The sequence below is a fragment of the Solanum lycopersicum genome, chromosome 4, assembly GCF_036512215.1.
Source record: "Solanum lycopersicum chromosome 4, SLM_r2.1".
Lineage (NCBI taxonomy): Eukaryota > Viridiplantae > Streptophyta > Magnoliopsida > Solanales > Solanaceae > Solanum > Solanum lycopersicum.
Genome location: NC_090803.1, coordinates 2,383,837 through 2,439,818, shown reverse-complemented (window position 1 = coordinate 2,439,818; position 55,982 = coordinate 2,383,837). Strand labels below are relative to the sequence as shown.

Genomic DNA, 55,982 nt, shown 5'->3' with positions numbered 1-55,982 from the left:
CCATCTATGATAGACACAAAAGACATGAAAAAATAGAATACATGAGGTGGGGAGAAGAACTCGACTTCTTTTTAGACATGCCTAAGTCCTCATATCTCTTTCAATATATATTCTCCATCACGAAGATTATTGTTGTTTCTAATTTCTTTTGCGTTTCTAATAAACTCATTGTGGTGTTGTAATCTTTTAGCTATTATTATGAGCTTTTGAAATAGATGTATGTATGAAGTTCAGTGTTTAAATTATATATTTGTTAGTTTTATATTTTAAATGTAATTGTTTTTAATTTTGATAGTACTAAATTTTAGAACCTTAAATAATATAAATATTTCACTCTTTCGTTTTTCATTAAAATAATATAGGCAATCTTATCAATAATTGTGTATGTATTTTTAATATCCATTTATGGCTATAAAAGGTTAACAGTGATATTTAGATCATAAAAAAGACTTATACAAAGTTAAAGGGGACTATATTATATTAATTAATTTCACATACTTTTTGCTTGATGTCAAATGCGCAATCCCTTAATATTTTATTTTTGTTGATACATAAAATATAATTGATAAAATTAGCGTGCAACGCACGTTGTCAGAAACTAGTATGGTAATAAAAGTGACTTTTTTATATTCAGGGACATCCTGTAATTAAACTAATACATTGTAGACAAAAAAAAAAAAACAAATGAGAAAGAAGAGTGCTCTATCATGCCAAAAGATTTAATTGATTGCAAAAAACGTAATTTTATTTCTTAACTAACTCCACCAAGCAAGGGCCGCTGCAGCCTCTCGTGGCCTTGCCATAAGCAGGATGATGACATTATCCAATAATCTCTAAACCAAGTTCAAATCACCTCGCCTTGTGTACCGCCTTCCTGTCCTACAAGCCATCTGCAATGCCTAAATTTCCAGGCTTCACTGCAAATAAAACAATTACTAATGAGGCGAAGCAATACACAGTTAACACGAAAGAAAACACTCAAAACATTAATTTAAAACATCTCCAGAATTACAGAGGAAAAAAAACTAGTTAGTGTAGGATGCAAAATTCCACAAATGATGCCAGGTATAAAGCGTGTTCAACTGAGGCCTTTCTTGTAACGTTTTTCTATTTCAGTATTTCAGCCTTTTATTGCTATCCAACAGAAAGTGCTTATACTAATTAATTAGTAAAAACTGAACTAGGTATGGGTGACGATGTAAGAAATTGATTACCTCTTCTTCGTCATCTGAGGGAAGATACATAGATGATATATGGACATGAAGTCTGTCCTCTCCTGTGAAATCTACTATCTGTATCTTAATCTCATCGGCTGAATCTGCAAGCTGACGCTTAATATAAGTTAAATGAATGGACTTTAAAGTGTCTAAATCCCCAAATGCACAAGGGATCTCCGTAAGCTTGTAACAATATTTTAGTATTAATTCCTCAAGCTTGGGAAAAGTTTCCCTATCAACTTCCCATTCTGATAATTTGGTAAATGACAAACTCAAAGTCTTGAGACTTTGATACATGTCCTCACTTGCATCCCACTTATCCTCCATGAAATCAGCGTAAATAATCGCCAGAATTTCAAGCTGAGGCAATGCCGTGATTGCTGACAACAAAGTAGGTGTGATGGTAAAAGAATGCAACCGCAACTCTTTCAAGCTGGTAGGGAAGTGATATTCAATAATGGGATAACCATAATAATTCCATTGGTTGTTGTATACTGCAATGAGCGATTGAAGTTTATTAAGGACATCTAACTTGGGAAACCAATCGCCGTGTGTAGGAGGACACTCGGGTACCATGATGGTGCAATCAAGGTGCTCAAGATTTGGGAACTTCTCTAGAGCATCATTAGTTCCTTGGGAATATGAGATATCAACATGGGATAAAGTTGTAAGCTTTGAATTCTCACCTTCCAATAGTCTACTTTGGATATTGTCTATGTCCTCTTCCTCTTCGTCTTCGTCTTCGTCTTCCTCTTCCTCTTCATCAAAGAAAGAACTCTGGTCAATGCTCACATGTTTCAGCTTTGACAGTTTGAATAATATTGGCAGTAAAACAATGGTGGAAAATTCCTCACTGATCAGCAAAGTTTCCAGATTCTGGAGGTTCAACCACGACAATGGGATAGCTTTTACATCACGAGTCCAAATTTTTAAGAACCTCAAATGAAATAGGGATCCTATTTGTTCCACTAAATGATGTTGCAGAAGAGTGTCATCCAGTTGCAACACTCTAATAAGTCTCATGTGTCTTGTGTGACAGATATACCTGGAGTCATCAACATAACCACTCACTTTCAAAGATATGAGATGCTTACTACCAGCTGAAGATTTATCAGAATTGAGCAAAAGACATTTTTTGTCGTCAGTATGAATGGTTAGTCGACGGTGTAAGAAATCAGAAGCATGAACTGGATCACCTGACTTGATTAACTTGAAAAACTTTTCCTTTCCCGCTTTTACTGAACAAAAATCGTGCACAACATCATGGACATAGCAAGCTCTGATCATTACAGACGTCCAAACACTCTCAGAGGGGATATGATCCACCATTATCAGGCTACTGGAAATTAAAGCATCCAAGTAACTATGAGTTACTTCCTCTAAACTACACTTGGATGGAATATCATGATCCACCAATCCTTCAGCCATCCACAACTGCATCAACGTAGAGACTGGAGTTCGTTCGCTCTTTTGCAATGTTGCAAAGTAAAGCAACAACGGCTTCAGCTGGTATGGTAAATGGTCATAACTTGATTGCATAACATTCATAATCTGCGAATTGATGTTGGAAGAAGTAAAGGAATCCAAATTATTTTGAATCTTAACCCAAAAATCTTTTTCCTTTTCCTTTTCCTTTCCTTCCCTTCCTCTAACAATCACTCCAGCAATCAAAACAAGAGCCAAAGGAAGCCCTTTACATTTCTCAACTATTTGGTGTCCAATATCCAACAGTTCAGCAGGGCAGCTTCCTTCATCTCCAAATACCCTTTTTTCGAATAACTCCCAACTTTTTTCATCTGTTAAAACTTGGAGGTCCACAGGATCACTACGGCATTTAACTTTCAAACCTACCTCACCACTTCGGCTAGTTAAGATAACTCTATTTCCTCTCTCAACCTTTGGAAAACATGCTATTAACATCTCCCCTGTTGCAATATCCCACACATCGTCCAAGACGATGAGGTACCTTTTATCGAGTAGTGCTACTCGTAGCTTTTCAGCAAGGTCATCCTCACTTCCGTTTGTCTCCGAGGCAGTAACTTGCTGAAGAATCTCCCGCAACACCTTTGACTTGTTAAAGTTTTGGGAAACAGTGCACTTAGCACGAACATGGAAATGACTTGCAACTAATGTATTGTTATACACTTTATTGGCAAGAGTAGTTTTACCGACTCCTGGCATTCCAACAATGGAAATGACATCAAGCTTGGATTCATGTTCATCAAGGAGCTGGCCTATGATCCAGGCTTCGTCTTCCTCATGACCTACTACAACCTCTACAAAAGATGATGAGGCTTGCTTAATTGGCTCGTTGGAAGATTTTGCATCAAGGGTTTCATCCCCATTCTTATCCTCCAGCTGTAAACCGGTGACTTGTGCCACAATAAGCTTGATCTTATCAGTGACATTCGGAAGTGAGAAGATTAAATGCGAGAGAGCTTTATCTCTGACAAGAATGGAATTAATGACATGCTCTGCCTCATATGCCACACCTAAAGCGTGCAACCAACAATCTTTAACTACTCCACTAGTACTCTCATCCAATGTTTGCCTGAAAGATGATGTTAGGAATTCGAGGCTTTGTTTCACCATCCCAATTTCTCTCTTTATGAGAGAAACTGAATAAGCATTGGAAATGAGCAAATCCTTTAAATGTCTGAGTAGAAGATTCATGAAGAGGAAACCATCATCCATAGGAAAACGAAGTTGAGATGACTCGGGAGCTTTTAAAAAAATCTGTCTGATATCTCCCTTCATTTGTTCAATTTCTTGAAAAAAGTCTGGAGCTGAAAAGTCCGCTTCATTGATATTATTCTCAGAGATCTCCTCCAACAGCTTGCTCACCAGAACAGATATTTTTCTTGTGAGCACTCCAGCATGTGCCAACATATCGTTCAATTTTTTACGATGGATAAACCGTTTTGGTATATCAGTGAGAAAGATCAATAGGAACTCCATCATAACATTAATGCTTTGAGTTGGAGCGTAATTTACAGCTACTGCAACTTCCATTCGTCGTTGGAGATGAATGAGATAATTATGAAGAATCCTTGGAGATGCTTTTAGGATTTGCTTAACAAACCGTTTTAGTTGAGTTGATGTTGATTCTTTGATGAGCTTAGAAGTAGAAATGTATAGAACCTCCAGCTCGAGAGGGATTATGTCGATGAGTAGAGAAGTGATCTTGGAAGAGCATTCAGAGAAGTCATACTCATTGTCAAAGTCTTTATACTTTTCTGTCCAAAGATCAAAACAGAATTGTGATACTCTATCAACTGTCACTTGATACCGAGTATAGAGAAATTCTGTTTTTGTTGTTTTGTTGCATTCCAACTGATAGAAATCTCTGAGATGTGTGCATACTTGCCGAAGAATGTTGTATTCACTCATGAGGGGTTGAAGCAAATCAGAACAATACTTTGGTAGATCATGAAGGTGCTTGAGGATGCTCTTTCTATATTCAAACATATTCTCCTCAGTCATGATGATGGCTACATTCTTCAATCTCAAAACAATACTTGCTGTTTCTTTGATCAGGTAAGGCGCAAGTCTATCCATGTTGTATTTCGCTAGGATTAATTTATCTTCTTCTTCATAGAAAAGTGACCAAATAAGTGTATCCAATTTGCTTATATTCAGTGACATCCTCCTATAAAAGTCATCCAAATTCGTCGAATTCCCAAACAGGACAAATGTTCTTAGGAATCTCAGTTCCAATCTTAGCTTTTCAATCAAATCCAATTTTGAAGCGATGAATTTTTGTTCTTCATTCTGTATTTTCTTCAACCCATTCAAGAAATCATCAATTAGATCACTAATTCTTCTTCTTTCTTCCTCTAATGGTAGACATACCTTTCCTTTTTCCATTTATGCCAGAACAGGATTGATGTTTCAACTAATCACATGCACATTAAATGAGAACAAAAATTAGAAATAAATACAATCTTTGTTTCTCAAATAGCACAAAAGTGTAAGAAGCCCATTGACAAGCAACTACCTCTTCCAGTCCTTGACAAGCATCGAGATCAAAGGAGGAGAAAGAGATCACACGGACCGGGGCTCGAAACCTACACACATGTAGAAGCAAGGGGTGATTACCAACAACATCGTACCCAACAAACAACATACTAAACAAAGCAACTAGCTAGAAAACGAACACCCCCAACTCTCCAACCGAACCTCCTCAAACGACAACCTGCGCAGAAATCAGTCCAACCTAGTAATTCTACAATATATGGCTCGCAAAGCCCAATATTCACAATCCAACAGTCAACAAATCACACAAGTCAATCCCAAAGTCAATAAGTTCATTCACACACAACAAGCATATCAAGACCAAGTATCAAGTAAGTCGCGCATAAGCAAAAAAGTCATCAAGTCACAAAGTCAATTTCACACTGAAACCATTTCCCATCGGTCCCATCGGCTTTATATCAAATCACTAGCCGGAACCATTTCCCATCGGCTTCATATTACATGGCATAAAAAAAATTATTATTTTGTCATGATAATTTTTTATTGATAAATTTAATAGGATGATTTTATTGATATAAAGGGAGTGATTTTATTGATACAAAATAAAGTTCAATGACTTTGTTAGATAAATTGTGAAAGTTGAGTAACCTTTGAGATATTAACTCAAAATGAAGGTTCAGGATCAAGAAAACTTACCCAAATGATTTAACAAGCAAAATCCTTTATAAATTTGCCACCAAAGGTTCCCCAAGTTTAAAAATGGTTAAATGGGACTTAAACCCCAAAATCTACAGCAAAAACCCTCTTTGATGTTGCAAAGCAACTAGGGAATCGCTTAAGCGAGCCCCGCTAACAGGTCCTTCGTGATCGTGAAGATCAAGGGAACTTGACCCCTTCGCGAAGCGAACATTACCTCGCAACAATGAGCCTCGAGATCGCGAGACACACTAGATTCAGGCACCAGAAAAATCAGCCAACTTCCAAAACATCAAGAGGACCCTCAGGATTCGTTCGGAATCCGGTACACACAAACCGCATAAGCAAATCAATATACTCGATGCTTTAGACTCGATGAAACTGTCAAAACACAAATCTAAGGTCTCCTTGACCCGGCATTCATGAAAACCACAAAAAACTAACTCACACCAAAAAAGGCTAACTCAAGCTCGGGACCAAAATCTTCCCCTGATATAACGGAACTCTCGAAATCCCGATTCAAGTATCCAAACCCCGAAAGACCCCAAAAGCCACTTTCTTAACAAATTACCCCTTAAGATACTCAAACTTACGAAATTCTCAACTTTTAACTCAAAGTTCAAAACCAACTTTTCAAAACTCAAACATAGAAGACACAGGGTAATCATGGGAGGGAAAAATGTTAAATTCTATGGAAAAATAAAAAATGACCAACCAAATCATTACACTTAATTTTAGGAAATTTTAGATAATATTCTCTAATACTTTTGACCAACCAAATACGAAAAACTTGAAAAATAGTTCATAGTACGAAGAGAAGAGGGTCTGAGGCCAATTTTAGTGCCATGAAATAAATTCTTTCAACTATTATGTATTAGTTCCTCATATTGTATACATTCTTACCTTCAATCCTCAAGTTATGAGAATAATTAGTGAAAGCTTCTATAGATGGATAAACAAAAAGAGCTTAATTATCAAATGATTCTCTCTCTATATATAAACCATTTTCTAGTTTTCATTATGTATAGATAATCCACAAATAATCAAAATAAAAACAAAAAGGGGATAATATTTATTACCTTGTTGCAGATTTACAAAACTTTCATTGACAAAATTGAGTGAGCAAAAGCAAGAAGCAATGAAAGACTAGATGTGAAATAGATTAGTTTAAGCAAAGTTTACTATGATTTTGAATTATTAAAGCAAAGTCTTTCTATATAATTTCCTACTGTCCATATAAATATTTGCTAGTGGATCAATAATAGTCAGGAAAAAACATTATTCAATCATGTAATTAGGTGACAAGAATAAAAAATGGCAAGTTTGATGTTACTTTATTAGTTTATTATATAACAATAATAATAGTTTAGGACCTAATGCAAGGATTTAAGATAGTTTCAATAATTATATTTTATATTGGATACATATTTAATATTGAAAAATTATATATAATAGTAAATTATTAATTTAAATTAAATGCTATAAATATACTTTGATTTGATTGTACCCTATAGCAAACTATAACTATTTCCGCCACTCTCCTTGGTAAAAACTCGTTCGCCACTCTTGTTTGGTGGCAGTCTCGCGCGCCTCTCTAGCTTTTTATACAAACACAAATGTATAAAATGCGTTTGTGTTTGTATAAAGCGAGAAGAAATTGTATAAATATATATATTTTCGTTCCCTCTCTTCCAGATCTCGCTCGCCACTCTCCCTAATCTCGCTCGCCACTCTCGTCTCTCTCGCTTATACAAACAGAAACGAAGTGTATAAATGTTGTTTCTGTTTGTATAAAACGAGTGAAAATTGTATATACACATGCAAATATATATATTTTCTCCTATACACTTATAATTATACAACAAAAATACTCTCCTGCCCATTTTGTTTTGCCTTTCTCTTTTTCTCGTTTAAAACTACAAAATTCTAAAATCTTTTTCCAAGTCAAAATCACACAAACAAATTGATTCAGAAAAAGGAATATTACTCTATTTGACCTTTGAGTCCAAATATTTCTTTCAAATCACTAAAGTACATATCAAATGAAAAAGAAAGATAAAAGTTAAAAAAATATATTTTACCTTTTTCTTTACTTCCAATCTCATAATCTCAAAGCTGTTAGAACCATGAAAATTATGTGATATATTTTGGTCAAATATTTCTCACAATGAAACTTAAAAACCTAATGAAGGCTAGCTTGAATATATGGCCATACAACAAAACAAAATGACAAAATTGATCCCTTATCTTTGCTAGTAGGTTCAATATAGTCCTTTTAAGTATCAATCAAATACATTTAATCCTTTTAAGTAAGATAAATTTTGTAGGTAAATAACAAATTCGTTGCTAATTCTGTTTAGTGACGAGTTATCAAAGATATTTTTTAATCACAAGCAATTTAACGATGAAATTCGTACCTCATTCTATTTTATTTTTATATCTAATATTGTCCAAATTTTAATGTTTTAAATTCAATTTAAACTGTGAAATATTTTTTAAAAATCTATTTTTTTTTTTTTTGATATCCCAGGTATCGGGTGTCCCACCTTTATAGCCCCCTCTGCTCCCGCGCTGGAGAGTTGGATGTAATTCACACTTCACAATTGTATTATATAATTTTCTTATATCCTTAATCTTTCTTGCATTGTTTTGGGAAAAAACACAATATTATAATAATCATCATCATCATAATAATAATAAATAATCAAGTAAATGATAAAAATAATTCTTATATAAAAATAATTCCTATTAAAAATTATTTTAATCAAATTGTCCACCTTCCTTAAAAATCTCATCATTTCAAGTAAACATGAATCTGCCAATAAGATAAAGGACCTAGGAAGTGATAATAAAAAATATTTATTTCAAATTGGGAAGATTTCAATAAACGAATAAAATTCTTGTAACCTGGGAATTAATTTTTTAATCTTTTTTTATAACAACTCTATTATAAGACTGAATAAAATAATGACTACATCACCCCCCCCACTATATTAATTAATTCTATTTAATATAAACTTTACAGAAAAACCTCTATATTAATTAATTCTATTTAATTCTATTCTCTGCCCCTTGTTTCCCGTGCTCACCAACCACAATAATTGTGCGGTTATTCAATTTTTGAAAAAAATTATTTAGTAAAATCATTAAATTTTTATTTTGTATCGTTAAAATTATTCAATTTTAATATATTTAAATCAGTGAAATTATTAAACTAAATTTATCATTAAGATAATAAAATAACTTTTTAAATACATAATTACAATTAAAATAATAAATAAATACTTAAAATTACTACTTTATTATATATTATAAGTTAAAATAATAAAAGATTAATTTTATCAATGTCATTTGGTACACTGCTTCATTATTGCAATGACGACTGTCGATTTTGCTCCGGTAGTTTAATCAATTTTTTGTGTTGTGCGAATCCCTTTTTTAATTTTTTTTTTTAAAAATAAATAAAGTGAGGTTTCATGTATCAACGGTAGTTTGGACAATTATAAAGTTCAAAGTTTGATAAATTTATTTTTTGTTTTGAATTTTTATTATTTTATAATAAAATAGTAATTTTGAGTCATGTATTTAGTAGTTTAATCATGAATATAGACTGAGTGATTTTTATGATATAAAAACATAAGTTGAATGATTTTATTGATACAAAATAAAATTTAGTGACTTTGCTAGATATATTTCAAAAGTTAAATAACCTTTTGAGAAATTAACTCCTCTATCAGATCTCCTAATTTGATAAATCTTCAAAACTTCATAATATAACATTTTCCTTTTTTATAATTATTACAAACTGTATCAAACGACGAGTTCCCCCTATCACTTATACTTTTAATTCACAAATTCCTCTTATCAGTGTGACCACATCCCTATAACCATACTTGTTACGATCTAAAAATGAGCGTGATGACACTCGTCTTATTCACATATAGTAGTCAGCCTAAAACTCATCTATCACGAAAAAGTGCAGAAATAAAGTATAAAGTGGAATCAGATTCATGAGTTGTTTTTGAGTCTGAATTATTGAATATTGAAGTTTGATCAATTAATGTCTAGCGTAATTAGTCTTTATAATTTGTTCTATGTTTATTACTGAATTGTAATAACCAAAAACGGGTTTGATTTTTTGAAGAGAGTTTGAGAGAATTGTAACAACAAATGTGTTTGACTAATCGCAGAGTAGAGTTAAGAGAGAGTTAGAGAGAATTGTAACAAGAAATGAGTTTGACTTCTTGGTGAGTAGAGAGTTTGAGAGAATTATAACAAGAAGTTTGACTTCTTGGAGAATAGAGTTTTCGATTATAGTTAATCGTTGAAGAGTAAAGATACTAGACTTAGTCCCTTTGATGATTGAATTGTTATTGAAGTTAATAAAATTGTGGTGTGATTTTTTCCTTCCTTGAGGGAGGAAGGCTTCCACGGTAAATTAAGTGTTGTTTAAATTCTGTTCTAAACGACTATAGGAATCAGGTTCCTAGAAATGACTGTTGGCGCATAGTTTCTTTCAAGGAAAAATGCAGAGTGCCACGTAAGTCCGAAAAGGATAGAAAATTATCTATAAAATAAGTTCGGATGAGGGGATAATAGGACATGTATAAATATGTCTCTGAAATTCTGGACATAAATTAAGAGGTACTTATGTATTTTCCATTCTTCCAGTTATTTGTTTCACCTCTTCCATAATATCAAATCCTTAATTATATATGTCTACCTCTGTACGTCATATTATAGATAGAGAAAAAATTTAAATATGCGTCTTTATAATCAATATCACTGAAAGCTCTAGCGACGTTAAATACAACAATATTATTTTTTATTTTGCTACCTTGAATAATAATTCTCAATTGTTTACAAGCTTTCCAACAACACCCATTTATTTTCAAAAGTTCTTCAACCAATGTGAACCTCTTTCCAACAACAGTTAATTTTTCAATCAATAGGAACTTAATTATTCAAATGTTAGCTGTCATTGGATTATTAAATTGTTAATGTTGTAAGGTGATGGTGTATTATATTAAGAATTAACAAATAATACTTAAAGACTTGATTTATTTATTTCAGAGTCAACTTGAAGTTAATTCATTCCACATCTTTATATACACACAACTATGGCAATAACAACACAGCAATTGTCATCTCTAAATTACTCCTACTATTCTTCTTCTTCATCAATTTAATCCTCAGAAATGGATCCGTTTACGGCCGCTGCATTAACCACTGCGGTGACAGCCACGGTGAGCCTTCTGGTGGAGAACTTGTCGCATCTTATAAGTTATAATTGGAAGTTGTATACAGGATTGAAGAAATCATGCGAAGATTTGTATGATGAAGTGAAGCGATTAAATGCATTTTTAGTCGATAACGCGAATCAGAGAAGTAATAGTACGCAATGGGATGTACTAGTCGATAAAATTCGACGTACAGTATATAAAGCAGAGGATGTTGTTGATAAATTATTGATTCAGGGCAAGTTAGACCAAGAGAGTAATATAGCTAAAAAGATGTTTCACAAAACTTACAAAAACAGGAATTTTACTGAGGAAATCAATGAGATACTTGTAGAGGTGAGGAAAATCCTTGAGGAAAATCAACATCTGTTTGAGGCAAACCCGACGATTGATCATCATCAGCCTGAAAAAGTTGTCCAGGAGGAACAGGTACGTTTACACGAAATCTCGATTTTAATGTGATTTATTGAAATATGAAATGAACTATGATTTGCTCGTTTAGTAAAACTGTATAAGAGTTGGAGAAATAGTACTTCCTCTGTTTTAATATGCATTATTTGTTTGAACTTAGTTAAAGTTTAATCTAAATTATTCAGATCTAGGACAAGGCATAAGTAAGGCAAAGGGAAGAAGTACCTTTCTAGATTATGACTCAAATTCCGTAGAATTTTACTTTAGTTAAGGTGTGTCTCTGAAATTCAGACAATTAAAGGTCACCACCAACCATTATTACATGCACAAATCACTGTCGATAATTGCCACCATTGGTCAACATTATATATCGCTTACCTCTATCTATCATTAACTGTCGGTATCATTCCACTATTAATTATCAAATGGTCACCAACAACAACCACAATTAATCACTAAGCCCGTCCACAACCACTATCATCTGTCAACACTATCTAAAATCGATACACACAATCACTATCATTAGTCATTACCACCACCGATTTTTCTTGTAGTGAATGATGGGGATTGAAAATATGAAGAATAAAATAGACATGCATAGGATAAGGGGACATATTTTCCATAGTTGAATGGGACATTGAAAATTAATAACTTTCACATGATCATAACTCATTTGGTACCTGATGGAATAATTTCTTGTTATGATGATACAATCAAGACAAGTAGCCTTAATAACTTGTTTAATTTGTCCATCTTACAGGGTTCGTCATTGGAAAATCACGAAGTGGTTGGATTTGATGAAGAAGCAACGAAAGTGATCAATCGTCTGGTTGAAGGAGCAGAGTGTCTAGATGTTATCCCGGTTGTAGGAATGCCGGGACTTGGTAAAACCACACTGGCAAGAAAAATCTTTAATGATCCTAAGATTTCGCGAGAATTTTTCAGCTACATTTGGGTTTTCATCGGACAATCAACGTGTGTAAAAAGGGATATCCTTTTTAATATTCTGAAAGGGTTCACAAATTCATTTGATGAATTCAAAAACAGAAATGAGGCAAGCATAACTGATGAAATACGTAAGCGTGTGGCTAATGGAGGTAAATGTCTCATTGTCTTGGATGATGTGTGGGATCCAAATGTTGTAGATATTGTCAAGACAGTTTTCCCTGATAACAAAAAAGCCCACAGGATCATGATGACCACTCGACACGAAGACATTGCTAGATCTGTCAATAAATATCCCCACAATCTGAAATTTCTGGATGGAGATGAAAGTTTCCAGCTGCTAGAAAAGAGAGCTTTTGGCGTTAGCCGTTGTCCTGTTGAGTTAGTAGAACATGGAGAAGCCATTGTAGCAAAATGTAGTGGAGTACCACTTACAATTGTGGTAATTGCAGGAGCTTTAAGAGGTCGTACGAGTGAAATTGATTGGAAAGTAGTTAGGGAAAATGTGGGGAAGCATCTTATACAAGAAGACAAACTTCAGAGATGTGTGAATGTTGTGAGATTGAGTTACAATCATTTGCCTCAAGAAAAAAAATCTTGCTTCTTGTATTTTGGTGCCTTTCCTCAAGGATTTGATATCCCCGCTTGGAAATTGATTCGACTCTGGATTGCTGAGGGACTCATAATGTCCAAGTTGTCAGGCAACGAAATTGAAGAGATAGCAGAGTATTATCTTAATGACTTTGCCAACAGGAACTTAGTGATGGTGATGAAAAAGAAATCTAATGATCGAATAAAAACATGTCGTGTTCACGACATGTTACATGAGTTTTGCGTTGAAGAGGCTACTAGATTGACTCTTTTCAAACAAGTATGTCTCACATCTGATCAAGACATACAGAACTCAATTACTTGTCGTCGTGTCTCTATTCAATCATCTGTTCCTCAAAACTTCATCTCAAAAAAGACAGTTGAAGAACATGTTAGGTCATTGTTATGTTTTTCCTCAAAACAAAAACAAGTTGACTTTTCTAATATCGACGTCAAGCTCATCCCTACCGCATTTCCACTTATGAGAGTCTTAGACATTGAATCCGTCAAGTTTAGTATTACCAGGGAATTTTACCAGCTATTGCACTTGAGGTATATCGCTATCTCAGGTGATTTCGAGCAACTTCCTAAACTCTTTACTTCTTTCTGTAATGCACAAACTCTCATTCTAAATACTTCCAAGCCCACCCTTGATATAAAAGCTGACATATGGAACATGCCACGTTTGCGTCATCTGCGCACCAACAAACCTGCAATCTTACCACCCCCTACAAGTAGTAGTAGTAGTAGTAGTACAAATTCTTGTTTTTTGCAAACTCTATCTCTGGTTACACCAGAAAGCTGCAAGGGAAATGTTCTTTCAAAAGCTCGTAATGTCAAAAAAATGAGTGTTAAAGGTAATTTGACGCCTTTTCTTGAAACTAGCAAGGGTGAATTTTTCAGCAATTTTCAAGTGCTAAAGCTCCTGGAAAGTTTAACACTGCTAAATGATGATAAGAGTAACAAATCTCTTCACCTTCCGTCAGCATTCTCCGAATGTTTACCAAATTTGAAGAAGTTAACTCTATCAAAAACAAGGTTTGACTGGAATCAGGCATATAGATTGGGGCAGGTGAAAAATCTCCAGGTCCTAAAAATGAAAGAAAATGCATTCATGGGGCCGTCCTGGAGGATGGAGCCAGGAGGTTTCAAGAAACTTCAGGTCTTGTGGATTGAAATGGCAGATTTCGTGTCGTGGGAGGCATCAAACTGTCCTTTCCCAAGACTTAGGAGCCTTTTCCTGATCTCCTGTCTTAATCTTGAGGCTGTGCCACTCGATCTTGCCCATTTGGATAACCTTCAAGAGATGACGTTGGAAAACACAAGCAAAGCAAGCAAATCTGCAAGAGAAATAGAATGCGAGAAAAAGAAGAAGCAAGCTGATCATCCAGAAAGTGGCAAATTCAAGCTCACTATTCCCTACTGAAGCTGATTTCAATGCCACAAAGTGAAGTTGTTATAAGGTTAGTCCAATTCTCTCCCTCTCGTATTCATTAAATATCGAATAAGATATTTTTCAATAAGATTGCATCTATCCCTATAGTCTCTCCACGCAGAATTAGTAGGTAGCAGTGTGTTGTCTTGCTGTCTCGTTCATATCAATAGTCATAGTATTGCTCCTATAGTTTCTTATCCTTCGATTTTTCGTTACTATACGTTGTCCCTTATACCTCGATATTAGTAATGCTTGTTGTAGTTTCTCTTATGTTACTATCTGCTGTTTTTGTTATTACCTGTTGTTTCTTGTACTTCCGTCATTTCTTTTTGGGACTCCTTTGAACTTTCTCCTTGAGACAAAGGTCAATCGGAAACAACCTACCTCTCTTTCTTTGAGATAAGGTTCCTCCCCAGACTCTATTTTGTGGGACTACACTGAGTATATTGTTTTATCGTGGGTTTCGCACTTCACTGAAACATTAAATTGGGCAACATTACTCTGTTATACTAATAATACAGATTTTAGGTGCCTTGATATCAAACATAGAGTAAATTCAATTATTTTCGTGTTCATCACATTCCTCATCTATTTTTCTCTTACTTATTTTCCTCCTTTTTAGCAGGAGAGTATCGAGGCATGATGATGCATTTGCAGTCTCAGTTCTGATTACCTGTTCCAATAAAGAAACTTGTTACAAGTATGTTTTGTTGATTCAAACATGTCGAGTTTGAAAACGAAGTTTTATATTAATTAATGTTTTTGCGTTTTCTTTTGTCTAATCTGTAGTTGATGTTTGGATATCTATGTATTGTTCGATTGACATGAGTTGTTTACACTATCATTTGTTGTTTATGAATATGTAAAACATATTTGATTTATGTTTGCAGCGTCAACGTGAACATTCAATTAGTCTAATCAAAGTAATTCATTTAAGTTTATAATTTATTTTGAATTATTATCTAAAACCGAAGACTTTCTACTCGAAAATCGAAATGATAGCTGACAGTCTGCATAAACATATTTGCAATTGAATTACAGAATAAGCATTTATCAGTTAATTTTAAGGAACTTACGTGACATTCAAACATCTCCCACACATATTAACTATGTGAAGTAATGAAGTGTGTAATATAAGTCAAAAGGTGCATAAAATTAACAAAATAAAGAGCTCAAGGGTAATAAGACTTTAGTTTAACTTAAGTGTGTCTCTGAAATTTTGAGTATAATCTAGTTGTCTTGTCTCAATATTTAAATAAAATAAACAAATAATTTTAATTACCAAATGGATCCTTTATTTTATTGGCAGATCCATAGTCTGTTTAGTTGACTAATGGAGAGTTTTTTAGGAAGGTGAGAGGTCTCGGTTTGAGTTTTGTGTATACGGAAAAAATTATGTTGAAAGTGTCACTTTCGAATGGGCCCTATAATGTATGATTCAAATTTAGTCTGAGCTCTAATATGAATTTTGAACACAATGAGAAATCATATCCTTGTTAATTTTCATGGTTTTAACAGCTTAAAAGTAAAGAAAAAGGTAAAATATTTTTCTTTCTTTTTCATTTTTTTACATGTAATATTTGAATTCAAATGCAGAGAGAGTAATACCCCCTTTTTATTTTTATTTGTGGATAACATACATACATAAGAACTAGAAAAATGTTTATATTTTCGACTTGACAATGATAGAATGTAAATGTTGGATATATAGAATAATTTGTTGGAGCTTCTACCATTTTTTCTTACCATCTTAAGGTTGAAGGCGTGGATGTTTATTATCCGAGTAATTCCTTTTTGTCGATAATCAAGCATCAACATAAGATGGGATAATGCACAAGTATCCCTCAATTTATGCCCGAAATCCCAGAGACACACTTATACTATACTAAGGTCATATTACCCCTGAACTTATTTTATAAGTAATTTTCTACCCCATTTTAGCCTACGTGGCACTAGTTTGAAAAAAAAATCAACAAATCGTTGGGCCCACAAGATAGTGCCACGTAAATCGAAAAGGGGTAAAAAATTATTAATAAAATAAGTTCAGGGAGATAATAGGACCTTAGTATAGTATAAGTGTGTGTCTCTGAGATTTGAGCATAGGTTGAGAGGGTACTTAGACATTATCCCATATAAGATTAGTAGCCAACCCTCTTCTCTTTCCTCTCTAAACTATTTTTCAATTTTCTCATTTTGATTGGTCAAAAAATATTAGAGAACATTTTCTCTATAGAAATATCATGTGTTTATTTAGAATTGTTATTTCCTACATATATTTTTAATAATTCAAAACCTATAAATTTAATAGTTTACATTCACAACTATTGCTTGTTGCTGTTCTTTTACCTTGTGTTTCTAATTTTTACCCTTATTAAATGTGCATGTGATTAGTTGAAATATCAAATCTCTAGAAATTGAAGGCTGGCTCGAGGTTAGAGATTAAATGGAAAAATGAAAGTCAACGGTAATGTCTATTACTCCATCTATTTCATATTTATTGAAGTTTTAAAATATTTTTTATTTTTTTTAAATCAATTAAATTGTTTAATTTTTAAAACTGTTTTTAGATTGATCTTTCAATTATACCCTTCATTAGGTAGTGTCGAAATTAGTTACTAATTAATGTTTAGTTATTTTAATCATGAATATGATAATAATTAATAAGGGTAAAAATAAAAAGTTATGCCTAATTTATGTCTACGTCTTCTTTGTTTTAAAGGATGTGAAACACCTCAACGATTCAATTAATATGAAATGGAGGGAGTAAAATTTTTACATGTTGCAAAAGTACAAATAATACTCATTGTCCAACATTAGTTGTCCATTATTAATTTGGCACATTTCTTAAGAAACAATAAATAATAAGAATGATGTTATAATTTTATCCTTTGACTTAATTAAGTTTAATATTTTGTAAAATGTATTAGATGATAAATAATACTCCCTCTGTCCCTGTTTTAGTTGTCCACTTTAGAAAAGACACACATATTAAGATAACAATAATTAACATAGTGAAGTTATAATCTTACCCTCATTAAATATGGTTTCAAAAAGGATGAATTAAAACTTTAGAAATTTTCAAGAAGTTCAAGTGAGGGTATAATAGGGGAAATTTTTTTTTCCTTTTTTGATTTATCAAAATGAACAAGTAAATAGGGACATCTACAAAAGGAAATATGGACAAGTAAATAGAAAGAGAGAGAGTATTTAATAGAATGAGTAAAATAGACACTGGAGGTGAATTATCTTTTGGATTTTTAAATTGGACTATTATTATTGAACAACTATTTTTAATATAATAGACAACAATTGTTGGACATATGGAGTATTTCCTCCGTTCCTTTTTACTCCCTCCGTCCACTATTAATTCCATGTAAATTTTTCCATATAATAACATTGGTACCTGTATAAATAGTTAAAATTCATAAAACTATTAAGATGATCATTACATCCCTTGTATCATATCAAAAAAAACTACTACAATTGTGTTACTAAATAACAAAATCTAGGACTACACTATTTCTGTAACTAAATAACAAAATATGTCACTAACATATCCTGACTAATGATTTGGTTTTTAATTTAGCAGCTTCCATTTGAGGAAGAAAGAATAAGAATTAGTGATCTTATTGATGATTTCTTGAATGGTTTGAAGAAAATAAAGAATGAATTCATTGCTTCAAAATGGGATGACATTGAAATGCTAAGAATAGAACTGAGATTCCAAAGAACATTTGTCCTGTTTCGGAAATTCGAATTTTGATGACTTTTATGAAAAGATGTCACTGAATATAGATGAACTTACTTCCTCACCTCTTCAAACACTGTCACGATCCAATTTCTCGAGCCATGAAGGCACCTACTATAACCCATCAGTAGGTAAGCCAAACCACAACCCAGAACCACACATACTGGGTGTGAGGGTAGAAACTAAACAAGACTAAGAAAAATTACTATAACAACATAAGCAAACCAAAACATAAATACAATAAAGGATCCCTCCCAGAACCTGGAAGTCACTAATACAGAGCTACCAACAAAACGAGTACAAGTCCCAACAGTGGACCACCGAAACTAGACTGTCTCGAAAAGTAAAAGACAAATCTTTATATAAACAGATGGAGACTGAAATAGTACAAAAAGCTGTGTGCTCACCCCTGTCTCCAGACCAGAAATTCTCCAAACTCGATCAACGCTGACTACCGGTGCTCGGACCTGCATCACGAAAATAGATGCAGAGCGTAGCATGAGTACCAAAAAAAAACAGGTACCCAGTAGGCATCATAGGCCGACTGAACTAGAAAAGTAAAGCACTATGAAAAGACGGAATCACAAAACTAGAGGTCAAGAACAGAAGGCTAAGTAACACAATAATGCACACAAGTGTATAAAAATCTAACTAAATTAATATAAATAAGCTAACTACACCTAACTGGACCCACCATAAGCCCAGAAGGTACACTCGTGCACAAGTTTAAATAAAAACCCGAACGGACCCCCATAAGCCCGACGAGTACACAAAATAACTATAACTTAAGGAGAATAAAACTCGAGGCCGAAGAACACCGAACCAAAAAGTAAAATCTGACGGTACGGAGGTCGGGCCTTGAACCGGACACTCACCAGAATTACACAAGTAGCCAATTGCAAAATATAAGTAACTGAGGCCGGACCTCTAACCGGATGCTCTACATACTTGAGGCCGGACCTCTAACCGGATGCTCTACATAAGTATGTGGATGTTCGAGGCCGGACCTTAAATCCGGATACCCGACAAAGATGTCGATATAGCTGCTGAAAGAGTCTTTATCTATCCGTAATCATATAAACCCATGGAACACCATCCAGACTTAGCTAATCAATGTAAGACCTTAAAGTCGAATAGAAACTCAACTTTGAATCACGGAGCGGAAATCATTGTCACTGACGTAACTCGAGAAGCCGTAACATCGAAGAAATAAGAGTAACAATCGCTAGAGCAAGCTCATCGTCTTTCTAAATACCCAACTATCAGACTCAAGTCTGCTACATCAGTCTACAAGGATTTAAGCCGGCCGAGCGACGTCGAGGCTAAACTAAGTCCTACCGACTTTGAATCATGCATTTCTAAGGAAAACCCTAGTCAAACCTAAACTAAGGCCCAACATACTTCTGACAACCAGTATTAAAACATACAAGTAATTCATATAGCAAAGAAGGTCAATTAATAACAATAAACATGCTCACAGTTACCCGATAATTCTCAGAAAAAAAGGCGAAAATATGATTTGTAACACCTATGCATGATCCAATAACTACCCAACCCAAATCCCAACTAATCAACATGCATTCACATGTTCGAGTTCAATCTAAGAAGAGAAACCATAGCCTACCTGAACGCAAATCACGCGCACTCCAAAATTCACTCCTCGGATCTTTTACTTTCTAAAAGGCCTCGAAACGTTGATACACTAAAATCGCAAGAAACGGAGACGGGTCAATTTCATGGTCAAAATGGAAAAAGTGGGATCCGCGTTGAGAAATCCCGAATTAACCCCAAATAAAAGTCCTAAATAACTTTCGAAACTTGTATACCATAATGGAGCATAATTCAGGACTCAAAACAGTCCCAACATGAACATGCAACAAAAGAACCCAAATTCTAAGCTAAAAATCAGCAACTATGGCAGCAGCTACTTACAAGATTTTACCAAAAATGAAGCTCCAACAGCCAAAACCAACCACACTACGACGATCCTCACGAAAACCACACAATATAGGCTCTTGAATCACTTGATTCGGACCTAAAATGGCCAAGAAATCACCTTCTAAAATTTCCCAAAACTTGTGCTCGAAAATGAGCTAGACAACAGTTAAAACCCAAAATTTACCTCAAATCGGGTCCCCAAATCAGATTCCAATCTCACCAATGCGTTGCCCTCGAAAAATCTCACAACTTAGCCTTTTGAATCGCCCAATTTGGAGTTGTATAGCTCAAGATATCAAGATTCTAAAGTAAGATACAAAGCTGAAAGTTGGGTTTTTATAAGGGCTGCACCAGATTCAGCTTTGCCTACTTTCTTTAAAGTCTCCGACGGGTGCTCGGAATTCGTTCGGAACCTGATAAAAATAAAATAGATATGCTACCCTACCAAAGTCGACATTCCGGACTAAACGGAGCAGTCGAAATTTTCATCAGAGGTCATCTCGATAAAATGTGGGTCCCACTTCCATTGGCCATTTTAAGTCAAAAACCACAAAAGGGCTCGAAAAAATATCAAAAACCCGAAAGAAGGGTCAAACTAGACCAAACTCGACATTCCGGAGCTAACCGCGCTGACGGAATTCTCATCCGAGCGCGTTTACTCAGAATGTTGACTAAAGTCAAACTTAGCCTTTAAACTTAAAGTTAAAACGCCTAATCCCACCAACTCACACTGAAAACTTTGGGAGTCATGTCGACAATGCTACTAGACTAAAATGACCCTTCCGGAACTGATGGAATCGTCAGAATTGGATTCTGATGTCATCTTATTGAACTTTTGATCGAGAATGATCGTTCAAGGTTCATAAGCTCCAAAAATACTAAAACTCACACAATAACCAAACGAATGACCAGGTGACCGATCTGTCAGTCCCAGCAAGTCATAAATGACTTGGAATCGCTATAGGAATGCTCTAAACGATGTACAGAAGATAAAACACTAAAAATGACAATAAGGGTCATTACAAACACCTCCATGATTTACCAATGTATCGTGCTAATTTGCTTCTCCCGCTGATGAGTGACTACCACATTCTTCGGCAAGTATTCAGAGATTTCTATATCCCATCCTCGCGGATAACAAAACAAGTACTACATATCTCTATCCTTGGTACCAAATGATAGTTGATAGAGTAACACATTATTAATGTTGGCACATGTCAGAATACTTAAAATATCGAATTAATATAATCGAATTTAACTTTGAAAATTAATCAAATTAACTTTCGAAAAGCGCAACCTGACAATTAAAAATAGAAGGAGTGAGTAGTAAACTTAAACTAATCTATTTCAGATCTCTAGACTTTGATAAACTAATTGACAGTTCAACATTTGCAGATCTAACTTCAACATTTGCTTCTTATAAATCTGCAACAAGGCAAACTACCATTTGAGAGTAAAGAAAAAGGTATAATATAATGTTTTTCTAGTTTTCATTTTACATGTATTTTTGTGATTCACTTGATCTGAAAGAAACATACATTACAAGAACTAGAAAACTAATTTGTATTTTTGACTTAGATAATTATAAAATGTTAGATGATTGTCATAATTATGCATCTTTTTTCACCCCTACCAACTAGGAGCTCCCATCATTTTTAGCTTATAAATATTATTCTGTTATTAAAAAGAAAAAAAAAACATTTTGGGAAACAAGTGTATTTACTCTTGTTTTTAGTAAATATACTCTTTCTTAAATGTGATTGATTTACAGATTATATAGTTTAAAATTTTTGCTTATTAAAAGAAAAATTAATTAGTGGTGGAAATTTGACGTGAATTCGTGAAGAATGGAAGAAGTTGGAAATTTGAGAGTTTGTTGATGTTTTACATGTGTTTTTTAAGGTAGAAAAAACAAAAAGAATCATCTCATTGGGGTAAAAAATAATGGCATGAATGTGTTTTTTCTCAAATGATAATGACATAGATGAACCAAAGTTTTAACTGATGACATAAATGAATCTTTTCTTTTTCTACAAAGTTCGATAACATATTTGAGCCAAATTTAGAATTTATAACAGCTGACATTCTTTGAACTCTTTCTTCTTGCTATTACTTTTACTTGTGTTTCTAATTCTTTTATCCTTATTAAATGTGCATGTGATTAGTTTGAAAAATCAAATTTTGTAGATATTGAAGGCTGGTTGGATGGAAAAAGGAGAAAAATCATTGGTATGTCTATTGTCTACCAATACAGTAGTTTCAAGTGTTAAGAGCCAAAATTTTCAACTGAATTTTGCTGATGAATATGTTTTTGATTTAGCAGCTACTATTTGAGGAACAAAAAACAAGAATCACGAATCTTATTGATGATTTCTTGAATGGCTTGAAGCAAATAATGAACAAAGAAGAAGAATTCATTGCTTCAAGATTGGATGGTATTGAAAAGCTAAGAATGGATCTAAGATTCCTTAGAACATTTGTCTTGTTTGGGAATTCGACGAATTTGAATGGCTTTTATTTCAGGATGTATATTCATATAAACAAATTCGAAAGACTTACTCAGATCTTTATCTGTAAAGATGATTTAATCCTAGAGAAATACCACATGGAATGTCTTGCCCCTCTGCTGCTGAAAGAGATAAGAAATTATTTGAGTTTGAACAATAATTATGTAGCCACGACGACAGAGATAAAATTGTATGAATACCTCATCAGACACCTCCATGATCTACCAAAGTACCATTCTAATTTGCTTCTCCCCCAGACGACTGAATACAAGATTCTTCAGCAAGTATGCAGACATCTGATAGATTTCTATCCTATCCTCGCGGCCAACAAAACAAGTACTGAATATCTATATCCTCGCTTTCAATTTACTACTCATAGAGTAACACAATTCTGTTTTGATCTTTGGACTGGACAGCATGATGTCTATGAATGCTCTTCCAAGATCACTTCTCTACTCATCAACCTAATCCCTCTTGAGTTGGAGGTTCTATACATTTCTACTTCTAAGCTCATCAAAGAATCAAGGTCAAAAGAACTAGAAGGATTTGTTAAGCAAATCCTAAAAACATCTCCAAGGATTCTTCAAAATTATCTCATTCATCTCCAAGGACGCATGGCCGGTGTAGTAGCAGTCAATTATGCTCCAACTCGAAGCATTAGTGTCATGATGGAGTTCCTATTGATCTTTCTCACTGATATGCCAAAGCGGTTTATCCATCGTGAAAAATTGAACAATATGTTGGCACATGCTGGAATGCTTACCAGAAAAATATTTTTTCTGGTGCGCAAGCTGTTGAAGGAGATCTCTGAGGATAATATCAATGAACCGGACTTTTCAGCTCTGGACTTTTTGCAAGAAATTGAACAAATGAAGGGAGATATCAGACACATTTTTTTAAAAGCTCCTGAGTCATCTCAACTTCGGTTTCCTATGGATGATGGTTTCCTCTTCATGAATCTTCTACTCAGACATTTAAATGATTTACTCACTTCCAATGCTTATTCAGTTGCTCTGATAAAAAAAGAAATTGGGATGGTGAAAGAAAGCCTTGAATTCCTAAAATCATCTTTTTGGAATGTCAGGCAAACATTGAATGGCACTAGTGGAGTAGTTAAAGATTGTTGGGTGCGTGCTTTGGATGTGGCATGAGGCAGAACATGTCATTAATTCCATTCTTGTCAGAGATAAAGCTCTCTCGCATCTCCTCTTCTCACTTCCGAGTGTCACTGATAAGATCAAACTTATCGTGGAACAGGTCACCAGGTTACAGCTGGAGGATAAGAATGGGGATGGCCCCCTTGATGCAAAGTCTTCCTCCCAGCCAACTCAGTCAACTTCATCACCTTTTGTTGAGGTAACAGTAGGTCATGAGAAAGAAGAAGCCTGGATCATTGACCAGCTCCTTGATGAACATGAATCTGAGCTTGATGTCATTTCCATTGTCGGAATGCCAGGACTCGGTAAAACTACTCTGGCCAACAAAGTGTATAAAAATACATTAGTTGCTAGTCATTTCCATGTCCGTGCTTGGTGCACTGTTTCCCAATAGTATAACAAGTCAAAGGTGTTGCGGGAGATTCTTAAGCAAGTTACTGGCTCGGGAGGAAAAGAAAGTGAAGATGACCTGGCTGAAAAGCTACGAAGGGCACTACTCGATAAAAGGTACCTCATCGTCTTGGATGATGTGTGGGATATTGAAACAGGGGAGATGTTAATAGCATGTTTTCCAAAGGTTAAGAGAGGAAATAGAATTATCTTAACCAGCCGAAGTAGTAAGGTAGGTTTGCAAGTCAAATGCCATAGTGATCCTCTCCGCCTTCAACTCTTAACACCTGAAAAAAGTTGGGATTTATTCGTAAAAAAGGTATTTGGAGATAAAGGAAGCTGCCCTGCTGAACTGTCAAAAGTTGGACACCAAATAGTTGAGAAATGTAAGGGTCTTCCCTTGGCTATTGTTTTAATTGCTGGAGTAATTGTTAGAGGGAAGAAAAAGGAAAAGGATTTTTGGCTTAAGATACTGCATAATCTGGATTCCTTTATTTCTACAAACATCAATTTGGTTATGCAATTAAGTTATGACCATTTACCATGCCACCTGAAGCCGTTGCTGCTTTACTTTGCGACAACTCAAAAGAGCCAACGAACTCCAGTCTCTACATTGATGCAGTTGTGGATGGCCGAAGGGTTTGTGGATCATGATAGTTTAGAGGAAGTAACTCAAAGTTACTTGGATGCTCTAATTTCCAGTAGCCTGATAATGGTGGATCATATCCCCTCCGAGAGCATTTGGTGGACGCCTTTAATGATCAAGGTTTGCTATGTGCATGATGTTGTGCACGATTTTTGTTCTGAAAAAGCCAAAAAGGAGAAGCTTCTCAAGTTAATCAATTCAGGTGATACATTTCATGCTTCAGATTTCCTACACCATCGTCTAACCATTCATACTGACAACTACCAACTCCACAAAAAATGTGTTTTATTCAATTCTAATAAGTGCTTAGCTGTTAGTAAGCATCTCATATCTTTAAAAGTGAGTGGTCCACTTGATGACTTCAGATATATCTGTCACACAAGACCCTTTGGACTTGTTAGAGTGTTGCAACTGGATTTCATTGTTCTGAAAGGTTCTTTAATTGAAGAAATAGGGTCCTTATTTCATTTGAGGTTCTTAAGCATTCATGCTTTGGGAAAAGCTATTCCAGTGTCGTGGTTGAACCTCCAGAATCTGGAAACGCTGTTGATCGATACACATTATTCCACCATGGTATTACTGCCTAGAATATTGCAACTGTCAAAGCTGAAACATGTGAAAATTGACATGAGTTCTTTCTTTGAAAAGAAAGAGGATGTCCAAAGTAGAATATTGGAAGCTGGGAATTCTTCAAACTTGACAACTCTATCGGGAGTTGTTATCTCATATTCTGAAGGCATGAGTGATGATGCTCTGGAGAAGTTCCCAATTCTTCAGCACCTTGATTGCATCATCATGGAATCGCAGTATCCTCCTACACACGACTATTGGTTTCCCAAGCTTGATGTACTTAATAAACTCGAATCACTCAAAGCAAGATACGAGTGCAATGGATATCCCTCGTTAATCCGACAACCCAATGGATATCACTTCCCTACAAGCTTGAAAGAGTTACGGTTGACTGGTTTTCTCCTGAGACCTGATTTGTTGTCAGTAATCGCAGCGTTGCCTGAGCTTGAGATTATGGAGTTTTCCAGCTGTAAATTCGTGGATAAGAAATGGGACGCAAGTGAGGACATCTATCTAAGTCTTAAGACTTTGATTTTGCGAGATGTCCAATTATCAGAATGGCAAGTTGAGAGGGAAACTTTTCCCAAGCTTGAGAAATTTATACTAAAACTTTGTATCACACTTTGGGAGATCCCTTGTGCATTTATAGATATAGACACTTTAAAGTCCATTGATTTAAGAGGCGTTAGGCGTGAGCTTGGAGATTCAGCCATTGAGATTAAGAAAAATGTAGCAGATTTCACAGGAGAGGACAGACTTGATGTCCACACATCATATTTGATTGGCAACCAACGAGAAAAAACAGAGGATGAAGATGAGGTAACTAAGTTCGTTTAATTTATATAATTTGCATTTGTGTAGTGTGTTCGTTGAAGTTGTTAGTAGTAGAGTTCATTCTTCTTCCTGCACACACTACCACAAAAACAAACTTTTATTGACATTTGTTTAGAGGCAATAAACAAATCATCCACTGATTTGACTAGTTGTAACATTATGAGAAAATTCAATGGATTTGTTTTGTATTGCAGGTGGAGAATACTTAGATCCTGAATGTTTGATTTGTGCTAGCATGTTGAAATATAATACTTATACATAGTTGGTGGAGTGATTGCACTGATTCTCGTGGTTATGAATCGCAGTGATTGATGAAGTTGGACAAATCACAACAATGAAGAACGAAACAACGCAACGCCTCCATCTGATTACTGCTTCCAATAAACAAACTTGTTACTGGTTTTTCTCATTGCTGGTTCTGGACATATTTTGATCTAATTTGTCGTGTGTTTTCTTTCCTGTTTTTTTGTTAGTTATGAATCTTATTTCGTCTGTAATCTCTCATATAAGATACTAGTTTTGTTTTTTTTAATTGGAAGGTTTCAATGCCAAAAGGCAACTAACTATCACTATTGATATGGACAGTTAATATGATTACTACTGTGCCAACAAGCACTGTGGTGGAGAGGCAGCACTCTCTGATCCTTAATCAGAGGTCTCGCGTTCGAGCCTTACCAGATATAAAATCGCCTATGTATGTCTTACTCCCAATGTGAGACTTCCTGAAAAGAATCTAACGAATAATGATAAACAGGGTTAAAGGTTTAAATAAACTAAAAAATATCAGCACTGTCCCAAATCTGTACTTATATGTAACAAAGTATCATACTATAATTGTACAATAAGATGGTCAACTAAACAAATTTGGGAATGAAAAAGATTCAAAATTGAAAGCTCAAGACAGTCTCAAATATTCATCTCCTGTACAAATAGAGCACTAATGTAAATATGTAATACAACAATTGTGAAAATTCTGATACAAAAAGTAGAATAGAATACCAAAAAATCAGAGTTTCAAATTAAGATCAGGCAATGTTGGATCTGTCCTAGTTTGAGGAGCTACAGCTACAAAATTTATGCTTGAACTTTGCCCTGAATTATACCCCATATTGCCACCAATTCCGTCTATTTGCCTGAAGCTACCGGGCCAGAACACTTCCACTTCATCATCCTCCACGAATACTGGCATCCCGAAATAGCCTTGTTCAAATCTAGCCCCGCTTCTAACTGCATGAATAGGTGTTTCTTGGTGCGAGATGCGTTGGTGTGTGGAACCATGAGCTTCAACGCCAAGAGATCGAAATGCAGCCCCGTGAAGGGGCAATGATGCTAAGCTAGCGTACCTGTCCGATAACATTCCCATCCGCATTGCTCTCTTAGCTAAAGTCCTCTCCCTCTTATGTGCGTTCTGGTGTCCGCCCAATGCCTGGGAGCTGTAAAACTTGCGCCTGCAGAAATTGCACGAGAAAACTCAGGATAGTGCTGCCGTTGGAGGATGGGGTACTTCTTCGTCACTCGCCTCAGCATTGGCTTTCAACTCGGAGTCACTGCTGCTGAAGCCAAGAGTCAAGTCAAGGGTAACAGGAACTGATTCCTGCTGAAGATTAAGGGAAGGACCAGGGCGAATTTCTTGGACGGATATGTTTGAACCCACTTGGCAGTTGCTGACCTCGGACTCGTCTTCTGATTCAAGATTGAAATTTGGAGGCTTCATGTTGCTTGGAGATAAGTCGGGAACGGATTTAGACTTTGGTAAAATAACAGGTAGTGTTAAATCAATGTATGGTCGTCGTTAGTTGATTCACCTGCATATGTACAACAAAGTACATGATTTTTCGAACAAGAGAAATAATCATTCATGCTGAGACGGTACTTTCAAGATCAATTTACCAATGATGAATATCAATTTATTTAGCTATACATTAATCATTTCCCTCGAATTGTAAACCAAGTCGCACAGAAACCAAAATGAATAACATCAAAGTATCGGTTTTGATTTGCTTTCTGCTCTGTAGGTACAAGTAACTCCAATGGTTAATACAATTACGGAGAAAGAGATTATAACCAAGGGACGTCGTTTGAGAAATATCGTACAGGACAAGTTCAGTATACCTCTATGGAAACAGCTTTGAAATTCCAAGAACAGTAAAATCGATACCACATGAACGAGTAGGAATTCTACATTCTCTGATCAGTACCAGTGCATCAAATAAAAGTACATCATTTGTTCACATATGGGAAAAGATCTACCTGCCTACAACCTTAAAACACCAAGCTCAAGCTCATGTTGAACCTTAATTACAACTGGTTGTTATCGCAGTAATAACTCAAAGGTCAGTTTAATCGTGTAGGAAAAAGCTTAGTTCAACAACATAGTGCTAAACTTAAAGGTTGAAATGAGAAATACAATACCTACGGAGTTACAGTTTTATTGCACTAAGACAAATAATTAGAAGAACTCCAAAACTTATTGAACTCTAGCAAAATTATGATTACTATAACGTCTCACAATGCTCTTCCAAGATCACTTCTCTACTCATTGACATAATTCCTCTTGAACTGGAGGTTCTATACATTTCTACTTTGAAACTCATGAAAGAATCAAGGTCAACGGAACTAGAGAGGTTTGTGAAGCAAATCCTAAAAGCATCTCCAAGGATTCTTCAAAATTATTTCATTCATCTCCAACGAAGCATGGTAGCTGTCAAATACGCTCCAACTCAAAGCATTACTGTCATGATGGAGTTCCTATTGATCCATCGTGAAAAATTGAACGATATGTTGGCACATGTCAGAATACTTAAAATATCGAATTAATATAATTGAATTTAACTTTGAAAATTAATCAAATTAACTTTCGAAAAACGCAACCTAACAATTAAAAATAGAAGGAGTGAGTAGTAAACTTAAACTAATCTATTTCAGATCTCTAGACTTTGATAAACTAATTGACAGTTCAACATTTGCAGATCTAACTTCAACGTTTGCTTCTTGTAAATCTGCAACAAGGCAAACTACCATTTGAGAGTAAAGAAAAAGGTATAATATAATGTTTTTCTAGTTTTCATTTTACATGTATTTTTGTGATTCACTTGATTTGAATGAAACATACATTACAAGAACTAGAAAACGAATTTGTATTTTTGACTTAGATAATTATAAAATGTTAGATGATTGTCATAATTTGTAGTATTCACTCTTGTTTTTAGTAAATATACTCTTTCTTAAATGTGATTGATTTACAGATTATATATTTTAGAATTTTTGCTTATTAAAAGAAAAATTAATTAGTGGCGGAAATTTGAGGTGAATTCGTGAAGAATGGAAGAAGTTGGAAATTTGAGAGTTTTACATGTGTTTTTTAAGGTAGAAGAAACAAAAAGAATCCATTTGATCTAAAATTCCAATTGAAAAGTATTAAAAGTTGTTTGGGATCTTATTGGGTAAAAAATAATAGCATGAATGTGTTTTTTCTCAAATGATAATGACATAGATGAACCAAAGTTTTAACTGATGACATAAATGAATCTTTTCTTTTTCTACAAAGTTCGATAACATATTTAAGCCAAATTTAGAATTTATAACAGCTGACATTCTTTGAACTCTTTCTTCTTGCTGTTACTTTTACTTGTGTTTCTAATTCTTTTATCCTTATTAAATGTGCATGTGATTAGTTTGAAAAATCAAATCTTTTAGATATTGAAGGCTGGTTGGATGGAAAAAGGAGAAAAATCATTGGTATGTCTATTGTCTACCAATACTGTAGTTTCAAGTGTTAAGAGCCAAAATTTTCAACTGAATTTTGCTGATGAATATGTTTTTGATTTAGCAGCTATTATTTGAGGAACAAAAAACAAGAATCACGAATCTTATTGATGATTTCTTGAATCGCTTGAAGCAAATAAAGAATGAATTCATTGCTTCAAAATTGGATGCCTTTGAAAATCTAAGAATGGAACTGAGATTCCTAAGAACATTTGTCCTGTTTGGAAATTCGATGAATTTGGATGACTTTTATGAGAGGATGTCAATGAATATAAGCAAATTCGATCAATCTATGGAGTACGTAGATAAAATAATCCTAGAGAGATACAACATGGAATGTCTTGCCCCTCTGCTGCTTGAAGAGATAAGAAATTATTTGAGTTTGAAGAATGATTATGTAGCCACAACTACAGAGATAAAATTGTTTGAATACCTCATCAGAAACCTCCATGATCTACCAAAGTATTGTTCTGATTTGCTTCTACCCCTCATGAGTGAATACAAGATTCTGCGGCAAGTATGTACACATCTCAGAGATTTCTATGAATTGGAATGCAACAAAATTACAACAACAGAATTTCTCTATGCTCGGTACCAAATGACAGTTGATAGAGTAACACAATTCTGTTTTGATCTTTGGACTGGAGAGTATAAAGAATATACTGATGATGGTTATGAGTATTTAGTCTTTGAATGCTCTTCCAAGATCACTTCTCTACTCATCGACATAATCCCTCTCGAGCTGGAGGTTCTATACATTTCTACTTCTAACCTCATCAAAGAATCAAGGTCAAAAGAACTAGAAGGATTGGTTAAGCAAATCCTAAAAGCATCTCCAAGGATTCTTCAGAATTATCTCATTCATCTCCAAGGACGCATGGTAGCCGTCAGTTACTCTGCAACTCAAAGCATTAATGTCATGATGGAGTTCCTATTGATCTTTCTCACTGATATACCAAAGCGCTTTATCCATCGTGGCAAATTGAACTCTATGTTGGCACATGTCGGACTACTTACAAGGAAGATGTCTATTCTCATGGAGGAGAGCTCTAATATGAATGAAGCAGACTTTTCAGCTCCATACTTGTTGCAAGAAATCGAACGAATGAAGGGAGATATCAAACAGATTATTTTGAAAGCGCCAGAGTCATCCCAACTTTGCTTTCCTATGGATGATGGTTTCCTCTTCATGAATCTTCTACTCAGACATTTAAATGATTTACTCACTTCCAATTCTTATTCAGTTTCTCTGATAAAAAAAGAAATTGAGATGGTGAAACAAAGCCTTGAATTCCTAACAGCATCTTTCAGGCAAACATTGGATGAGAGCACTAGTGGAGTTGTTAAAGATTGTTGGATGCGTGCTTTGGATGTGGCATATGAGGCAGAACATGTCATTAATTCCATTCTTGTCAGAGATAAAGCTCTCTCGCATTTAATCTTCTCACTTCCGAATGTCACTGATAAGATCAAGCTTATTGTGGCACAAGTCACCGGTTTACAGCTGGAGGATAAGAATGGGGATGGCCCCCTTGATGCAAAGTCTTCCAATGAGCCAATTAAGTTAACCTCATCATCATTTGTTGAGGTAACAGTAGGTCATGAGGAAGATGAAGCCCGGATCATTGGCCAGCTCCTTGATGAACATGAATCCGAGCTTGATGTCATTTCCATTGTTGGAATGCCAGGAGTCGGTAAAACTACTCTTGCCAATAAAGTGTATAACAATACATTAGTTGCTAGTCATTTCAAGATTCGTGCTAAGTGCACTGTTTCCCAAAACTTTAACAAGTCAAAGGTGTTGCGGGAGATTCTTCAGCAAGTTACTGCCTCGGAGACAAAAGAAAGTGAGGATGACCTTGCTGGAAAGCTACGAGTAGCACTACTCGATAAAAGGTACCTCATCGTCTTGGATGATGTGTGGGATATTGCAACAGGGGAGATGTTAATAGCATGTTTTCCAAAAAAGGTTGAGAGAGGAAATAGAGTTATTTTAACTAGCCGAAGTAGTGAGGTAGGTTTGAAAGTTAAATGCCATAGTGATACTCTCCACCTTCAACTTTTAACACCTGAAAAAAGTTGGGATTTATTCGTAAAAAAGGTATTTGAGGATGAAGGAAGCTGCCCTGCTGAACTGTCAGACATTGGACACCAAATAGTTGAGAAATGTAAAGGACTTCCCTTGTCTATTGTTTTGATTGCTGGAGTAATTGTTAGAGGAAAGAAAAAGAAAAAGGATTTGTGGCTTCAGATTGAACATAATCTGGATTCCTTTATTTCTTCAAACAACAATTTGCAGATGATGAAGGTTATGCAATTAAGTTATGACCATTTACCATACCACCTGAAGCCGTTGCTGCTTTACTTTGCAAGGTCTCAAAAGAGCAAACGGACTCCAGTCTCTACATTGATGCAGTTGTGGATGGCCGAAGGGCTTGTGGATCATGATAGTTCAGTGGAAACAACTCAAAGTTACTTGAATGCTTTAATTTCTAGTAGCCTGATAATGGTGGATCATATCCCCTCCGAGAGTCTTTGGTGGACTTCTGCAATGATCAGAGCTTGCTATGTTCATGATGTTGTGCACGATTTTTGTTCAGTGAAAGCAAAAAAGGAGAAGTTTTTCAAGTTAATCAATTCAGGTGATCCATTTCATGCTTCTAATTTCCTACACCGTCGTCTAACCATTCATACTGACAACAGCCAACTGCACAAAAAATGTGTTTTATTCAATTCTAATAAGTGCTTAGCTGTTAATAAGCATGTCATATCTTTGAAAGTGAGTGGTCCACTAGATGAGTTCAGGTATATCTGTCACACAAGACACTTTGGACTTGTTAGAGTGTTGCAACTGGATGACATCATTCTGGAAGATTCTTTAATTGAAGAAATAGGGTCCTTATTTCATTTGAGGTTCTTAAGCATTCAGACTGCTGATGTAATAGCTATCCCGGTGTCGTGGTTGAACCTACAGAATCTGGAAACTCTGTTCATCAATAGAAATTCTTCCCCCATGGTTTTACTGCCCAGAATATTCTCACTGTCAAAGCTGAAACATGTGAAAATTAACGTATGTTCTTTCTTTGAAGAGAAAGAGGATATCCAAAGCAGAATATTCTCACTGTCAAAGCTGTTACATGTGAAAATTAACGTATGTTCTTTCTTTGAAGAGAAAGAGGATATCCAAAGTAGAATATTGGAATCTGGGAATTCTTCAAACTTGACAACTCTATCCGGAGTTGTTATCTCATATTCTGAAGGCATGAGTGATGATGCTCTGGAGAAGTTCCCAATTCTTCAGCACCTTGATTGCATCATCATGGAATCGCAGTATCCTCCTACACACGACTATTGGTTTCCCAAGCTTGATGTACTTAATAAACTCGAATCATTCATAGCAAGATACAAGTGCAATGAATATCCCTCGTTAATCCGACAACCCAATGGATATCACTTCCCTACAAGCTTGAAAGAGTTACGGTTGATTAATTTTCCCCTGAGACCTGTCTTTTTGTCAGCAATCGCAACATTGCCTGAGCTTGAGATTATGGAGTTTTCCAGCTGTAATTTTTTGGATGACAAATGGGACGCAAGTGAGGACATCTATCAAAGTCTTACGACTTTGATTTTGCGAGAGGTCCAATTAACAGAATGGCAAGTTGAGAGGGAAACTTTCCCCAAGCTTGAGAAATTAATACTAACATATTGTTTCGAACTTGGGGAGATCCCTTGTGCATTTATAGATATAGACACTTTAAAGTCCATTGATTTAAGTTATGTTAGGCGTGAGCTTGGAGATGCAGCCATTGAGATTAAGAAAAATGTAGCAGATTTCAGAGGAGAGGACAGACTTGATGTCCACACATCAGATTTGATTGCAACCAACACGGAAAAACATATCATGAAGATGAGGTAACTAAGTTCGTTTCATTTATATAATTTGCATTTGTGTAGTGTGTTCATTGAAGTTGTTAGTAGAGTTCATTATTCTTCCCGCACACACTACCACAAAAACAACTTTTATTGACATTTGTTTAGAGGCAATAAACAAATCATCCACTGATTTGACTAGTTGTAACATTATGAGAAAATTCAATGGATTTGTTTTCTATTGCAGGAGGAGATTACTTAAATCCGGAATGTTTAATTTGTGCTAGCATGTTGAAATATAATACTTATACATAGTTGGTGGAGTGATTGCACTGATTCTCGTGGTTATGAATCGCAGTGGTTGATGAAGTTGGATTTCTCATGGACAAATCACAACAATAAAGAACGAAAACGCAGCGCCTCCATCTGATTATTGCTTCCAATAAACAAACTTGTTACTGGTTTTTCTCATTGCTGGTTCTGGAAAATATTTTGATCTAATGTGTCGTGTGTTTTCTTTCCTGTTTTTTTGTTAGGAATGTATGTCTTACTCCCAATGTGAGACTTTCTGAAGTGAATCTAACGGGTAATGTAAACAGGGTTAAAGGTTTGCATCATATCATATATTATTATAAGCATGAAGCTCTAAATTGTAAAGTTGAATTACTACTTTACCCCTATACTAAATTAAAAAGTAATAAAATACTTTACCCAAATATAAATTAAATATCTAATTAAATAGTAATATTAAATTACATAATAAAGGAACAAAATAAGAAGTTCAGCAGTGTATTCAATTACTATGTGTGAAACAACCAAATAGGATGAACACTAATAAAGTTTCAAGTAATATAGAAGTTGAAACGTATTTTGCTAATTATGAGAAGTTGAAAGGGATCAAATTAAGTAATTGAGGAATATCAAAGAGTTTTTATCAACAAATCTCCAAGACTACACTATATAAACATACTCAACATTAGTCATTCAACACAAGCTTCCATTGTTAAGTGGGTACAAAAATGTCTTCTAATTTTCAGGTACAATCTTATTAAGTCTAGATTTTTCCGTTTGATTTGCTAACTTCATTTGAATGATAACTTTCTAATTTTTTTAATAGGTAAAATAAATAGCTTAAAAGGTATAATCACATATATCAAAAATTGAATGTTGTTGTACACATATGGTTTGATGCTGAATGATGATCAACTCTCTTCGGAACTCTCTACGCATAGCTTCCCACAGAAAAGAAACCATGTTTAAACTTTTAAACTATTAATAATAAATTGAAATTGCAGTTGTTTGCTAGCAAAATATATCACATTTTCTTCAACAAATGTAGCAACTCCAAGTCTTCTCTAACAGTGATGGATAGTAGTTGTAAGCCTGTAAATGTAAGTCTGGGTATATCTGAAAGTTTTTAAGGAAGTAGTTACATTTGTAACGATACACATTAAGGATACAAGATGACTTTAAGTAACGTCGCATTTTCCCTTTTTAATTCTTTAACTTGATGTGTCTTTCTTGGAAGCTTTGGAGACTTATCTAATGTGCAGTAGATCGAAAATATCGAAAGAACACTCGAAAAAAACATCATAATTCTCCTAATAGTTTATTATATACTTTTTCATTTATTTTTTTTATTGATTTTTATTTGGGATACACGTGCAACGCACATGCCCGGAGACTAGTATTATTATAAGAGGAAACCAAAAAAGTTGAAAGTTGAATTACGATTTTACCCTTATTATAAATTAAAATGATATAAAAATATTTAATTATTTAATTTAAATATTTAATTATATTATTTTAATAGAAATGTTAATGACTTTTGCACTTCTTTAGATTAATTCTTAATTAAAATATCTAATTTAATTTATCTTCTTTAAATATTTACCCTATAAATAGATACATGTATATGGTTTATCTTCTAGATTAATTTATGTTCTTAATTAATATTTGTTTTTAATTTTTGTAACACTTGACCTTTCAACTTTGTAAGTTAATCTTCATATTTCAAAGCTATATTTTTTCCTATAAATATAATCTTTTAATATTATTTTTATAGAAAGATTTACATGTGATACAATTTTTTGTGTGTGGAAGACTAGAAAAGTTTTAATTAAGTGAAGAAAATTTCAAGGCAAGAGGATTTGTGTCAAGATTACAAGGCATAATGTGATTATAGGAATGAATGTTAATTACTAAAATATCGAAGCTTGATGTATTTATTTATTTTTACTTATTTGTCGAGATCAGAACTATGGTAAGACCCCTCCATTTATGTAGTTGAATATCACTTCCATTAACTTGTCTTCCAAATATTTTAATTTTTTATGGTCAAAAGTTGAATGTTGATTACTATAACTTTGTTTCTATTTGCATTATCAAGAAAAAACAGAAAAAAGATTGTCTTCGCATTTTTCTATTTTTCGTTGGTTGCGTTATGCTAAACTTGCTCCTATATATGATACTTTTTCTTTGTATTTATAATTTTGTTTTAAGAATATATTTGATTGAAGGGTGTATTTTTTGCTTTAGAAAATGAGACAAAAATACAATCATAAAAATAGTGTATAAGACATGCAGAACAATTAATGCTTACAAGATATTCTAATTTCAAATATTAATAATTATATTTTTGCATTTTAAATTTTAAATATTTGTAAAGAATCATTCTTACATGTGCTTGTGGATAAAATCTATAGTTTTTCGACAATTTTCATTTGAATTATCATGAGATCCAAATTCCAAAGTCGAAAAAATGATACACCAAAATGCTTAAGAAGTTAGAAGATCTTTTTATCCTTTGACCAAATATTGCTCCTATTATTTTTTCAACAAAAAAATGTAAAATATATTTCAACAAACTTTTAATTGTAAGAATACTAATATTGTCATTTTGACTCTCCATTAAATTAAAATCAGATTTATTTAATTAATATTAATATTTTATTTGTATAATTACATAATTTAAATATCAATCATTGCACTTTAAATCTTAGTTATTTTCTTCTAATAAGTTTTTTATTTATAAATTTTAATTACTTAATTGCATTCTACTTAATGAGAAGGAGAATTTCATCTTTTATGAATTAATGTCAAACATTTTATCTTCTTGAAATGTATAAATACTAATTTAATTTCAACATTTTTATGAGACAAAAAAGACATTTTAAGAAAGTTAATCATAAGATAGTGTGCCTCCATTTTTGTTTTTGCTACTTTATTTTATCTTTTAAAACAAATATATAATTTATATATCAAAATTATAAAAAAGGGAGGACTAAATGTAAAAAAAAAAATCTTCAAGTTAATTGTACATTACAAACATTTTTTTAAAAGTTAAATTGTTTATCGTTTTATTCATCGTTATTAAGTAACGTGCAACACACGTGTCCATATACTAGTAAACTAAAAAATATCAGCACTGTCCCAAATCTGTACTTATATGTGACAAAGTATCATACTATAATTGTACAATAAGATGGAACAAATTTGGGAATGAAAAAGATTCAAAATTGAAAGCTCAAGACAGTCTCAAATATTCATCTCCTGTACAAATAGAGCACTAATGTAAATATGTAATACAACAATTGTGAAAATTCTGATACAAAAAGTAGAATAGAATACCAAAAAATCAGAGTTTCAAATTAAGATCAGGCAATGTTGGATCTGTCCTAGTTTGAGGAGCTACAGCTACAAAATTTATGCTTGAACTTTGCCCTGAATTATACCCCATATTGCCACCAATTCCGTCTATTTGCCTGAAGCTACCGGGCCAGAACACTTCCACTTCATCATCCTCCACGAATACTGGCATCCCGAAATAGCCTTGTTCAAATCTAGCCCCGCTTCTAACTGCATGAATAGGTGTTTCTTGGTGCGAGATGCGTTGGTGTGTGGAACCATGAGCTTCAACGCCAAGAGATCGAAATGCAGCCCCGTGAAGGGGCAATGATGCTAAGCTAGCGTACCTGTCCGATAACATTCCCATCCGCATTGCTCTCTTAGCTAAAGTCCTCTCCCTCTTATGTGCGTTCTGGTGTCCGCCCAATGCCTGGGAGCTGTAAAACTTGCGCCTGCAGAAATTGCACGAGAAAACTCGGGATAGTGCTGCCGTTGGAGGATGGGGTACTACTTCGTCACTCGCCTCAGCATTGGCTTTCAACTCGGAGTCACTGCTGCTGAAGCCAAGAGTCAAGTCAAGAGTAACAGGAACTGATTCCTGCTGAAGATTAAGGGAAGGACAAGGGCGAATTTCTTGGACGGATATGTTTGAACCCACTTGGCAGTTGCTGACCTCGGACTCGTCTTCTGATTCAAGATTGAAATTTGGAGGCTTCATGTTGCTTGGAGATAAGTCGAAAACGGATTTAGACTTTGGTAAAATAACAGGTAGTGTTAAATCAATGGATGGTCGTCGTTAGTTGATTCACCTGCATATGTACAACAAAGTACATGATTTTTCGAACAAGAGAAATAATCATTCATGCTGAGACGGTACTTTCAAGATCAATTTACCAATGATGAATATCAATTTATTTAGCTATACATTAATCATTTCCCTCGAATTGTAAACCAAGTCGCACAGAAACCAAAATGAATAACATCAAAGTATCGGTTTTGATTTGCTTTCTGCTCTGTAGGTACAAGTAACTCCAATGGTTAATACAATTACGGAGAAAGAGATTATAACCAAGGGACGTCGTTTGAGAAATATCGTACAGGACAAGTTCAGTATACCTCTATGGAAACAGCTTTGAAATTCCAAGAACAGTAAAATCGATACCACATGAACGAGTAGGAATTCTACATTCTCTGATCAGTACCAGTGCATCAAATAAAAGTACATCATTTGTTCACATATGGGAAAAGATCTACCTGCCTACAACCTTAAAACACCAAGCTCAAGCTCATGTTGAACCTTAATTACAACTGGTTGTTATCGCAGTAATAACTCAAAGGTCAGTTTAATCGTGTAGGAAAAAGCTTAGTTCAACAACATAGTGCTAAACTTAAAGGTTGAAATGAGAAATACAATACCTACGGAGTTACAGTTTTATTGCACTAAGACAAATAATTAGAAGAACTCCAAAACTTATTGAACTCTAGCAAAATTATGATTACTATAACGTCTCACAATGCTCTTCCAAGATCACTTCTCTACTCATTGACATAATTCCTCTTGAACTGGAGGTTCTATACATTTCTACTTTGAAACTCATGAAAGAATCAAGGTCAACGGAACTAGAGATGTTTGTGAAGCAAATCCTAAAAGCATCTCCAAGGATTCTTCAAAATTATCTCATCCATCTCCAACGAAGCATGGTAGCTGTCAAATACGCTCCAATTTAAAGCATTACTGTCATGATGGAGTTCCTATTGATCTTTTTCACTGATATACCAAAGCACTTTATCCATCGTGGCAAATTGAACGATATGTTGGCACATGTCAGAGTACTTACATGGAAAATATCTGTTCTGTTGGAGGAGAGCTCTAAGAATAATATCAATGAAGCGGACTTTTCAGCTCCGGACTTGTTGCAAGAAATTGAACGAATGAAGAGAGATATCAGACAGATTTTCTTGAAAGCCCCAGTGCCATCCCAATTTCGCTTTCCTATGGATGATGGTTTCTCTTCATGAATCTTCTACTCACACATTTAAATGATTTACTCACTTCCAATGCTTATTAAGTTGTTGGGATGGTGAAAGAAAGCCTTGAATTCTTAAAATCATCTTTTTGTAATGTCAGGCAAACATTGGATGGCACTAGTTGAGTAGTTAAAGATTGTTGGGTGCGTGCTTTCGATGTGGTATATGAGACAGAACATGTCATTAATTCCATTCTTGTCGGAGATAAAGCTCTCTCGCATCTCCTCTTCTCACTTTCGGATGTCATTGATAAGATTTGCAAGTTTATCGTGGCACAAGTCACCAGTTTACAGCTGGAGGCTAAGAATGGCGATGATCCCCTTGATGCTACTCTTTTGTTGAGGTAACAGTAGGTCATGAGGAAGAAGAAGCCCGGATCATTGACCAGCTCCTTGATGAACATGAATCCGAGCTTGATGTCATTTCCATAGTCGGAATGCCAGGAGTCGGTAAAACTACTCTGGCATAACTCATTGCTTGAAACTTGGGAACACACAATCTATGCTTTAAATCTCAGAGACAGTCTTATACTATACTAAAGTCCTATTATGTTCTGAACTTATCATATATTATTATAAGCATGAAGCTCAAAACATAAAAGTTGAATTACCATTTTATCCCTACATTTAATGAAAAGGCTATAAAATATTTAATTAAATTCATCTAATATGATTAATTAAACATTTTTATCTTTACATAAAGAAAATACTTCTTTAATAATTTGTGTAAAAAAATATGTAAACATATGTTTAAATAAATGCTAAGTATCATATTGACTATCATACAATAAATGTTTTAACAGTTTCAAAATTGGTTCTTCATATTCTTGTATGTGTATTAGTACATATGTTGAATACTTATAGTCATACGTTTTAACTTTAAAGAATAACTACAAATTTGGATTTTAATAGTTTTGGAAATCTAACCCTTTCTAAAGAATAAAATATAAAGTGTCCTTTCACTTCTTTAATAAAGAGATTTAATGATATTTTAATGATCTTTTTCTAACTTGACTTTTGAGTTTTTATATATCTTGGCTATAAATATCACTGTGTGCTTCACTAATTTTTCGATCTGTAAATTATGTCATGATATATATGTAACGACCTCTTTAGTCGTTTTGAGCAGCAGATTTCAATTCTGGAAAAATTGGCAGAAGCGACGGACCCCACGACGGACCGTCATGGGCACGACGGACCGTCGCAGGGTCTCGTTTCAAAACACTTAGAAAATATGAAATTGGGTACTGAAAATCTCTCTGAACTTCGTAACGGAATGGCAGGACGGACCGTCACAGGCGTGACGGACCGTTACAGATTCTTCAGTGGAAATTGAGTCTCTGACCCTTGCGACGACCTGCAAGACGGACCGTTGCAGGCACGACGGGCCGTCGCAGGTTGCGCAATCCCAGTCTGGGTCGGATTTCTTTATACGTTTTAAGGGACGTTTTTGACTATTCCTGCTTTAATTATAAAGTTAGTGGGTTAATTCTAATAAGTCTAATTACTTGGGGGTTAAAAGAGGTAACCTTAAGTTAATTAGTGTGTTATTATTGCCATCTTTTATTCTTAATTATATGTTAATTAGGGTAAAAGAAAGAGGGTTGGAATAAGAAAAATAAGAAAGAACAAAGAGAGACAGAAAAAGAAAGAGAACGAGTAGAGAGAGAGAAACGAAGAGGATAGCAAGGATTTTGAGAAGATAGCTTGTTGATCGCAATTCTTCGGTGGAGGTAGGTTATGGTTTTCATGCTATTCGTAGTAAACTCTTAATAGCGAATGATATGTGTTAGTAGTATTGTAAACCCTTCTATATGCTTAATTGTATGCTTGCATGAATGATGTGATTATGTAATTATGAATAAATAAGCATGATGAAGCTATTGAATCCCAAATCTTGAAAAAGAAACCCTAATCTACTTTGTTAATGATGATGCCTTGGTATAAAAGAAGGCTTGATGAACGAAAGTAGTGAGATTAGGGGATCGGGTGTCACGTTCCGACACCAGGATAGAATATGGATCGGGTGCCACGTTCCGGTACCAGGATAGTATATGAGGATCGGAGTGTCACGTTCCGACACCAGGATAGAATATGGATCGGGTGCCACGTTCCGGTACCAGGATAGTATATGAGGATCGGAGTGTCACGTTCCGACACCAGGATAGTATATGGATCAGGTGCCACGTTCCGGTACCAGGATAGAATATATGGATCGGGTGTCACGTTCCGACACAAGGATAGAATGAGGATCGGAGTGTCACGTTCCGACACCAGGATAGTATATTGAGGAGCGGAGTGTCACGTACCGACACGAGGGGAATAAAGATAATGAATCTTGAAAAATGTTAATATATTCAATCTAATGAACTGAATTTCCAAATGAGTATGATGAGGAGGCGTGAGTCCTCATTGATGTGCTTGGTGTTGTAACCAAGGGTTATGGTAACTGTAAATGCTGCATGCTAAGGATATTAGTTGATTTTATGATATTGCTTAATATATACTGTTTTCTATTTTGAGTTGGCCGATGATATCTACTCAGTACCCGTGTTTTGTACTGACCCCTACTTTTATTGTTTTCTTCTTGTTTATTTGTGGAGTGCAGCAAACGTGCCGTCATCTTCGACTCAACAGTAATTCAAGCCAGTCTTACTACATCGGAAATTCAGGGTGAGCTAATGCTTCTAGCTTGGACTGGATCTTCTTCTTCAAGTCTTGATGCCTTGAACTTCCGGCATGGACTAGCTTCTTATGTATTTTTAGCTTCTTAGAATACTCTTAGTTTAGTAATTTGATTATAGATGTTCTTGTGGTGATGACTTCCAGATTTTGGGAATAATGATAAGTTTTTGAGTTATAGAAGTTGATTATTGATTTCTACTTATGAGTTTAAGTCTTCCGCATTATTTTCTGTTGATATTATATTGAGATGTTAAGGTTTAGATTGGTTGGTTCGCTCACATAGGAGGGTAAATGTGGGTGCCAGTCGCGGCCCGGATTTGGGTCGTGACAATATATTGTCTTAGTTTTGATGATAGCTACTTCTCTTCGTTTATTGTATCTTAATATTTATTTGATAATTTTATTGTAGATTAACTAAGATCTGCTAAGATTTCTCTATTATGTGTTCAAGTGGAATTTTTATTTTGTGTTATTATATTAGAAATGAAGATATTATACATTTGTTGATGTTCATAATAATATACTTGTTACTTTCACCTTTCATCCATGAAATGGGTTAATGACATATTCATGACAATCCTTTGAGTCCTTCAATTATATCCTATCGAAGAGATTTTAAATAATTGGAAGAGATAAAGAAAGTTGTCATCTCTTTTTCTTTCACATTGTTACTACTTTTTCTTTCACATTGTTAATTTTAGCTTCATTTTATAATATTTTTGTTGATTCTTTAGAGGTGTTCTTTTATTTACCATTAAAAAATTTCTATTTTCATTCATATTTGATAAATTAATAACTACAAATAAAATATTATCGTACACAATAAGACTTTGAGTTTTATGATTTAAGTCTTTGCATGGTTGATAATTGTTCTTGCTTTGATAACCACATAAGTTGTATAACTTTTAAAGTACTTTTTCTTGATTTACTATTTTATTTTACAAACTTTATAGTAAAAATAGAATTATTAGTTCTATTAAAAGTGTGAAGCAACAAAGTTAAGGTTGGATTACTAGAATTATCCTATAAATTTGTATAGAGTATAACACTCTTTGAGATTATAAAATTTGAAGAAATTGAAGGGTTACTTAATAATTAAATACACTTAATTTAATATATTGACCATATTCATCTATTAAAAGTCTCTAGCTACAGGTGAAATATGTAAAGATGTTTGAGACTTTGATTCCTATCCTTCATTTTCTTTTATTTAATTCATTTTAATTCTAATATGAAGTTTAAGTTCAAATTGTCCAATTTAATTAATTACTTTTCTCTTAGTTAAGTTAAACCGTCTTTACAAGAAAAACGTACATATATCTTCCATTACAAAAGAAAGACTTTTTTGATTTTCTTGAAAAGAAAATTTGAAAGTTTTCTTATAAATGTGAGTTTTCTTATATAGTGGTATGCCTTCTATTTTGCCTAATATTTTCTTATATATGTGAAAGTTTTCTATATATTTTTCTTAATTAATTATTTTAATTTGTAATTATTTTTTTGTTGATCTATTTTTATTCTATCAGCAAATTACTAAATCAAAATGTATGCACCATTTAACATATAATTATTTTTATTTCACAATATTTGTGGTTTCTTCATCTTTAATATCAAAGAGGTCATACAAACACATCGTTACAACAACTTCATGCAATTTAGCTTGGGGAACACGTGCAACGCACGTGTCTGGAACTAGTTTTATAAATAATTATCACTTCATTTCGACCTATGTGACACTATCTTCTAGATCCAGCGCGTGTTGACAATTTTTTAAAGCTAATGCTACGTAGGTCAAAAAGGGGTAGAAAATTATTTATAAAATAAATTCGGAGATAATAGAAACTTAATATAGTATTAGTATGTCTCTAAAATTTCAGACATAAATTGGAGGATACTTGTATATGTCCAAACATTAATGGAGAAGATTTAATTTTTCTCTCAAAACTAGGATTTGATTTGGGAGGATGAATTGATGGGTTAGTGGGAATATAGTTGGCAGCAGGATCAGTCACATCATTAAAAAATTTTGGTGTTAACTGTTAAGGGTATTTGTGGCCTTTTGAGATAATAACGAGGTATTATTTTTTTATCTCAAAATGTTAACAAGAGTATAAGTAATATATTTCACACAGTTTAGAGGCAATTTCAATCCTTTTCCGAATTAAATATACATACTTCAGATTTTGTTTCAACGTTTCAACATTGTAAATATTTTTATTATCACTTATAAATTGAATTTTTTAAAAAATAAATAAAATTAATCTTTCAGATTGTTTAAATAAAAAAGCAAAAATCTTCTAATAAATAATCATAAAGTTTAAAACAAATTATAAAGGACTACAAAATGAAATCTCATAATTTTTTGGGTAAATGATCCACCAGCAAATATTTTTATGGACTTAATAATTCAAATTAATAGTTTCTCTGTCCACTTTTAATTACAAATGTTTTTTTTTTAGAGTTAAACGATAATAATTTTGATTAACATTTTATGATGTATTTTTTTTATCGTTTAATTTATACTACTTTTCATATTGGATATCTATTTATTTGAAATATCGAATTAATATAATTAAATTTAACTTTAAAAATTAATCAAATTTTTGGAAAGTGTAACCTGACAATTAAAAATAGGAGGAGTGAGCAGTAAACTTAAACTAATCTATTTCAGATCTCTAGACTTTGATAAACTAATTGAAAGTTCAACATTTGCAGAACTAACTTCAACATTTGCTTCTTGTAAATCTGCAACAAGGCAAACTACCATTTGAGAGTAAAGAAAAAGGTATAATATAATGTTTTTCTAGTTTTCATTTTACATGTATTTTTGTGATTTACTTCATTTGAAAGAAACATACATTACAAGAACTAGAAAACTAATTTGTATTTTTGACTTAGATAATTATAAAATGTTAGATGATTGTCATAATTTGTAGTATTCACTCTTGTTTTTAGTAAATATACTCTTTCTTAAATGTGATTGATTTACAGATTATATATTTTAGAATTTTTGCTTATTAAAAGAAAAATTAATTAGTGGCGGAAATTTGAGGTGAATTCGCGAAGAATGGAAGAAGTTGGAAATTTGAGAGTTTTACATTTGTTTTTTAAGGTAGAAGAAACAAAAAGAATCCATTTGATCTAAAATTCCAATTGAAAAGTATTAAAAGTTATTTGGGATCTTATTGGGGTAAAAAATAATGGCATAAATGTATTTTTTCTCAAATGATAATTACATAGATGAGTCAAAGTTTTAACTGATAACATAAATGAACCTTTTCTTTTTCTACAGAGTTCGATAACATATTTGAGCCAAATTTAGAATTTATAACAGCTGACATTCTTTTAACTCTTTCTTCTTTCTGTTACTTTTACTTGTGTTTCTAATTCTTTTATCCTTATTAAATGTGCATGTAATTAGTTTGAAAAATCAAATTTTGTAGATATTGAAAGCTGGTTGAATGGAAAAAGGAGAAAAATCATTGGTATGTCTATTGTCTACCAATACTGTAGTTTCAAGTGTTAAGAGCCAAAGTTTTCAACTGAATTTTGCTGATGAATATGTTTTTGATTTGGCAGCTACTATTAGAGGAACAAAAAACAAGAATCACGAATCTTATTGATGATTTCTTGAATGGCTTGAAGCAAATAATGAACAAAGAAGAAGAATTCATTGCTTCAAGATTGGATGGTATTGAAAAGCTAAGAATGGATCTAAGATTCCTTAGAACATTTGTCTTGTTTGGGAATTCGACGAATTTGAATGGCTTTTATTTCAGGATGAGTACTCATAAATTCAAATTCAATGTACGTACTCAGTTCCTTTTCCATAGAGATGAGTTAATCCTAGAGAAATACCACATGGAACGTCTTGCCCCTCTGCTGCTTGAAGAGATAGGAAATTGTTTGAATTTGAAGAATGATTATGTAGCCACGGCGATAGACATAAAATTCTATGAATACCTCATCAGACATCTCCATGATCTACCAAAGTACCGTTCTCAATTGCTTCACCACCAGATGACTGAATACAAGATTCTTCAGCAAGTATGCAGACATCTGATAGATTTCTATCCTATCCTCGCGGCCAACAAAACAAGTACTGAATATCTATATCCTCGCTTCCAATTTACTACTCATAGAGTAACACAATTCTGTTTTGATCTTTGGACTGGACATCATTATGTCTCTGAATGCTCTTCCAAGATCACTTCTCTACTCATCGACATAATCCCTCTTGAGTTGGAGGTTCTATACATTTCTACTTGTAAGCTCATCAAAGAATCAACGTCAAAAGAACTAGAAGGATTTGTTAAGCAAATCCTAAAAACATCTCCAAGGATTCTTCAACATTATCTCATTCATCTCCAAGGACGCATGGCCGGTGTAGTAGCCGTCAATTATGCTCCAACTCGAAGCATTAGTGTCATGATGGAGTTCCTATTGATCTTTCTCACTGATATGCCAAAGCGGTTTATCCATCGTGAAAAATTGAACGATATGTTGGCACATGCTGGAATGCTTACCAGAAAAATATCTTTTCTGGTGAGCAAGCTGTTGGAGGAGATCTCTGAGGATAATATCAATGAAGCGGACTTTTCAGCTCCGGACTTTTTGCAAGAAATTGAACAAATGAAGGGAGATATCAGACACATTTTTTTAAAAGCTCCTGAGTCATCTCAACTTCGGTTTCCTATGGATGATGGTTTCCTCTTCATGAATCTTCTACTCAGACATTTAAATGATTTACTCATTTCCAATGCTTATTCAGTTTTTCTCATAAAAAAAGAAATTGGGATGGTGAAAGAAAGCCTTGAATTCCTAATATCATCTTTCAGGAAAGTCAGGAAAACATTGGATGAGAGTACTAGTGGAGTAGTTAAAGATTGTTGGGTGCGTGCTTTGGATGTGGCATATGAGGCAGAACATGTCATTAATTCCATTCTTGTCAGAGATAAAGCTCTCTCGCATCTCCTCTTCTCACTTCCGAGTGTCACTGATAAGATCAAACTTATCGTGGAACAAGTCACCAGGTTTCAGCTGGAGGATAAGAATGGGGATGGCCCCCTTGATGCAAAGTCTTCCTCCCAGCCAACTCAGTCAACTTCATCACCTTTTGTTGAGGTAACAGTAGGTCATGAGAAAGAAGAATCCCAGATCATTGACCAGCTCCTTGATGAACATGAATCTGAGCTTGATGTCATTTCCATTGTCGGAATGCCAGGACTCGGTAAAACTACTCTGGCCAACAAAGTGTATAAAAATACATTAGTTGCTAGTCATTTCCATGTCCGTGCTTGGTGCACTGTTTCCCAAAAGTATAACAAGTCAAAGGTGTTGCTGGAGATTCTTCAGCAAGTTACTGCCTCTGAAGAAGAAAAAAAAGTGGATGACCTGGCTGAAAAGCTACGAACAGCACTACTCGATAAAAGGTATCTCATCGTCTTGGATGATGTGTGGGATATTGCAACTGGGGAGATGTTAATAGCCTGTTTTCCTAAGGTTAAGAGAGGAAATAGAGTTATTTTAACTAGCCGAAGTAGTGAGGTAGGTTTGAAAGTTAAATGCCGTAGTGATCCTCTCAACCTTGAACTTTTAACACCTGAAGAAAGTTGGGATTTATTCGAAAAAAGGGTATTTGGAGATGAAGGAAGCTGCCCTGCTGAACTGTCAAAAGTTGGACACCAAATAGTTGAGAAATGTAAGGGTCTTCCCTTGGCTATTGTTTTGATTGCTGGAGTAATTGTTAGAGGGAAGAAAAAGGAAAAGGATTTTTGGCTTAAGATACTACATAATCTGGATTCCTTTATTTCTACCAACATCAATTTGGTTATGCAATTAAGTTATGACCATTTACCATGCCACCTGAAGCCGTTGCTGCTTTACTTTGCAACAACTCAAAAGAGCCAACGAACTCCAGTCTCTACATTGATGCAGTTGTGGATGGCCGAAGGGTTTGTGGATCATGATAGTTTAGAGGAAGTAACTCAAAGTTACTTGGATGCTCTAATTTCCAGTAGCCTGATAATGGTGGATCATATCCCCTCCGAGAGTATTTGGTGGATGCCTTCAATGATCAAGGTTTGCTATGTGCATGATGTTGTGCACGATTTTTGTTCAGAAAAAGCCAAAAAGCAGAAGTTTCTCAAGTTAATCAATTCAGGTGATACATTTCATGCTTCAGATTTCCTACACCATCGTCTAACCATTCATACTGACAACAGGAAACTCCACAAAAAATGTGCTTTATTCAATTCTAATAAGTGCTTAGCTGTTAGTAAGCATCTCATATCTTTAAAAGTGAGTGGTCCACTTGATGACTTCAGATATATCTGTCACACAAGACCCTTTGGACTTGTTAGAGTGTTGCAACTGGATTTCATTGTTCTGAAAGGTTCTTTAATTGAAGAAATAGGGTCCTTATTTCATTTGAGGTTCTTAAGCATTCATGCTTTGGGAAAAGCTATCCCAGTATCGTGGTTGAACCTCCAGAATCTGGAAACTCTGTTCATCAATATACATTATTCCACCATGGTATTACTGCCTAGAATATTGCAACTGTCAAAGCTGAAACATGTGAAAATTAACGTATGTTCTTTCTTTGAAGAGAAAGAGGATATCCAAAGTAGAATATTGGAATCTGGGAATTCTTCAAACTTGACAACTCTATCCGGAGTTGTTATCTCATATTCTGAAGGCATGAGTGATGATGCTCTGGAGAAGTTCCCAATTCTTCAGCACCTTGATTGCATCATCATGGAATCGCAGTATCCTCCTACACACGACTATTGGTTTCCCAAGCTTGATGTACTTAATAAACTCGAATCATTCATAGCAAGACACAAGCGCAATGAATATCCCTCGTTAATCCGACAACCCAATGGATATCACTTCCCTACAAGCTTGAAAGAGTTACGGTTGTCTGGTTTTCTCCTGAGACCTGATTTGTTGTCAGCAATCGCAGCATTGCCTAAGCTTGATATTACTGAGTTAAACCACTGTAATTTCGTGGATAACAAATGGGACGCAAGTGAGGACATCTATCTAAGTCTTAAGACTTTGATTTTGCGAGATGTCCAATTATCAGAATGGCAAGTTGAGAGCGATACTTTTCCCAAGCTTGAGAAATTAATACTAAAACTTTGTGCACTTTGCGAGATCCCTTGTGCATTTATAGATATAGACACTTTAAAGTCCATTGATTTAAGTTATGTTGGGCGTGAGCTTGGAGATTCAGCCATTGAGATTAAGAAAAATGTAGCAGATTTCACAGGAGAGGACAGACTTGATGTCCACACATCACATTTGACTGGCAACCAACACGAAGAAACAGAGGATGAAGATGAGAGGTAACTAAGTTCGTTTAATTTATATAATTTGCATTTCTGTAGTGTGTTCATTGAAGTTGTTAGTAGAGTTCATTCTTCTTCCTGCACACACTACCACAAAAATAACTTTTATTGACATTTGTTTAGAGGCAATAAACAAATCATCCACTGATTTGACTAGTTGTAACATTATGAGAAAATTTAATGGATTTGTTTTGTATTGCGGGTGGAGAATGCACTTGTGAAGAACTATAATACTTAGATCCTGAATGTTTGATTTGTGCTAGCATGTTGAAATATAATACTTATACATAGTTGATGGAGTGATTGCACTGATTCTCGTGGTTATGAATCGCAGTGATTGATGAAGTTGGACAAATCACAACAATGAAGAACGAAACAACGCAACGCCTCCATCTGATTACTGGTTCCAATAAACAAACTTGTTACTGCTTTTTCTCATTGCTGGTTCTGGACGTATTTTGATCTAATGTGTCGTGTGTTTTCTTTCCTGTTTTTTTGTTAGTTATGAATCTTATTTCGTCTGTAATCTCTCATATAAGATTCTAGTTTGTTTTTTTTTTAATTGGAAGGTTTCAATGCCAAATTGTGAATCAATATAGGTCCCATTTGGCATGAAAAAGGCAACTAACTATCACTATTGATATGGACAGTTAATATGATCACTACTGTGCCAACAAGCATTGTGGTGGAGAGGCAGTACTCTCTGATCCTTAATCAGAGGTCTCGCGTTCGAGCCCTACCAGATATAGAATCGCCTATGTATGTCTTACTCCCAATGTGAGACTTTCTGAAGTGAATCTAACGAAAAATGATAAACAGGGTTAAAGGTTTGCATAAACTAAAATATATCAGCACTGTCCCAAATCTGTACTTATATGTAACAAAGTATCATACTATAATTGTACAATAAGATGGAACAAATTTGGGAATGAAAAAAATTCAAAATTGAAAGCTCAAGACAGTCTCAAATATTCATCTCCTGTACAACTAGATCACTAATGTAAATATGTAATACCACAGTTGTGAAAATTCTGATACAAAAAGTAGAATAGAATACCAAAAAAATCAGAGTTTCAAATTAAGATCAGGCAATGTTGGATCTGTCCTATTTTGAGGAGCTACAGCTACAAAATTTATGCTTGAACTTTGCCCTGAATTATACCCCATATTGCCACCAATTCCGTCTATTTGCCTGAAGCTACCGGGCCAGAACACTTCCACTTCATCATCCTCCACGAATACTGGCATCCCGAAATAGCCTTGTTCAAATCTAGCCCCGCTTCTAACTGCATGAATAGGTGTTTCTTGGTGCGAGATGCGTTGGTGTGTGGAACCATGAGCTTCAACGCCAAGAGATCGAAATGCTGCCCCGTGAAGGGGCAATGATGCTAAGCTAGCGTACCTGTCCGATAACATTCCCATCCGCATTGCTCTCTTAGCTAAAGTCCTCTCCCTCTTATGTGCGTTCTGGTGTCCGCCCAATGCCTGGGAGCTGTAAAACTTGCGCCTGCAGAAATTGCACGAGAAAACTCGGGATAGTGCTGCCGTTGGAGGATGGGGTACTACTTCGTCACTCGCCTCAGCATTGGCTTTCAACTCGGAGTCACTGCTGCTGAAGCCAAGAGTCAAGTCAAGAGTAACAGGAACTGATCCCTGCTGAAGATTAAGGGAAGGACAAGGGCAAATTTCTTGGACGGATATGTTTGAACCCACTTGGCAGTTGCTGACCTCGGACTCGTCTTCTGATTCAAGATTGAAATTTGGAGGCTTCATGTTGCTTGGAGATAAGTCGAAAACGGATTTAGACTTTGGTAAAATAACAGGTAGTGTTAAATCAATGGATGGTCGTCGTTAGTTGATTCACCTGCATATGTACAACAAAGTACATGATTTTTCGAACAAGAGAAATAATCATTCATGCTGAGACGGTACTTTCAAGATCAATTGACCAATGATGAATATCAATTTATTTAGCTATACATTAATCATTTCACTCGAATTGTAAACCAAGTCGCACAGAAACCAAAATGAATAACATCAAAGTATCGGTTTTGATTTGCTTTCTGCTCTGTAGGTACAAGTAACTCCAATGGTTAATACAATTACGGAGAAAGAGATTATAACCAAGGGACGTCGTTTGAGAAATATCGTACAGGACAAGTTCAGTATACCTCTATGGAAACAGCTTTGAAATTCCAAGAACAGTAAAATCGATACCACATGAACGAGTAGGAATTCTACATTCTCTGATCAGTACCGGTGCATCAAATAAAAGTACATCATTTGTTCACATATGGGAAAAGATCTACACCAAGCTCAAGCTCATGTTGAACCTTAATTACAACTGGTTGTTATCGCAGTAATGACTCAAAGGTCAGTTTAATCGTGTAGGAAAAAGCTTAGTTCAACAACATAGTGCTAAACTTAAAGGTTGAAATGAGAAATACAATACCTACGGAATTACAGTTTAATGCACTAAGACAAATAATTAGAAGAACTCCAAAACTTATTGAACTCTAGCAAAATTCAACTTTTTGGAAGAACCTGGGCAACAAAAGGCAACATCAGAAAAAATTTGAGAAACTGGAAAACATCAAGGAAGCAAATGAACACAATCACGGACGGAGCTAGAAGCCAAACTATGGTTCTGCGGAACCTAGTAACTTTAGTTCGAACTCTGTATTTGTATTAAGAAATTCACTAAACAAGTAAAAAAAAAACTCAGTTACTAACACACACCTGATGTTGCTTTCTTAGAATTCAATTAGAACTCATAAAGTTCAAATCTTGGTTCGACTCGGCAACACAATTTCACTAGAGGTATCTTAACACCTAACATAACTCATCATCAAACCAAAAAATCAGTAGAAAAATACACTTATTTGCCATGTAATCATGAGCTCATCAAGCCTACTATGCTTTAAACTACAAAATTTCAACAACAATTCAACATCTTTCACAAATTTTCACAGACGAAAACTTCGATAAATTAGTTCAGTTCCTCAACTTCAAACCAAGTTTGCCACTCTTCCCTTTAGTGTAATCTATCCCTATTTATATTTACACCTCAAATAGGTCATAAAACAGTACCAAAAAAGACACAAAATCAAGTTTCTTTATTTTCACCTATAGTGAAACTTTGTCCATAAGACAATTTCAAACTTAAAAGTACAGAATCTTGATAGCTAGCTCCGTTAGTTGACTGCTGAACATTCACCTTATTACACAGGATTCGATTACCACCTTATAAATTTTCCCTTCCCCTACCCTTGATAGATTAATAATAAATAAGAAAAAAATAAAGTAACGTAATATATCTAAATTACAACATAAAAATTGCAAAACACCATAGTCCACTAAAACCTAAAATACACCAACTAGACCAAAATTCAAACTACTCATAGCAGATCAAGAAATGAATTCAAGAATCATAATCATAGTAACAACAACTAATATAAGTATAAGTAGCATTTATTAGTAATTACCATAACAAAAATAATCACAAAAAAAATACTAACAACCCAAAAAAATTCAAGAAAAGCTCAAGATATTATAAAAACAGAGAAAAAAGGGGCAGAAAAGCATAGTGTACCTTTTTTTTAATTTCAAGAAAGTTGTAGCACAGAATAAGAAGTGACATGACAGAAACTGTTTTCTGTTTTGTGAGTATTTTTAGTTTAAGAAAGATGAAAGAAAATTTAGAGAAAAATAAGTTATAACATGAAATAAATGAAGATAAGATCATTGGAGAGAGAGTAAAGGAAAAAAAAAAAAAGTAGCACACTTGTTTAAAAGTTGTATTTTTTTTATTTTTTTTTTTTGTTGTTGTTGTTATTTTTTGGGCTTTTTGTTTAGATGAAAAAAGGCAAAGCATTAAAACATTGACAAAGAGAGGAATAAAGAGACATAGGAAAAAACAAATTAGTACTACTATTGAGTTTAAAAGAGAAGTGTATGTGTGTGAGTCCCCACCAAAGACAAGGATATTGGATCCTCTTCATACACCAAGTTGAAAATTTAGTAAAAATGAAAATTCAAGATTCTTGTTTTCTCTATTTCTTTTCTTTTTTTAGCTCATTGTTTCCGGTGTTTGTTACTTATCTTCGTTTTAAAAAGATTGATCAACTTTTCTTTTGAATCTGTTTAAAAAGATGACTCTTTATATGGCATAGTAAAAGCTATAAGATTAAAAGATGTTTTGATATATTTGACATAAGTTTAATTTAAAATTACAAAATTGAAAAGTTTTTTTTATTTTCTTGAATTATGTGTCAAGTTTAACTCGTTCTTTTTTTAAACAGATGTATTATATTGTATTGTATATTTCTTTTTGTTTCTCATTTGTTATTTGGTAATAGAATTGAAACTTGACAAATTCGAATTCACACTGAGTAGGATGTATTCGAAGGTAATATAATGAACATTTTATGTTTATATTTGAAGTTTGAAACTGAAATTTCTAAATAAAGAATGACCGATCTCATTTACTGCATCATATCATTTGTTATTAAAAAAATTTTGTGTCAAATAATTAAATATAGTGTTATGTAATGATGAAAAAAAAATCTAATTTATGTAACAATAGATACAATGTGATTTTTTTTTTCTCTTTTTGCTTTTGTTGTTATATGATAGATCCTATTTTATTTTTATTTTAGAGTTAAAATGGTTAAAACACATGTGATTAATTTCATTTTTTTAATTTTTTACTTAAATTATTCAAATGGTAAATTTTCTATCTGAACGATCGTCTAATAGTAAGTGAAATAACTTTTTAATGTATTGTGTCTGCACTCTCTCCTATGTTCCAAAACTCTGCCATGTGAAAAAATAATTTTATTGTGTAAAATCTAAATAATTAATGTGAGGTTAAAAATTAATGTTAAAAGTTAAAATTATCACCATATGAATTAGTTTATTTCAACTATGAAATTCACTATTTTCTTTTCCACTTTCTTAGACGTGGTTTCATCTCTTTCATGACATTGATACCTTTGACTCGAAAAGGAAGAGATTAGGATTTTAAAGAAATCAATCAAAAATACATTTAAAAACTAATGTATTAACAAATAGAGTCGCTATATATGTCATATGGATGAAGGTATTATGGACAAACACGCTTAAAGTACTTCTAGACAAATATTTAATCTAGTCAATATCTGGGTTGTTTCACTCACCATTGGGTGTTAGCTGATATAAGAAATTCACACTCTAAATAATTATGTATTAAACACTATATAGTAAAATAGTTTAAAATATTTTTAACTTTTTTAACTCTTTATTTAACTTTTTATATAGTTTTGTCTCATATCTTATTTCTCTCGTAGGATTATTACTTAAGTTGTTAGATCTCTAGCATTTTTTGTATAACATAATATGTTTGAATATTATATTATATTATAAAAATAAAATACAATACAGCATAATACAATACGTTATAACGAAATGTTAAAATTTTTACAGCAAACATCTTCAGCCTTTTTCTTCTCCCTCTTGCATGGAAATGGAAACCCATAACATACCCATTCCTATCTACATTGTCCTTTAGTTATTTACATAATTTTGAGTTCTCTTGTATCTTTTCTTTTGTTTCCTCATATTTTTTCTGTTTCGGAAGTCATCGGAGGAAATAGCACTGTAACAAAAATAATTGTTAGCGATAATAAATATAGATATTAATAAAGAATGTTAAATTTTTTATTGATATTAGTTAATTTCATTAGAACCAACGTCACTAAAGGTTTTTAGGAACATATACAAAGAGTGTTAATTATCGATAAAAATATATATATTTAGCAACAATTAAGAATAAATTGACGCTAATGATCATTATTTAATGTAGTCTAGTAGGAAAATAAGAACTTCCTTTTTTTAATTTATTTGTGCTATTTTGAATTAATATAAAAAATAATAATTTAAAAATTACTTTTAAATCTTGTGATTTCAATTAAAGACATGCAGAATATATTAAAATACGTTTTAAACTTTATGATCTTAAACGTTTATATAAAAAGTTGAAAATAAAGAATTATTAAAAAAAAAGAGTGATATTCATTTTTTTAATACACTAAAAAAATAAAATAAACAAATTAAATGAGAGAGAGTAGAAAACAAAGGAACTTAAGAGTGTGTTTGGTAAAAGGATATTTTTTTTTTAGAATAAACAAATGACTTTTACTTATATTTTGACATTTGACAAGTAAATTAAAAACAATAGTAGTAGAAGATGTTTCTATACCCAAGCTAAAGCAATAATTTTTTTTTCACCAAAAAAAAAGAAAGTGTTTTGCTTTTATTTTTTACATGATTACCGATATTAAATTTTATATTCTCCGAATACTTTTTAAGAATGTTGG

General features: G+C 33.9%; 7 protein-coding genes, 1 long non-coding RNA gene and 2 pseudogenes across 13 annotated transcripts; 6 read left to right on the top strand and 4 right to left on the bottom strand.

Moving 5' to 3' along the window:
• Positions 1-604: 604 nt before the first annotated feature.
• On the bottom strand, positions 605-7,103 carry LOC543787 (putative late blight resistance protein homolog R1A-3). Of its 3 annotated transcripts, XM_069296922.1 has the most exons (5): positions 6,968-7,102; positions 5,215-5,284; positions 1,904-5,112; positions 1,215-1,318; positions 605-917 (listed from the first exon to the last, which is right to left on the bottom strand). In XM_069296922.1, the coding sequence occupies exons 3-5, from the start codon at positions 5,082-5,084 to the stop codon at positions 915-917; spliced, it is 3,288 nt and encodes a 1,095-aa protein (XP_069153023.1). In that variant the 5' UTR covers positions 5,085-5,112; positions 5,215-5,284; positions 6,968-7,102; the 3' UTR covers positions 605-914. The 3 variants fall into 3 exon arrangements, with proteins under 3 accessions (XP_069153023.1, XP_069153021.1, XP_069153022.1); XM_069296920.1 differs by having other exon boundaries at positions 1,215-5,112; positions 6,968-7,103; XM_069296921.1 differs by lacking the exon at positions 6,968-7,102 and adding an exon at positions 6,792-6,929 and having other exon boundaries at positions 1,215-5,112.
• A 3,837-nt stretch (positions 7,104-10,940) lies between these two features.
• On the top strand, positions 10,941-15,391 carry LOC101258147 (putative late blight resistance protein homolog R1B-17). Of its 2 annotated transcripts, none has more exons than XM_004237141.5 (3): positions 10,941-11,557; positions 12,300-14,538; positions 15,136-15,391. In XM_004237141.5, exons 1-2 carry the CDS (start codon positions 11,087-11,089, stop codon positions 14,499-14,501), a joined length of 2,673 nt encoding a protein of 890 aa, XP_004237189.1. In that variant the 5' UTR covers positions 10,941-11,086; the 3' UTR covers positions 14,502-14,538; positions 15,136-15,391. The 2 variants fall into 2 exon arrangements, with proteins under 2 accessions (XP_004237189.1, XP_010319380.1); XM_010321078.4 differs by having other exon boundaries at positions 10,946-11,557; positions 15,133-15,391.
• A 6,998-nt stretch (positions 15,392-22,389) lies between these two features.
• LOC101258452 (putative late blight resistance protein homolog R1B-23) lies at positions 22,390-26,340 on the top strand (annotated as a pseudogene).
• Positions 24,414-26,509, top strand: LOC138347830 (putative late blight resistance protein homolog R1B-16). The gene is made up of 2 exons (XM_069296373.1): positions 24,414-26,285; positions 26,495-26,509. Exons 1-2 carry the CDS (start codon positions 24,414-24,416, stop codon positions 26,507-26,509), a joined length of 1,887 nt encoding a protein of 628 aa, XP_069152474.1.
• Positions 26,510-27,163: 654 nt separating this feature from the next.
• On the bottom strand, positions 27,164-28,801 carry LOC138348238 (uncharacterized). The gene is made up of 2 exons (XR_011220519.1): positions 28,413-28,801; positions 27,164-28,105 (listed from the first exon to the last, which is right to left on the bottom strand). It is a non-coding gene; the product is annotated as an uncharacterized lncRNA (long non-coding RNA).
• Positions 28,802-29,974: 1,173 nt separating this feature from the next.
• LOC101258744 (putative late blight resistance protein homolog R1A-3) lies at positions 29,975-34,552 on the top strand. Its single transcript, XM_069296919.1, has 3 exons — positions 29,975-30,038; positions 30,133-33,977; positions 34,183-34,552. Exons 1-3 carry the CDS (start codon positions 30,015-30,017, stop codon positions 34,220-34,222), a joined length of 3,909 nt encoding a protein of 1,302 aa, XP_069153020.1. The 5' UTR covers positions 29,975-30,014; the 3' UTR covers positions 34,223-34,552.
• Positions 34,553-37,429: 2,877 nt separating this feature from the next.
• On the bottom strand, positions 37,430-38,816 carry LOC138348237 (zinc finger protein 4-like). The gene is made up of 2 exons (XM_069296918.1): positions 38,679-38,816; positions 37,430-38,371 (listed from the first exon to the last, which is right to left on the bottom strand). Exon 2 carries the CDS (start codon positions 38,278-38,280, stop codon positions 37,573-37,575), a length of 708 nt encoding a protein of 235 aa, XP_069153019.1. The 5' UTR covers positions 38,281-38,371; positions 38,679-38,816; the 3' UTR covers positions 37,430-37,572.
• Positions 38,394-39,988, top strand: LOC138347829 (uncharacterized; annotated as a pseudogene).
• Positions 39,989-44,928: 4,940 nt separating this feature from the next.
• LOC101262202 (putative late blight resistance protein homolog R1A-3) lies at positions 44,929-50,220 on the top strand. Its single transcript, XM_004236873.5, has 4 exons — positions 44,929-45,059; positions 45,718-45,759; positions 45,854-49,623; positions 49,961-50,220. The coding sequence occupies exons 2-4, from the start codon at positions 45,736-45,738 to the stop codon at positions 49,965-49,967; spliced, it is 3,801 nt and encodes a 1,266-aa protein (XP_004236921.1). The 5' UTR covers positions 44,929-45,059; positions 45,718-45,735; the 3' UTR covers positions 49,968-50,220.
• Positions 50,221-50,547: 327 nt separating this feature from the next.
• LOC109119988 (zinc finger protein 4-like) lies at positions 50,548-53,534 on the bottom strand. 3 transcript variants are annotated; one of them, XM_069296915.1, is made up of 2 exons: positions 53,219-53,534; positions 50,548-51,490 (listed from the first exon to the last, which is right to left on the bottom strand). In XM_069296915.1, exon 2 carries the CDS (start codon positions 51,397-51,399, stop codon positions 50,692-50,694), a length of 708 nt encoding a protein of 235 aa, XP_069153016.1. In that variant the 5' UTR covers positions 51,400-51,490; positions 53,219-53,534; the 3' UTR covers positions 50,548-50,691. The 3 variants fall into 3 exon arrangements, with proteins under 3 accessions (XP_069153016.1, XP_069153018.1, XP_069153017.1); XM_069296917.1 differs by lacking the exon at positions 53,219-53,534 and adding an exon at positions 53,112-53,144; XM_069296916.1 differs by lacking the exon at positions 53,219-53,534 and adding an exon at positions 51,798-52,170.
• Positions 53,535-55,982: the final 2,448 nt, after the last annotated feature.

Excerpts from the sequence above, each read along its gene's own strand:
- LOC543787 (XM_069296920.1), bottom strand. The coding sequence starts at position 5,084 with ATGGAAAAAGGAAAGGTATGTCTACCATTAGAGGAAGAAAGAAGAAGA.
- LOC101258147 (XM_004237141.5), top strand. The coding sequence starts at position 11,087 with ATGGATCCGTTTACGGCCGCTGCATTAACCACTGCGGTGACAGCCACG. Across the intron at positions 11,558-12,299 it reads AAGTTGTCCAGGAGGAACAG|GGTTCGTCATTGGAAAATCA; the intron begins GTACGTTTACAC and ends TCCATCTTACAG.
- LOC138347830 (XM_069296373.1), top strand. The coding sequence starts at position 24,414 with ATGTTAATAGCATGTTTTCCAAAGGTTAAGAGAGGAAATAGAATTATC.
- LOC101258744 (XM_069296919.1), top strand. The coding sequence starts at position 30,015 with ATGGAAAAAGGAGAAAAATCATTG. Across the intron at positions 30,039-30,132 it reads AAAAAGGAGAAAAATCATTG|CTATTATTTGAGGAACAAAA; the intron begins GTATGTCTATTG and ends TTGATTTAGCAG. Across the intron at positions 33,978-34,182 it reads AAACATATCATGAAGATGAG|GAGGAGATTACTTAAATCCG; the intron begins GTAACTAAGTTC and ends TTTCTATTGCAG.
- LOC138348237 (XM_069296918.1), bottom strand. The coding sequence starts at position 38,280 with ATGAAGCCTCCAAATTTCAATCTTGAATCAGAAGACGAGTCCGAGGTC.
- LOC101262202 (XM_004236873.5), top strand. The coding sequence starts at position 45,736 with ATGGAAAAAGGAGAAAAATCATTG. Across the intron at positions 45,760-45,853 it reads AAAAAGGAGAAAAATCATTG|CTACTATTAGAGGAACAAAA; the intron begins GTATGTCTATTG and ends TTGATTTGGCAG.
- LOC109119988 (XM_069296915.1), bottom strand. The coding sequence starts at position 51,399 with ATGAAGCCTCCAAATTTCAATCTTGAATCAGAAGACGAGTCCGAGGTC.